The following is a 60948-nucleotide window of genomic DNA, read 5'->3' on the forward strand; positions in this document are numbered from 1 at the left end:
TTACAAATGAGATTGTTTCTTAATTTCTCTTTCTCATAGTTATTTACTAGCGTATAAGAATGCAGCAGATTTCTGCATATTAATTTGGTATCCTGCAACCTAACTAATTACACTTATTAGTTCTAATGGTATTTTTAGTGGAGTGTAGGTTTTTCTATCTAGAGAATAATGTCATTGGAAAATAGTGACAGTTTTGCATTTTCCTTATCAGTTTGGATGCCTTTTTTTTTCTTTTTCTTTTCAGATTTCTGTGGCTAGGACCTCCAGCACTGTGTTGAATAAAAGTGGTAAGACTGGAATTCCTTGTCTTGATCCTGATCTGAAAGGAAAAGCTTTTGGCTTTTCACTGTTCAGAAGATGTTGGTTGTGGGCTGGTAATATATGAACTTTATTGTATGGAGGGACATTCCCTCTCTACACACTTTCTGGGCAGTTATTATTATAACTGGATGTTGAATTTTCTCAAATGCTTTCTCTGCATCTGTTGAGATTACCATGTGAGTTTGATCATTGAGTCAGTTAATGTGATGTGTCAAGTTGGTTAATTTGCAGGTGTTGATCCATCTTTGCATAAGTGGAATAAAGCCACGTAACCATGGTGTATGATCCTTTTCTTGTATTGTGAAATTCAGTTTGCTAATATTTGAGTGACGATTTTTGCATTTTGATCAGGGATATTGGTCTATAATTGTGTGTGTGTGTGTGTGTGTGTGTGTGTGTGTGTGTGTGCATGTGTGTGTGCGTGTGTGTGTGTGTATGTTTTGTGTCTTTGGTTTTGATTTCAGGGTAATGCTATCCATGTGGAATGAATTTGGTAATTTTCTATTGTCTTTAGTTTTGAGACTAATTTAAGATGCAGAGGTATTTTGTAGAATTGGGGTGCCTGGGTAGCTCAGTCAGTTGAGACTCTAATTTATGATTTTAGCTCAGGTCATTCCAGTGTCAAGGGATAGAGCCCCACGTTCAGCTCGGCACTGAGCATGGAACCTGCTTGAGATTCTTTATCTCCTGCCCCTCTCCCTGTTCATGCTCTCTCTCTCTCTCTCTCTCTCTCTCTCTCTCTCTCTCTCAAGTAAAAATAAATAAAAATAAAATAAAATAAAACTAATTCTTTGTTGTTGTTGTTCTGCTTGCACGATTTCTACTACCTTGTTTCCCAGGTAGTTGATCCTTTCTGCATCACCTAATCTGTTATTGATTCATGCTAGTGTATTTTTAAATTTCCATCATTCTTCTCTCCAGGTCTGATTGGTTCTATTTTATATTTTCCATTTCTTTGTTGACATTCTCACTGTGTTCATCTTATCCTTCTCTTGGGTGAACATGTTTATGATCATTACTTTGAACTGGTTATCAGATAGATTGCTTATCTCCATGTTATTTCAATCTTTTTCGGAGATTTTATCTTATTCTTCCATTTGGAACATATTCCCCTATCTCCTCATTTTCCTTGACTGTTTCTTTCTATCTATAGGTAGGATTAGAACAAAGCATTCATTAATGATGCCAAATAATGTAAAATTCACTAATGTCTTCTGAAGTTAGATGCACTTATATCTATTATTCCTTTATTTATAAACATTTATGCTTTTAATTACATAATTTATAATGTCCTTTGTTACATGGAGAAATATGGGTACCCATTTTTGGCTTTTAACTCTAATGAAATCTATGCCTATCAGTATAAAACACACCCAAAATTACTCAAAATAATATGGATAGTTGAATTTACATTTTATGATATAAAGGTATATATTTAACTGCCTATTTCTAATAATGGCAAACCAAGTGACCTAAGAGAGATGGATAAATTGGAAGTCAAAAATAGTGAAAATATATGTGAAATATGATGGTAAAGTGAATTTGTTTCCAAGGATTTTTTTTAATTTATTTATTTATTTATTTATTTATTTATTTATTTATTTATTTATTTATTTTCTCTCTCTTTTTAGTATTTATTTATTTATTTATTTATTTATATGAAATTTATTGTCAAATAGGTTTCCATACAACACCCAGTGCTTATCCCAACAGGTGCCTTCTTCAATGCCCATCACCCACCCTCCTCACCCTCCCACCCCCCCGCCATCAACCCTCAGTTTATTCTCAGTTTTTAAGAGTCTCTTATGGTTTGGCTCCCTCCCTCTCTTTTTTTTTTTTCCCCTTCCCTTCCCCCATGGTCTTCTGATACATTTCTCAGGATCCACATAAGAGTGAAAACGTATGGTATCTGTCTTTCTCTCTATGACTTATTTCACTTAGCATAACACTCTCCAGTTCCATCCACATTGCTACAAAAGGCCAGATTTCATTCTTTCGCATTGCCAAGTAGTATTCCATTGTGTATACAAACCACATCTTCTTTATCCATTTGTCAGCTGATGGACATTTAGGCTCTTTCCATAATTTGGCTATTGTTGAGAGTGCTGCTATAAACATTGGGGTACAAGTGCCCCTATGCATCGGCACTCCTGTATCCCTTGGGTAAATTGCTAGCAGTGCTATTGCTGGGTCATAGGGTAGGTCTAGTTTTAAATTTTTGAGGAACCTCCACACTGTTTTCCAGAGTGGCTGCACCAGTTTGCATTCCCACCAACAGTGCAAGAGGGTTCTCATTTCTCCACACCCGAAAAACAATAATCCAGTGAAGAAATGGGCAGAAAACATGAAAAGACACTTCTCTAAAGAAGACACCCAGATGGCCAACAGGCACATGAAAAGATGCTCAACATCACTCCTTATCAGGGAAATACAAATAAAAACCACACTGAGATACCACCTCACGCCAGTCAGAGTGGCTGAAATGAACAAATCAGGAAACCATAGATGCTGGAAAGGATTATTTTTTTTAAATAAACATATTTATTTTGGTGAGGGAAGAGGCAGAGATACTGGGAGAGAGATAAAGGAAGAGAAAGAGAATATCCCAAGCAGTCCCTGTGCTGTCAGTGCAGACTCAATATCATGAACCATGAGATAATGAACTGAGCCAAAATCAAAAGTCAGACACTAAAGTGACTGAGCCACCTAAGTGCCCTTGTAGTTTTATCTCCAACCTTACACCCATTTATTACCAGAAAACAAAAATTTTCAGATTAGTAAATTTGGTACAAGAGATTAAGGATACACAGCCTAGTCCTTCCTGCATTCTCCTTGGCAATGGCTGCCTGCAAAGAATACATTTTCTGCTCTGTTTCAACAATAGTAGGTTTTAAAAAGGCACCATCTTTCTCTGAATTTAGCACTAAATGGGTACTATTTACTTCTGGGATCCAAAATAACAAGTCCATTATGTTAGATACCTATGGATATTCTCACAAAGAAAGACACAGAGAAAATTACCAATTTGATCTTTAGAATAAGGGAAAGAACAGTACTTGCAACTTGATTTCAAGACAGCAAACACATATACAGAAAAAAATACTCTAGTGTCCACACATGACGTGTATTGAATTTCTCCCCTTTTTAAAAAGCAAATTGCTTTGATGTATATGATCAAAATGGTTGCCAGGTAGCATTTCCGATGCCTGGCTATTTCACTGTGTGAAAGGAAGATGACAGTTATAGGGCTTTGGTTTAGTTGGAAAATGGCCTTTATTGAATATTGGCAAAAGCAAAATATGAAGAGATCACAGACAGCAAGAAGTTCATGCGGTTGGGCTTTATTATAAGGATCTTTAGGCATTATATTATTTATTGTTATTTATTGCTCAGAAAAGCCCTATGAAGTTGCTACAATTAAGATCATAATGTCACAGGTGATGGCACAAAAACATCAGTTTCTTAAGCCCAAACCACTGAAATCTAGTGACTACTTGTGCCAAGAGGTACTGTTCAAATACTCTTCAAGTAACTATGAATAAGATACTATTTCTACCATATATTCCAGCAAAGGAAACAGCCAAGAGCAGTTATGTAACTAAGCCCCAGGGCTAAGAGTGTGCACTTAGAAATTATATGAAGTGACCAGTTTCAGGGGATCCTGGGTGGCTCAGTCGGTTGAGCATCTGACTTTGGCTCAGGTCATGATCTCACTGTTTGTGGGTTCTAGCCCTGCGTCAGGCTCTGTGCTGACAGCTCAGAGCCTGGAGCCTGCTTCGGATTCTGTGTCTCCCTTTCTCTCTGCTCCTCCCCTGCTTGCTCTCAATCTCTCTGTCTCTCTCTCTCTCTCACTCTCTCAAAAATAAATAAACATTAGAAATTACATGAAGTAACCAGTTTCAATGCCAACGTCCTTCAACATTATACCTTCTGCTTATGCCTTATTTGATCAAGAACCATGGTGAAACCATCATGTTTGTCTCTATACAAAACTGGTTTACAAGGGTTTTAGGCACACACACACACACACACAAAAAACAGATGGGAAGTTAAGAGAGTATTAAATTTTTAATCTATTTCCAAATAATTTTCCTTTACAAACTTATCTATCTCATGAAATATTATAAAAAATATTCCTATGGCTACAATGGTAGTTATTTTCAGTGAATCTACATTTCTTCCCTCTGACCACTTTGAGAAAAGTATAATCTACAGACAACCAATGATAAGTTTGCCATTGTGACTTGTTTTCACAATATAACGTGTGGGTAATGTGATAGGTTATGAGTTCAGAGGCACTAAGTTCAGGCACTAAGAAACACATTTCTGCAAGTTGCTATCTCTGCTATGCAAGATCATATACCAGGATCTGAGCTGCATCTACATGTAGTCTGGAGTCAAGTCCATAAATGCCCAGACTTGATCAACCCTAACAGAGCCAAACCACAAACAGGTGAATGAAAATTAAATGCTTAATTTTTAATGTCATTGCAATCTTGGGTTGTATGAAACACAACTTTAGTAATTAGTTACAGCTACCATAAACAGTTATATTCAATTAATTTTCAATATTCATGTAATTTTTCTATAAGATAATAAGGAATATGTAGAGAGAATATAAAGAATATGTCTATCTTCACAGAAAAATGTATATGAGATATGAATGTATTTTGCAAATAATAATCGAGTTTAAACTACTTCCCTCTTATAATTGAATTAGGGTAGGAATATTTCTGATTCATCTAATTACTCAAGTTTGTCTTGAATTCTGTCAGTAACTAGCTGTTTGATCCACACAAATATCTGTACATTTTAATTTTTGGTTTTCTTCATTATTTAACATTTTATTTTTTGCATCAAAGTGTTTTTTAGCCTGGCTGTAAAGACTGACAGAAGTGGGCACATAAAAAATTGAAAAAAACTAAATGTCATCCAAAATATATGAACCCAGTTGAGGAAAACAACATATAAGAAAAGGTATCAAAGGACACTGGTTATTATCCAATTAGAAACCAATCTCTACCTTGAAATAAATCTAATCGTTGATAGTGCTGCACTAAGACAGATTCAGAGAATACACTAGAGTTCCATTCTTGGAGGAAGTGGGGCTGATATGAGTGGCTCTTATGCAGAAACCCTGTGGTTGTTCCATGATAACCCCGAGGGGCCGTTCATTTAGTACTCTCATCTCCAAATCCACCCTCAGTGCCCTGTTCTCAGATAACAGTGGAAGATCCTATCCATTTTCTCTCTTGTCATCTCACATGAAGTTGACTTTTGTCCGTAAAAGACAATGGAGATACAGTGCAGCAGAAAGGGCTCTTCTTCCTGGCTTCATGGTGTTTTCTCCTTTGGCCACCATGGCTTGGTTGCCAGTTGCAGTCTTGCAGGAAGCCCTGTGTATTTGTCCTCCAACAACTTTTTGTAGCCAGTCCGTCAGTGTCCTGTCTTCTGGTCTTTCCTCCTGATACTCTGACAGGGAGCTCTTCCTGTTTGCCAGTCACAGCCTGAGATCCTTCCTCACCAAGTTCAGCCCGTGGAATATGGAGCTGCTCTGTCCCAGGCCATTCAAGTGAGCATGTCAGCTGTGAGCTGTGTGTACCCACATCACCTTCAACGACATCTAAATCCCATCTTTTGAGAGTAGACCTAGCTTCCCAGTGATCCCTCCTTTAATTCTAAGATATTCTTTGTAATTTTATTGAACTTAGTAGCCTTTCCCCTTAGCAAGCTTTCCCTTACAAGTAGATAATAATTGTTTACCTCAACTTCCTTCCTTGTTTCTGTCTCCTGACTCAATTCTGACTGATATCCTTGTCACCCTGGAGTGTTCAATCCTCATTTGAGGCCCTTAAAGGGCTAGAACAAATCAGCTAATTTGGAAATAGAAATGGAATTATTCACTGTATTGAGAATTTTACACTAATGTTATGATTTGTAATTAATATATATTTTATTCTACTAAATAGCAAAGCATAAGAAATAAATAATATATACCAAGTATATTTTTTTACACTAATATAATTACATTTGAGAACAGTTCCATAACACCAAGAATGAAGCCTCAAGTACTCTTTGGACTTTGGGCGATATATATGCATTGATGCGGATTCATCCTTGGTAAGAAATGAAACATTCTAGTGAGTGATGTTGATAATGGGAGAGGCCATGCACATGTGCAGACAGGGACAATCCAGGAAATCTCAGGAGCTTCTTCTTAATTTTGTTGTGAGCCTAAAATTACACTAAAAATATTATCTTAAAAATATGCAAAGAAAATAATCATACGGGTTTTGAAATAATGAGAGATGTATTCTTTATAAATGGTGAAATAACATTATACCAAAATGAGGTAACTAAAACATTTGGTGCTTACAAACATATGGTCTTATTACTGAGCAGGGTGCAAAATAAGTTTTTTTTGCATGAAAATCGAAATATGGACAATTCTTGTCACTCTCTGAAGATACTGACAACCTGAAATACAGAGAATTATATCTCATTAATCTTACCATAAGGTTGCTTATGTCTCTTACTAGGTACCATAGTATTTTAATGAATAAACCATCCATTTTGACTCATACTTATACATCTCAATCTCCATATTTCTCATATCATTTTTCTCTGGAAAGACTTCAACTACTGTGTTTATCTGATTGTTCACACATTGCTGTTTTTCTTTCTAAGAACAATTCTTGTGAGGCATAAAATAAAAAGTTGTCAGGAGACTTACACTTCAGAAGAAAATGTTAAGGCTTTTGGCTGAACAGATGAACTATGATTTCTTCTCTGGGAGCCTCTAACCCATGTAGTAGCAGAGAGTATATTCAACAAAAACTATGAGAAAATAAAATTTATTGGGAGTCAAATACAAGCTCTTATACTCATTTGAATTCTGTAATAACACATAAAAGTTCATCCTTCCTTCCTTTGTAGACACTTTCAAATTATAATATAATGTTACACGGTGGACACAAAAGTATAAAATTATCTTAGTAGGACTAAGTGAAGAGGACAAACTGACCGTGAAGACAATTTCAGAGTTTAGAAAATGGGTCACAGGTTAATAACTTATGAAATAGGTACATTGGAAAAAATCCTGGAGATTCAAGGAAGAAGCACATCCGTCATCTTCTCGCCTAGGATGCTCAGTGTCTCCCTACCTGCCCACCCCTGGCTCAGCGATCAAGAAGACTGAAATGTTACAACTGGGAGAAGCTGCAAAGAGCAAGGGTGCTGGTGCCATAGGTGGAGACTTGATCAGCAGTAATTAACATCAAAGGTAAAAGTCACAAGGTCATAAAAATAAGCAATAAGAATTTGGAAACAATTGAACAAAACTATCAGTAGACAGACTTCAGTGGAGAAGATTCTGCCATAAATGTTTGGCAACAAAAAATAGTAAATCTAGGAAAAATGACATGCAATGCATGTTTACTGAAGTATATTTTTAAAAAGTGTGTCACTAAAAAGTAAAAAAAAAAAATATGAAGAGTTATTTAGAAAATCTTCCAATGAAAGGAAAGCATAAGTCAATAGAAACATCTGCTGGGATAAGTTGTTGCACATATTAGACCAAAAGTACTTAAAAGTCATATTTAAGAGCACCTGGGTGGCTCAGTCGGTTGGGCATCTGACTTCGGCTCAGGTCATGATCTCAGAGGCCGTGAGTTCGAGCCCCGCATCTGGCTCTGTGCTGACAGCTCAGAGCCTGGAGCTTACTTCCCAGTCTGTGTCTCCCTCTCTCTCTGCTCCTCACCTGCTCGTGCTCTGTCTCTCTCTCTCTCAAAAATAAATAAAAGCATTAAAATTATTTTTACATAATAAAAATAAAAGTCATATTTATACACATATTAAAACTATAAAGAAAACTTAGTTGAAAAATTTGCATGAATATGTGATGGCAGCAATTTAGCAAGTAGGAAATATCAATAGAGAAACAAAACTATATGAAGAAACCACAGAGAATCTAAGTGCATCATTCCATACTGGAAATGGAAAATCCACTCAAGTAGAAAAAAAAAAAAAACTAACGAATGTGAAAGAGTAAGAAAATTTATTTATACCTTAGGATGAGAGAGGAAAAAGAGAACCACTTACAAAATTCAGACACTTTCAAAACAGTATCAGGAAAGCCAGCATAGGTCTAAGGAGAATATGAGAAGAACAACAGAGGCAGAAAAAAAACAGGACAACAATGTTAAGGCACGACGAATGAACTGCGCACTAATATAATGTAAAATATTTATAGACACCAGAGACTTAGCAAACTGCTAACAGAATGAGCACGTACAAATCCACGTCTCATGACATCACAATGAAATGACCAAAGAACACTGGCAAATACAAAGAAATAGTCTTGAGGGAAGAGAGTGGATTGTGAAGTGACTAGAGTCAGCGTGAAAATCAGGGATGGATGACACGTCTTCCACCTCCATCAGCCTTACACCACATTATCTAGGACAGAATCCATATCCCTGCCCTGCACACTAGTTCCGAGTGGAATGGGATACAAGCAGCAAGATGAAGGAACAGAAAGACACAGACCCTAATTCCCCCATGGAAACAATACCTTAAAAATATCCAGACACAAACCAAGGTATAATCGGTCTAACCAGCTTTGATAAGGGTGCCAGGACCATTCAATAGGGAAAGACAGCATCTTTCACAAAGTGTGTTGGGAAACTGACTTCCCTCCCACATGCAGAAGAATGAAGTTGGATGTTTCCATTTACACCATATACTAAAATTAACTCAAAGTGGACTAAAGACATAAATGTAAGGTGAAGAAGTTCCTCAAAGAAAAAATGGGGGGGGGGGGAATATAAACAACATTGTATTTGGCAATGATTTCTTGGCTCTGCCACCAAAAGCAGACCACAAAGGAAAAGTCCATTGTAGACAAATGGGCTATATCAACCTAAACATTTCTGTGCATTAAAGGGAATGATCAACAATGAAAAGACAGAGTGGAAAAAACACTTGCAAATCATACATCAAACAGGGAATCACGTCTAAAATAATTAGCCTATAACTTAGTATCAACAACAATAAACACCAAGAACACAATGAAAAAATGGGCAAAGAAATTAAACAGACATATTTCCAAAGACAATATAAATTGTGAAAAATCATATGGAAAGATGCTCAATATCGCTAATGATCAGAGAAATGCAAATCAAAATCATGATTACTTATAACTTCATACTCATTAAGATGGATGGCACACAGCAGAAAATTGTTGAGTCTCCTGGTGGCTCAGTCGGTTAAGTGTCTGACTTTCGGTTTTGGCTCAGGTCATGATCTCACAGTTTTAGGTTTGAGCCCCGCGTTGGGCTCTGTGTTGATGGTGCAAAGCCGGCTTTGGATGCTGTCTGTCTCCCTCCCTCTGCACCTTCCCTGCTTGCTCTCCTTCTTTCTCTCTCTCAAAATAAATAAATAAACACTCTTTAAAAATGTTTCAGTGAGGAGGTCAAAAAGAAGGAGACTTACACATGGTGGTTGGGAATGCACATCGGTCAGCCGTTATGAAGACGTGGATGGAGCTTCCTCCAGAGATTAAAACTACCGTTACCACAGGAGTCAGCAATCCCACATGTAAGAAAGTATCTACAAGAATTGAAAGCAAGATCTCGAGATACATGCACACCCATGCTCAGTGTAGCAATACTCCTAAGAGCCACGGGGTAAAAGCAGCCCAAATGTCCACTGATGGATGAATGGAGAAAGAAAGTGTGGTATACACCTACCAGTGTAATATTATTCAGCCAGAAAAAGGAAGGAAATCCTATTAGAATAGCCATTTCTTCTCACTTATGGTTAGTTTGTAGGATATATCTTGGGTATGTATTAGAAGGAACTGAAATCAGTATCTCAAAAGGATATCTGCACAGCCATGCTCACTACAACTTTACTTACAATAGCCAATATATGAAGGCAACCTGAGTATCTGCCACCCGATAAGTGGTTACGAAGATATGTATAATGACTCTAAATGTGTATATAATGTGTATGTATAATGACTATGCATATATACAAATGCTATTCAGCCAAGAGAAAAAAGGAAATCTTGCCATTTGTGACAAATAGATGTCCCTTCAAGGCATTTTATTAAGTGACGTAAGTCAGAGAGAGATACACAAATACTGTATGATCTTACTTACAGATGGAATCTCAGAAAACTGAACTTGTAAAGGAAACATATAGCCAAATGTTGTTTACCTGAGCCTGAGGGGTGGGGGAACTGGGGAGGTGTTGTTTAAGTTTACAAACTTGCAATAAACAGATAAAGAAGTTCTAAAGATCTAATGTACCATATAATGAAATGGTCAGCATTACTGCATTATGAATTTTGAAGTTGCTGAAAAAGTAAATCTAAATAAATTAAAACTAAATACATATGTGACACGACAAAGGTGTTAGCTAATGCATATTACCATAGTAACCATACTGTAATGTATTAGGCAGTGTTGTATGTTAATTATATCTCACAAAACACAAACAAAAGATATATTTGTTATACTTACAGCAACTACGAAGTACATAATTTAAAAACATAGCTAAGACATCAGCAGAGGATTTAAAAGGGAATACTAAAAATATGTGTTTAATCCAAAAGATGTCAGGTAAGGTGGAAGAAGAAAATAACACATACATCGAGAACATTCAGCAAATGACAGACGTAAATCCAAGGACACAAATAATTGCCTTAATTTGAATGAAATAAATATTATAATCAAAGTCAGAAATTAACATTCTGAATTAAAAAAAAGATCCATCTATATGTTCTCTACAACGAATGAATATTCGTGGGAATTAAATAAGTATTCCAATGATAAGATAGAGAGTGTCATCCTGAATAAAAGAGTAGTATCCATCTATATGCTCCCTGTAACTGACACATTGTAGATTCAAAGGCATACATTGGTGAAAATAAAAGGATAGCAAAACAATAGACCTTACAGACAGTAACCAAAAGAAGTGAGTAGAAATGACTGTTCTAATAACAAAGTAGCTGTTAAAACAAGAAATGTTAGCCGAAATTAAAAGAAACATTTCAAAATGTTAAGGTTGTCAAAATAAGAGGAAGATAAAACAATTATAAACATATATTAATCACCTAATAATAGAACACTTAAAGCCATGAAATAGAAACTGACAGAATTAGAAGGATAAATAAACAATTCAATGAGTGTACTTGAAGATTGAAATCTCTTACTTCAGTAAGTAAGAACAGATAGTCACAAAATCAGAAGGACTATGGAAGACTGTCAAAACACTAGGAATCAGCTTGATAAAACTGACATATATAGAAAGTGTTCTAGATCATATATAGGGATCAAAACAATTTTTTAACGTTTATTTATTTTTTTGAGACAGAGAGAGACAGAGCATGAATGGGGGAGGGTCAGAGAGAGGGAGACACAGAATCCGAAACAGGCTCCAGGCTCCGAGCTGTCAGCACAGAGCCCGACTCGGGGCTCGAACCCACGGACCGTGAGTTCATGACCTGAGCCGAAGTCGGCTGCTTAACCGACTGAGCCACCCAGGCGCCCCATGGGATAAAAAATTTTAAGGATGGAAATATTCAAAGTAATTTCCCTGAAGACAAAGAAATGAGAAGAAACAATGGAAAGAAATCCGGGAAATTTCCAACATGTGGCAAGTGATACACTTCTGAAAAATTTACAGTTCAAAGATGAAATCTCTGAAAATATCTTGTACTGGATGATAGAAATTACTTTGTACTGGTCAACAATAAACTGAGAATACATCAAAGCTTTTAGGATGAAACTGAAGTAGTGTTTGGAGACAATTTATACCTCCGTCAAGTACACTCAGAAGGAAGAATGTTATCAACAACGATTTAAGTTGCTACCCTCTGAAGAAGCAAGAAGAGAGGAGCCATTAGTTAAATAAGAAACACATACGTTTAGCTAAAAGTTGATTGTGGAGTATGTATAGTAGAGTAACTCGAAGTAGCCCCAAATGGACCAATACCCACACATCCAAGAGCATCAGCAACAGAATCGGTGAATACATTGTAGTAGAATCCGACAACAGAACAACAAAGAGATGTGGACAATTTGCAACTGATGCAGCTATAGGGATGAATCACACAAGTTTAGCTTCACCTGAAAATGCCAAAAATACAATATGCATACCGTATTATTCCATCTACACAAACTTTTTAAAATGCAGAAAAGAACTTGATAGTGGCATTTTACAGTGCTGGTAATATTGATTTTCTCATTCCATACAATGGTGACACTGAAAACTCAGCTGTCTGTTGGCATTTATAGCATATGATCCATGTGTATGTACATTATACCACAATAAAAACTATCAAGAGAATATTATGAAGAAATGCAAATATATGTAAATGTGATTTCTCTGATGCAGAAGGCACCTGAACAAAGTAATATTTATTCTTATTTTTAAAAAGCCTTTTGAAAGGGGCACCTGGGTGATCCCATTGGTTAAGCACCCGACTCTTGATTTTGGCTCAGGTCATGATCTCAGGGTTTGTGAGTTTGAGCCCTGCATTCGGCTCTGCGCTGACACTGGGCAAAGTGTTTGGCATTTTCTCTCTGCCCCTCCCCCCCCCTCTGTCTCTGTCCCTCTCCCATCCACTTTATCACTCACACAAAGTAAATAAATAAAAATAAACTTTATAAAAACCTTTAGAAGATAGAAATGAATGGGAAATATCCATGCAAAGATCCTGAAGACATATAATAACTCTGAAAATGAACTTGTATAAACTCCCTGTTTAACAAAGGACAATGTAGGGGACACCTGGGAAGATTAGGCAGTTGTGCTTCTGCTCAGGTCATGAAAGGATTGCTCCTGAGATGAAGCCCCAAGTCAGGCTCTGTGCTGACACCATGGACCCCTCTTGGAATACTCTCTCCCTCTCTTTCTGCCCCTTGCATCGTTTGCATTCCCACTGTCTCAAAATAAATACATGCATATTTAAAACAAAAGGAAAGACTTTAAAGTAGAAAACTGACATAAAAAACATAAGGACAATAATTAAACACATGAGAAAGTGCAAAATTAGTACCCACACAATATGAAATGCATATTTCCAAAAAATGCGGTCATTCATTGGAAAAGTGTAGGCTTTTGAGTAAATGTTGTGAAAACAATGGGGTATCAAATATTATTAATAATTATATACTTTGACTATATTAAAAATGCTCAAAATTAAGCACACATAAGTGAAAAAAAGTTCAAGATGTATTATAAAATGCGCAAGATGTACAGTTGGGCAGAGATTTTTTTTTTATTTTTTTTTCAACGTTTTTTATTTTATTTTTGGGACAGAGAGAGACAGAGCATGAACGGGGGAGGGGCAGAGAGAGAGGGAGACACAGAATCGGAAACAGGCTCCAGGCTCTGAGCCATCAGCCCAGAGCCTGACGCGGGGCTCGAACTCACAGACCGCGAGATCGTGACCTGGCTGAAGTTGGACGCTCAACCGACTGCGCCACCCAGGTGCCCCTGGAATCGAGATTTTTTAGACAGAATATCAAAAGCACAATCCATAAAAGAAGAAATTGATGAAATGTAGTTCATCAAGATAATATCTGCTCTTTGAAGAGAAAAGAAAGTCATAACTTGTGAAGAAACATTTATAAATCAAACATCTAATAAAAAACCTTGCCACTGGGTACATAAAGATTTCTCAAAATACAATGAAAAAAAGTAAAAATATTGGCAAAATATTTCAATAGATACTTCACCAAACACCATGTATAGATGGCAAGTGAGTACAGGAAAAGATGCTGAACACTATTAATCTTAGGAGCATTCAAAATATAATCACCCCAGACCAGACTTCTTGTCCTGGAAAGAAGGAGTGGATAGACTTTTCCCTATTCCTCCCACCAATGCAGCTACAGTCCCTGGGCATTATACAGAAGATGACATAAGATTCAGAAAGGTAATGAGAAAGCTGACAGATCCCAGCCCTGGAGACCCAAGGAATGACTTGGTGGTGAGCTCCCCGGAATTTCCCTCTACCTCACACAGACTGGTGTCAGAGAGCCTAGCAAACCACAGACACCAACAGGTACACACCCAAGTCTCCAAAATGTTTTTTCTTTCTTGTCAAAATAACAGATAAAAGGCATGCTAGAAAGACAGAAATGTTTTAGACACGAACTGCGTGATTCTAATAAAAAACCATTGACTATCCACCAAAAATATCAACAGGCATGCATGGGAAATCAAGACTTGTCTGATAAAAGAAAACTAAGAAAATGTATCACCACCAGACCCACTCTGAAAGAACTCCTAAAGGGAATAAATGGCAAAAGAAGGCATCTTGAATCATCAGGAAGAAAGAGAGAACAAAAGAATGAATAAAGCTCTCATAGGTATAATGGACTTTCTTTCACTGTGTTTTCTAAATTGTTTGATATTTGAAGGAAAATTATCAGTTGCACCAAAATTATAAATTCCATGTGATTCTCAAAGTAAGTAGAGAAATATTTAGGACACAGTATAATTGGGACATGGTAAGGGGCCATAAAAGCAAGTAAGTCTCTATATTTTACTCCAACTGCTGTGGGTTGTGACAGACTGTATAGACAGTGACCTGTGAATATGTAATTATCTATATGAAGATATATAATATCCATATTATTTATATAAAGGAGGTTAGAACATATGTGTACATATATAACTTCATGTATATAAAGTTACTTATGAAGACGAGACCTACATTGCTCTAAATGATGCTCCGTCACAGAGGTAATGATGTAGAAAACTATAACCTTCACTTTTATCTCACAGCATCAGAAATAGAGCATCACAAAAAATAAATTCTAACTCGATCATAAACATAATGAAAGTTAAAAGATGAAGAAATAAAGAAAAAGGTGAGTCCAGGAAAATAATACAGGAAATAATATTCATGAACTATCGCTAACTTCTGAAATAGGTCCATAGTAATGATTGTAACACACCAAGTGCTAAGTAGGACTATGGTAACATTAAAATTCTGATCATTCCAGAGGGACATAAAGGGAAATAAAGAAGGAGGTGGGGAAAAAGAAAAGAAAAGAAGGTTGACCAGACAAAGAAACTATGTGGCTTAAGGTATTATGCTGAGTGAAATAGTCAGGGAAGGACAGATATCATATGTTTCCACTCATACTTGGATGTTGAGAAACTTAACAGAAGACCAAGGTGGAAGGGAAGGGGGAAAAAATAGTTACAAACAGAGAGGGAGGGAGGCAACCCACAAGAGACTCTTAAATACAGAGAACAAACAGGGGTGGGTAGAGGGGTGCGGGAGAGAGGAAAATGGGTGATGGGCATTGAGGAAGGCACTTGCTGGGATGAGCACTGGGGGGTAGTATGTAAGCAATAAATCATGGGAATCTACTCCCAAAACCAAGAGCACATTGTAAACACTGTATGTTAGAAACTTGACAATAAATTATATTAACAAAATAAATAAATACAATTCTGATCATTAAAAGACTCCATTATGAGAGTTAAAATGCATGTCACAAATATTTTCATCTTAAAAACTCGAGAAAGACCTCATATTTAAAATATGAAAAAGGCTTCTAAGAGGTGAAAAAAAGGCACCATCCTGGGGAAATGGGCAAGAGACACAGTCAGTTCTTCTCTTTCTCACAAAAGAGAATAGCCTTAAGATTTACAACCCAGAAAAAAGGTACTGTGTATAACCATCATAAATTATTAATTAATTTTACTGAGACTACTGAGATTTGGATCAAAAGACTAGTTGGTACAATGGATATTTACACAATACAATAAAAGATGTAGGGAAAATTTAATATATTGAAATTTCCACATGTCAATGACTGTGCAATTTCAGACTTACGCTTACAGGGAAGTGTATTACAATTATACATAAATATAATTATGTTGTATTTATAAGTTATTATTTTATTATGAAAACCATAACATTTATATTACATAAATATGCTCTGTAAGATGTAGTTACATATAATAAAGGATTATAAATATGATATGTGGAGGAAGATATAGGAAAGACTTTTCATAACACAATTATTCATAATACCCATATAATAAAAAGGAACTAAATTACTGAGAATGGTTTTGAAAATGTCATATTCATATAAGAGGGTAGTGAAATTTCACAAACTATAGACAAATGTGTTAATATAGATGCATTACAGATAGCATCTGACAGAGAAAGCAGACACACATAAAAATGCAAACTGAATGATTCCATTGATATAAAGCACCCAAATAGGCAGAAATATTTCATAAAATGAAAATGGGCAGGCCTGATAAAGACTCTAAACTTCTGTCCCATGATGTGATTGGTATTTGTGTAATTCTACATATTTTGTAATCAATTTGCACAAATGTCTAATTTCCTTGATATGTTGTCAAATTAAGTGTAAAGTTTATTTCAGGAAAAAGAGCATTTCTAGAGACACAGGTTTCTATGAAAAGAACTGGAAATTATCAAATGTACATTCAAAGTATAAGAATATAAATAATGTGTCATAGAGTCAACATGTGGAGTATTAAAGACTTTAAAATAAATAAACTACAAATACATATGTCGCTATGGATGAACTCTACAAGCATAATAGTTACTCACAAGCTTTTAATAGAATCTGGAAACATCTGAAAACTTACCTTGTCCTCTTCATCATCATAGTAGAGCAGGTTAGAGTTCTTAGAAGCACAGGACGTCAAACTCTCATTCCACGATTTTCCCTCAGTGCTAATGTAATAGCAATTGTTGGAATACGTAAACCACTCTTTCAGACAATGACAACAGAGACACGCTGGAGAGAGATTACGAGATATTATCCAAAAAGCTTTGAATATTACAAAATGAAACTTTACATACTGTATATGGATACACATATGTGTACATAACATATTCATATACCCTCACGAGCTGGTAAAATTAAAGCAACACACACACACATACACACACGCACACACACACACTCAGAGAAGAGTCAGGCCCTCATCCCCTAATTTATATGCCCATATAAAGGAACCACAACAATGTACAACTCTACATGTCCTGATAATCACTGAACACAAACATCTTTATGGAATGACTTATCTTTTATCATGTTATAGGAGGAGAACATGTGAGGCAATTGTTAACAACGGGTGAGGTGATTTTAAATGAGTATTTCTTCACATTGTTGCCTAGAAGTTATACTCTCCTAGAATCCTTAATTCTGAAAGTTCATTAAGCGATTTTCTAATTCATTTTTTCAAGAGAATCTGTTATCATCTTTGCCTATTTGGAGATAGAGCTAGATAGACACTAAACGAATAACAGAATTTTGCAAGGGATGTTGTACCTTTCTGGATCTTTGTTTCCAGGGAGGTTTTGTTCTGCTCTGGTCCTTCAGTAGCTTGAACATTCAAGTAATCTTCAAGAAACGTAACATTAAATTATGTGGATCACAATAATTTGAGTTTCTTAGTTTGAAATTTGGTATATTATTTAGACTTAGAAAACGCTACAACAAAATTGATTTACCAGTAAAAATGTAATAAAGTAATGAACATGAGGAGGGAAAATAATTCAAAAGCTAATGAACCAAACTTCACCATCTCTTACAGTATTTGGTTTAACCAATCTCAAGAATTCATTTGTATCTATCAACAAAGTCTCTCAAATAACTTGCCTTTAAGTTATAAAATTCTGAAAAGTGTTTAATACTCCCTTAAACATCATGTGGTATTTTTACTTTAGATAAATTCAGAATAACTATTCCACATTTAGAGCATGCATCCATTAAAAAGGGATAATAAAATTTCATATGTTATATAATATTTCAAAGAACTGATGATATTAATGTGAAAAACTCCCTATTAGTCATTCAAACACTGACTTACAGGGAATAACGTTTATTTTGACCACAGTGGACATCAAGATAAGGCAGATGATTCCCAGAACCTCAGCAATGTACCTCCCTGGACACAAGAGAAATGAAAACACTGACAAAAGATGCATGGAAATGATCATTTAGGAAATTTACAAACAAGAGAAGCAACAACCTTCAGGGAATCAAATGTAAAAACTTGGACCCCAAACCCATATCTACCATTGTAATCTTCATTTAGAACATACCATTGCATTGGCAGTCACATACTACTCCGTGACAGGTTGGTAACACTACGGATTGTAACACTGGAACAAAGTGAGTCCCCAGACTTCAACGACACTACCATATTCCAACTTCCAGTTCTGATCCTCACTAATGAAAACTACATGAGATCATTTCCTACTCTTTCCCTACACCTCTGCACCCCAACTTCACATCACGGAACAGATATACCTGTCTGTATTAAATGTTTTACCTTTGCAGAGATAGTTCTTGTCAGTCCCTTGAAGCTCCTGAGAAGCAACTTGAAGACTGAATTCCGCATGGGCCATTTCCTGCTCAGTTACTGAAATGGATCTGTTAATGCTCTTAGGTTTCACTCGCCCTCTTTGTGACTCCTTAACCTGACTGAGTTTTGCCCGGGTTAGTCTTGCATTATTCGTCTCTGCAGCTGAGTAGTGTCAGGCACAGTGCTGAATGGAACTGCCCTGAAGGTCTTGATCAAGAGTGTGTGTCATGTGCTGACGACATTGCTAGTACAGTGACACCGGGTGGGGTGCAGGGTGAGGGATGCTACTCATTTGAAGTGGAACCATGTAAAATCTCGCTCCACTTCCCTTAGAGCTTAAATAAATATTTCGTGACAGAATAACAGGGTTTTACAGTGCCACAATGTTTGACACTGTAGTAATGGTTGGGAAAGTGTAAACAATACATTAGTGAAGAAGAAAAGAATTCAAGAATAATACTGACCTCATTACTATAAGGTCAGATTCCAGGGACACCTTGCAACACTACTAGAATAGCCAGATTAAAATTAAGGCTGTATTAGAGAAATACTGTTGCACCAATTTTGTGACGATTGAAAATCCATTATTGGTTAAAACTAGAGTGCTGTGAGACTAGGAAATACTAGTTTTAGCACATATAGGAATTTCCTGTAACAAGTGACTTTTCTTTTGGGATTTAATTTTCTTTACTAAAGGGTAATATAATGCTATCAAGTGATATTTTATGTTGAAAATTGTGGAATTCTGAGATTTGTTGAATTGTAAAAGGACTATTTTATATGTTGCAAAACATTATGTGACACACTAAACCTATCCAAAGCATGAACACTGGTAAAAACAAACAAAACAACAACAACAAGAACAAAACCCATATTTTTAAAAAGTATTATTTAACATCTGAAAATGGAAATCGATTTCACGGCAAAAATATGAAAGTATAAAATGAGAAATAAATGTGTAAATCATTCATGTAAGAACACACTTGGTGCAAACTTCTAGAAGGATCTATGATATCAAAGGCAGTGAGAGTAGCTTTAGTTCTAGAGGAATGGTAAAGAATCACATAAATGTAATTTCATACTTCAGTCAATGAGGTCTGCAGTCCATCAACTCTGTAATTACTCCTGGCTCTCAAACTTATAAAGTATCACCTTTTAAAAGTTACATCAGGGGCGCCTGGGTGGCTCAGTCGATTAAGCATCCGACTTCAGCTCAGGTCACGATCTCGCGGTCCATGAGTTTGAGTCCCGTGTTGGGCTCTGGGATGATGGCTCAGAACCTGGAGCCTGCTTCCGATTCTGTGTCTCCCTCTCTCTCTACCCCTCCTCCGTTCATGCTCTGTCTCTCCCTGTCTTAAAAATAAATAAACATTCAAAAAATTGTTTTTAAGTTACTTCATGGTGGGGAGGAGTTAAGGTGTTGGAATGGCAGGGAGAGGCTGAGTTTGTCTCAACCCTGAAATGCAGCCAAATCAGCACCAAACCTTTTAGGACACCTAGGACATTGATTTTAGGATTAACGCAACAATCTGCATAACTTGAGGCACAAAGTCGGCATTTTGGTGGTGCAGAGAGGTGAACTGAGGGGAGAAAAGTGGAAGAGACTAGGGAGCCATTTTCACGGAGGTAACACAGAGAGAGAAAAACAAAAGGGGGAGAATGTGGTACATTGGGATCCTGCAAGAAAAGCACTCCCCCCTGAAAGTAGCTGGAAAAAAGAGACAGAAAGAGTGACAATACTCATAGGGGACTGAACAAGAAATCTGTCCCCCAAAACCACTGACAGGGGGAAAGGAGAGGTAGTCAGTACTGCCAGGTTTCTATAAACAGTAGAGCGGAGTCTGTGGTTTCAGAACTCAGAGCCTGGTGGTGCTCTGGTGAGGAAGTGGGGCGAATCCCCAGGAGCAGGCAGTGCTGTCTGAACGGTCTATGTACTGTAGAGAGAGAACTGTTCCCCTGCTTGAAGTGCAGTTGGTAGTGGCCATATATCTTCACAGGGGGTCAATGTCCCAGTGGACCCCAGAGAGCAGCTGTATTTTGCTAGTACTGGGGGCAGATGCCATAGTGCAACAAAAACCTGGAGCTAGCTGTGTTATTTCCCATAATCTCTGAACCTCTGCCGCTGTGCAATCACATGAACATTTTCTGAGGCAAGCCGGCACCTGGCCATTGCTCAGCAACACCCTCCCCAAGAGAGTTGGTGCAGATTCAAGCAACGGGTCTCTGAAATGTGGGGTTCTGAAACACAACCCTGTTTGTGATAAAATTCTGGAGAGAGGTTTCACCTGCAAGGTGGACAGCTTAGACATGGACAGGGTAGAAGTGTAGAGTGGGCGGAGGTCTGCAGCCAAGGAGGGGTGCTTGCTAGTGGGGCAGTGAGAGAGCAAGTCCCTGTGCCAAAGACTAGGACACTGGGTGAAGCCATTTCGACCTCTCCCATGCATGCACATGGGTGCCACACTGATCCACCCCCTTAACCTGAGCACTGCCACCTAGTGGAGAATGGAGCCATTTACACCAAGCCCTGCCCAACTGTGCCCTCCAAGCACACCCCCCAGAAGACCAGCACAAGTCACTCCATCTGCTTAGTGCATGAAATAGAGGAGGCTTCATCCTTTCAGTTCTAGGGGACACTGGATGTCACTTCATTCGGGTTTCATTCTGTTTGCTGGTTCACTTATTGGCTCATTTTCGTTGCTTCTGTTATAGCTTAAATTTGTTTCCCCTTTATTTTCTTTCTTTTTCTGGGATACAGAAAAAACTAGTTATTTTTAATTTGTTTTTTATTTTTAACGTTCCTGTTTTATATCATTTTGTATTTCATTTTATTCTACTTTATTATATATTGTTTTTATTTCTAAATTTTTTTCTTACTTTTTCTCCTTTCCTTTCCCTTTCTTCTCTATTCTACCGAGATTTTTTTCAACATGCAGATCAAAACACACCTAGGATCTAGCTTCCTTAATTTGACTTTTTGTTTTATTTTCAAATTTTAATTTTAATTTTTTATTTTCTTAATTTTTTTCTTCCTTCAAAGTGGCAAAACAAAGGACTTAACCCCAAAAGCAAGAACAGGAAGATATGACAGCCACAGACTTTGCCAACACACACAAAAGTAAGATGTCTGAACTAGAATTAAGAACCATGATAATGTGAATACTAGCTGGGCTTGAAAAAGCATAGAAGACACCTGAGAATCCTTTCTGGAGAGATAGAAATAAAACCTAGTCAGGCTGAGAGTAAAAATGCTACAACTGAGATTCAAAATTAATGCATGCCATGATGGCAAGGCTGCATAAGGCAGTGAAGCAAATCAGTGACATAGAAGATAAAGTTATGGAGAATAATGAAGCAGAAGAAAGAGAAAAAAGGCAAGGAGCAGGATACAAGAGTTGGAGAGCTCAGTGACTTAGTAGAAAGGAATAACATCCAAAAGAGAGGATTTCCAAAAGATGAAGAGAGAGAGAAAAGGGCAGAAAGTTTAGATAAGTAAAATACCAGACCACTTTGCTAATCCGGGAGGACACAGATGTCAAAATCTAGGAAGCACAGAGACCTCCCATTAGATTCCACAAAAACTGACCATCACCAAAGCATATCTTAGTAAAATTCACCAAATACACCAACAAGGAACGAATTGTGAAAGCATCAAAGGAAAAAAGTCCTTACCCTATAAGGGAAGACACATCAAGTTCGCAGCCGACGTATCCACATAAACTTTGCAGGCCAGAAGGAGTGACAGGATATATTCAACGTGCTGACTCAGAAAAATATGCAGTCAAGACTTCTTTATCCAGCAAGACTGTCATTCAGAATAGAAGGAGTGATAAAGAGTTTCCCAGAAACACAAAAAATAAAAGAGTTCATGACAAATAAACCAGCCCTGCATGAATAATTAACGGAACACTTTTAGTGGAGAAAAGACAAAACAAAACAAAAAAGACCAAAAGCAACAAAGACTAGAAAGGACCAGAGAACATCACCAGCAACATCAACTCTAGAAGTAACACAATGGTACTAAATTCATATCTTTCAGTACTCACTCTAAATGGAAAAGGACTAAATGCTCCAATCACAAGACATAGGGTATCAGAATGGATAAGAAAACAAGGTATATGCTTCTAACAAGAGACTCATTTTACCTAAAGTCATCTGCAGATTAAAATAAGGGGATGGAGAACCATCTATCATGCTTATGGACATCAAAAGAAGCCTGGAGTAGCTGACTTATATCAGACAAACTAGATTTAAAAATAAAGACTGTAACAAGAGATGAAGGGCATTAAATCATTATTAAGGGATCTATCCGTCAAGAGGATCTAACAGTTGTAAATGCATATTCCCACAATGTGGGAGCACCCAAATATATAAATCAATTAATTACAAACATAAATTTCATTGGCAATAATACCATAAGAGTAGGTGACTTCAACACCCCCATCTTACAGTAATGAATCATGTAAACAGAAAATCAACAAGGAAACACTGGCTTTGAATGACACGCTGGACTGGATGGGCTTAACAGATACATTCAGAACACATCATCCTAAAGTAGCAGAATACACATTCATCTCGAGTGCACATGGAACATTCTCCAGAATACATCACATACTGGGTCTCAAATAAGCCCTTAACTAGTACAAAAAGGTTGACACCATACTGTGCACGATTTCAGACCACAACACTATGAAGCTTGAAATCCACAATAAGAAAAACTTTGGAAAGACCATACATACTTGGAGATTAAAGAACATCCTACTAAAATATGGATGGGTTATCCATGAAATTAAAGAGGAAACTAAAAATACATGGAAGACAATGAAATGAAAACAAGATATTCCAAAACCTTTGCGATGCAGCAAAGGTTATAAGAAGGAAGTACATAAGAATCCAGGCCTTCCTGAAGGAGGAAGAAAGGTCTTAAATATGCAACCTAAAGTTACACCTAAAAAGGCTGGATAGAGAACAGCAAATAAACTCCAAAGGCAGCAGAAGAAGGGAAATAAAAAAGATTAGAGCAGAAATCCATGATATTGAAATAAAAACTAAAAGAACAGATCAAGGAAAGCACGAACTTGTTCTTTGAAAGAATTAACAAAATTGATAACCCCATAGCCAGACTGGTCAAAAAGAAACACGGAAAGAACCCAAATAAAATCACAAATGGAAGAGTAGATATTACCACCAACACCACAGAAATACAAACAATAATAAGAGAATATTATGAGCAATTATAGGCAAACAAAGGTTAATCCACAATAGCCAAAGTATGGAAAAGAGCCCAAATGACCATCGACTGATGAATGAAGATGTGCCATATATATGTATATATATATACACAGTATAATATTCATATTATTTGGTGATCAAAAAGAATGAAACCTTTGCATTTGCAACAATGTAGATGGAAGTAGAGTGTATCATGCTTAGCAAAATAAGTCAGTCACAGAAAGACAAATATCACAGGCTGTCACTCATATGTGAAGTTTACAGAAGAAAACAAATGAACATAGAGGGAAGGGAAGCAAAAATAAACTAAAAAACAGTAAGGGACTGAACCATAAGAGACTCTTAAATGCAGAGAACAAATTGAGGGTTTTTGGAGGGGCGTTGGGTGTGGAGATGGGCAATGGGCATTAAGGAGGGCACTTGTTGGTATGAGCACTTGTGCTATATATAAATGTTGAATTCCTCAATTCTATTTCTAAAATCATTATTAACTATATGTTAACTAATTTGGATTTAAATTTTAAAAATTATTATAAAAAATAAATAAAATAATAAAATAATAAAATAAAATAAAATAAAATAAAATAATTACTGGAAGCAATAATAACTAAAATACAACATTAAAAATATAAACAGTTGATTCCTGTCTAGCCATCTGGTTGCTAATCTAAAGTGGGAATTAAAATAGGTAAAATATAATACATATAAAACACTTAAACTCAATATGACTGTTCCAAGTTCTCAATAATATGTAGTTTATTAAATTATTTTTTAACACAATAACCATTTATCGTTACTGACTCATGTCCTTTAGGACATGGTAAATAATTCACAAACCAGGAGTGTTTTTCAGTATTGAATATCTTTCTTGGACAAGTATTGTTCAATTTAATAAGAAGTCTTTTATTATTTATAGATAAGCTTAATTTAGCATTTTACAGAAGGCATCTCATCTTACCTTTTATGAAAAATCAAACTGCTTTCATTTATCAAGGTAAATTTTTGAGGAATTATGTTTGGACTTTAACACAAAATGGATTTATTTTAAGCATCTATTTTTAAAGCCAGGGCAAATGTTAAATAAAATATACTCTAAAATTGATTACAAATCCATACGAAATGTTCCTCGTCATGATGCCATGTGATGTCAATAAAAATGGTACAAACCCAATTATGCATATGCATATGCTCTGAGTTACTCCTCCACAGGCAAGAATTTGAATATTGTAGATCTCTAATATATTGCTTATTCATTCTTCTTTGTTACCCTGAGTTGTTGGACTAAAGATACCAATTTCTCTATGATGGGATTGCTGATTAGTTGTGCCTCAGGTGCATCCCACCAGCATTTGTAATCTCCCACTCACTAGAGAGACAGGACAGTGGTGACACATGCCTTCTTATGGGTATAGGTAATAATACTATTTTTTTGCACTGTTTTTTGTATGTATTTGGAAATGTAAAATAACTTGGGGAAAAAATGGGAGGTGTTCTACATCAGAATGCATTTAGTGGCATCTCTCACTTTTCTCCATTCTTTATGGTAACAGATGCATATGTGTAGATGGGATATTCCAACATTGGAAGAGATAGGGCATTTCAGTCCCTTCTTCACCCTGGACCCTGTAGGATCCCCAAATCTAGAATTCAAACAGGCTATCTTGTCACAGCTTGTTAATCCCTTTTGTATTCTTTAATTCCAAAAGACACAGCCTATACAGATGCCCAAATAACACACTTTGTGAGGAGACTGGGGTTCTTGAGTATTAAGGGGAGGCACAGTAATTGCACCTTGATTTAAAAAAAACACGAAACACACAGAAAAAATTACTCTAGTGTCCACACATGATGCACATTGAATTTCTCCCCTTTTTTAAAAGCAAATTTCTTTGATGTATATGCTCAAAATTGTTGCCAGATAGCATTTCTGATTCTGATGCCTGGCTGTTTCACTGGGTGAAAGGAAGAAGACAGTTATAGGGCTTTGGTTTTATGGAAAATGGCCTTTATTGGACATTGGGAAAAGCAAAATATGAAGAGATCACAGACAGCAAGAACTTCATGTGCTTGGGCTTTATTTTAAGGATCCTTAGGAATTATATTATTTATTATTATGTATTCCTCAGAACAGCCCTAGGAAGTTGCTACATTTAATACCATCATGTCACAGGTGATGACACAAAAGCATCAATTTCTTCAGCCAAAACCACTGAAATCTTGTGAATACTTGTGTCAAGAGGTACTGTTCAAATACTCTTCAAGTAAATATGAATAAGACACTGTTTTTATCATATATTCCAGCAGAGAAAACAGCCAGAGCAGTTATGTAACTGAGTCCCAGGGCTAGGAGTGTGCATTTAGAAATTACATGAAGTGACCACTTTCAATGCCAATGTCCTTTCACTTTATAATTTTCTGCTTAAAAGTTATTTCATCAAAGACCATGGTGAAAACATCTATACTATCATGACTGTCACTGTATAAAACTGATTTACAAGGATATTTGGCACAGAAGACAAAAAAACCAAATGGGAAGTTAAGAGAGTATTAAATTTTTAATCTATTTCCAAACAATTTCCTTTACAAACTTATCTATCTCATAAAGTATTATTAAAAAAATATTACCATGGCTCTAATGGCAGATTAGGTTATTTTCAGAGAATCTACATTTCTTCCCTCCGACCACTGTGAAAAGAATATAGTCTACACACAACAAATGATAAGTTTGCCCACGTGACTTTTCTTCACACTATAACATGTGTTGGAATGTGATAGGTTATGAGTTCAGAGACCAGGGACTAAGAAACACATTTCTGCCAATTGCTATCTCTGCTATGCAAGATCATATACCAGGATCTGAGCTGCATCTGTATGTAGACTGGAGTCAAGTCCATAAAGGCCCAGAATTGATCAACCCTAACAGAGCCAAACCACAAACAAGTGAATTAAAATTAGATGCTTAATTTTCAATGTCATTGCAATCTTGGGTTGTATGAAACACAACTTTAGCGATTACCCACAGCTGCCATAAACAATTATATTCAATTCCTTCTGAATATTCACATAATTTTTCTAGAAGAGTGTAGGGAATATGTAGAGAGAATACAAAGAATATGTCTATCTTCACAGATATAAATGCATATGAAATATGAATTTATTTTGCAAGTAATAACCGAGTTTAATTTATTTCCCTCTTATCATTGAATTAGGGTAGGGATATCTGTGAATCATTATCTGATTACTCACGTTTGTCTTGAATTCTGGCAATAAGCAGCCATTTGACCTCCAGAAATATCTGTACATTCTAATTTTTGGTTTTCTTATGTAACATTGTATGTTTTGCATCAAAGTGTTTTTTTAAATTTTTTAATTTATTTTTATTATTTTAATATGAAATTTATTGTCAAATTGGAAGCTAGGTGAAATAAGTCACACAGGGAAAGACAACACAGTGTTTTTTAGCATGGCTGTAAAGACTGACAGAAGAGGGTACATAAAAAATTGAAAAAAACTATATGTCATTCAAAATATATGAACCCAGTTGAGGAAAACAACATATAAGAAAAGGTATCAAAGGACACTGGTTATTAGCAATTAGAAACCAATCTCTACCTTGAAATAAATCTAATCTTTGATAGTGCTGCACTAAGACAGATTCAGAGAGTACACTTTGGTTCCATGTTCGGAGGAAGTGGGGCCGATCTGAATGGCTTTATACAGCGACCCTGTGGTTGTTCCATGATAACCCCGAGGGGCCGTTCATTTAGTACTCTCAGCTCCAAATCCAACCTCAGTGCCCAGTTCTCAGATAACAGTGGACGATCCTATCCATTTTCTCTCTTGTCATCTCACATGAAGTTGACTTTTGTCAGTAAAAGACAATGGAGAGCCATTGCAGCAGAAAAGGCTCTTCTTCCTGGCTTCATGGTGTTTTCTCTCCTCTGGCCGCCATGGCTTGGTTGCCAGTTGCAGTCTTGCAGGAAGTCACGTGTATTCGTCCTCCAGCAAGTTCTTGTAGGCAATCTGTCAGTTTCCTGTCTTCTGGTCTTTCCTCCTGATGCTCTGACAGGGAGTTGTTCCTGTGTGCCAGTCACAGCCTGAGATCCTTCCTCACCACGTTCAGCCCATGGAGTGTGGAGCTGCCCTGCCCCAGGCCAATCCAGTGAGCATGTCTGCCATGAAGCTGTGTGCGCCCACATCGTCCTCGATGACATCTAAATCCCATCTTCAGAGAGCAGACCTGGCTTCCCAGTGATCCCTCCTTTAATTCTGAGATATTCTTTGTAATTTTATTTAACTTAGTAGCCTTCCTCTTAGTAAGCTTTCTCTTACAAGTAGATAATAACTGTTTACCTCAACTTCCTTTCTTGTGTCTGTCTCCTGACTCAATTCTGACTCATACCCTTGTCACCCTGGGGTGTTCAATCCTCATCTGAGGCCCTTAAAGGACTAGAACAGATCAGCTAATTTGGAAATAGAAATGGAATTATTCACTGTATTGATAATATTACACTAATATTGTGATTTGAAATTTATATATAATTATTTTACTAAATAGCAAAACATAAGAAATAAATACTATATACAGAGTATATTTTTTTACACTAATATAATTAAATTTGAGAACATTTCCATTAGACCAAGATGAAGCTTCAAGTACTCTTTGGACTTTGGGAGATATATATGCATTGATGCAGATTCATCCTTGGTAAGAAATGAAACACTCTAGTGAGTGATGTTGATAATGGGAGAGGCCATGCACATGTGCAGACAGGGACAATACAGGAAATCTCAGGAGCTTCTTCTTAATTTTGTTGGGAACCTAAAATTACACTAAAAACATTTTCTTAAAAATATGCAGAATAAATAATCATATGGCTTTTGAAATAATGAGAGATGTATTCTTTATAAATGGTGAAATAACATTATACCAAAGTGAAATAACTAGAATGCCTTGTGCTTACAAACATATGGTCTTATTACTGAGCAGGGTGCATAAAACGGTTTTACTTGAAAATTGAAATATGGACACTTCTTGTCACTCTCTGAAGATGCTGACAACCTGAAATACAGGGAATTATACCTCATTAATCTTACCGTAAGATTACTTACATCTCTTACTATGTACCATAGTATTTTGATGAATAAACCATCCAGTTTGACTCATACTTATATATCTCAATCTCAAGATTTCCCATACCATTTTTCTCTGGAAAACCTTCAACTACTGTGTTTATCCGATTGTTCACACATTGCTCTTTTTGTTTCTAAGAACAATTCTTTTGAAGCATAAAATAAAAAGTTGTCAGAAGACTTACATGTTAGAAGAAAATGTTATGGCCTTTGGCTGCACAGATGAACTATGATTTCTTCTCTGGGAGCCTCTAATCCATGTAGTAGCAGAGAGTAAATTCAACAAAAACTATGAGAAAATAAATTTTGTTGGAAGTCAAATACAAGCTCTTACACTCTTTTGAATTCTGTAGTAACAAATAAAAGTTCTTTCCTTCTAAATTTATAGAAACTTTCCAATTATAATATAATGTTACACACTGGACACGTAAGTATAAAATTATCTTAGTAGGACTAAGTGAAAAGGACAAACTGACCACAAAAACAATTTCAGAGTTTAGATGATGGATCAAAGCTTAATAACTTATGAAATATGTACCGTGGAAATTCAAGTCAGAAACACATTTATAATCTTCTCGGCTAGGATGTTCCTGAGCCTCCCCACCTGCCCACCACTGGCTCAGTGATCCAGAAGATTGTAGCTTTTACATTTGGGAGAAGCTGTGAAGAGCAATGGTGCTGGTGCCACAGGGAGAGAGGTGATCAGCACTGGGGATGGGGACGGGTACCCATTGATGTTTCAGCTCCAAGTGCTGATTTCGCTCAGTAATGATGAAGAAAACCTATACCTGATCTGGTCAGAGCTTGCGGTGTTGGTGTCAAGCACTGTGACCCCCACAAATATAATGGAAAGATACTGGATGTGAGAATATAACGGAAGAGTTGACCATTAGTTTCTAACACTCTTAGCTTATGGAAAAAATATACACACATGGAGAGGAGACCAAGAGGAACCCAGGAGAAAGTGAGAATACAGGAGACCTGAGAACTCTTAGCAACATTATGAACAGTCCCTCTCACAATCACAGACACAGGCACAGATGTCACACTGCAGAAATGGAGTCCATACTGACTTGCAATATTTGACATATTCTTTCTAAAAAAAATAGTAACATCAAAGGTAAAAGTTACAAGGTCATAAAAATAAGCAATGAGAATTTGGAAACAATTGAACAAAACTATCAGCAGACAGATTTAGTGGAGAAGATTCTGCCATAAATGTTTGGCCAAAAAAAATAGTAAATCTAGGAAAAATGTCATACAATGCATGTTTCTGAATTCTATTTTTAAAAACTGTCTACCTAAAAAGTAAAAAATATGAAGAGAAATTTAAAAATGTCTTCCAACGAAAGGAAAGCATAGATCAATAGAAACGTCTGCTGGGATAAGTTGTTGCACATATTAGAACAAAAGTATTTAGAAGTCATATTTATAAATATATGAAAACTATAAAGAAACTTAGTTGAAACAATTGCATGCACATGTGATGGCAGCAATTTAGCAGGTAGGAAATATCAATAGAGAAATAAAACTATATGAAGAAACCACAGAGAATCTCAGTGCATAAATCCATACCGGAAATGGAAAATCCACTCAAGTAGGAAAAAACTGATGAATTTGAAGGAGTAACAAATTTATTTATAACTTAGGATGAGAGAGAAGAAAGAAAACAATTTACAGAATTCAGAGACTTTCAAAAGAGTATCAGGAAAGCCAGCTTATTTCTAAGTAGAATATGAGAAGAACAACAGAGGCAGAAAAAAAAAACAGGACAACAATCTTAAGGCACAACGAAGGAACAGCTTACTAATATCATTTAAGATATTTATACACACCAGAGATTTACCAAACTGCTAACAGAATGAGCACTTACAAATCCATGTCTCATGACATCATAATGAAATGACCAAAGAACACTGGCAAATACAGACAAAGAAATATTCTTGAGGGAACAGAGTGGATTGTGAAGTGACTTAAGTCCGTGTGAAAATCAGGAATGTGTGACATATCTTCCACCTCCATCAGCCTTACGCCACATTATCTAGGACAGGATCCATATCCCTGCCCTGCACACTACTTCCGAATGGAATGGGATACAAGCAGCAAGTTGAAGGAACAGAAAGACACAGAGTCTAAATCCCCCATGGAAACAATACCTTAAAAATATCCAGACACAAACCGAGGTATAATTGGTCTAACCAGCTTTGATAAAGGTGCCAGGACCATTCAGTAGGGAAAGACAGCATCTTTCACAAAGGGTGTTGGGAAACTGACTTCCCTCCCACATGCAGAAGAATGAAGTTGGATGTTTCCATTTATACCATATACTAAAATAACTCAAAGTGGACTAAAGACATAAATGTAAGGTGTAGAATTTCCTCAAAGAAAAATTGGGGGGAAAATAAACAACACTGTATTTGGCAATGATTTCTTGGCTCTGCCACCAAAAGCAGACCATAAAGGAAAAGTCCATTGTAGACAAATGTGTGATATCAACCTAAACATTTCTGTGCAACAAAGGGCATGATCAACGATGAAAAGACAGAGTGGAAAAAACACTTGCAAATCATACATCAAACAGGGAATCACATCTAAAATATAAAATTAATCTACAAGTTAGTACCAACAACAACAAACACCAAAACACAGTTAAAAAATAGGGCAAAGAAATTAAAAAGGCATATTTCCAAAGACAATATAAATTGTGAAAAATCATATGGAAAGATGCTAATGATCAGAGAAATGCAAATCAAAATCATGATGAGTTATCATCTCATACTCATTAGGATGGATGGTATAAAAAAAAAAAAGCTCAGGTGCCTGGGTGGCTTAGTTGGTTAAGTTTCCAACTCTTGGTGTTGACTCAGGTCATGTTCGCATATTTGTGGGTTTGAGCCCGCATCAGGCTCTGTGTTGACAATGCAGAGCCAGATTCAGATGCTCTCCCTTTCCCTCCCTCTCCACCTCCTCTGCTTGCTCTCTCTCTTTCTCTCTCTCTCAAAACAAATAAATAATATTTTTTTAAAAAGGGTCAGTGAGGAGGTCGACCAGGAGGAGACTACACACTGTTGTTGGGAATGTAAATCAATCACCATTATTAAGAAGGGAATGGAGCTTCTTCAAGAAATTGAAAATACAATTACCACATGAATCAGTAATCCCACATGTAAGAAATTATCTAAAAGTATTGAATGCAAGATCTCAAAGATATATATACACCCATGCTCACTGCACCATTATTCATTGGAGCCACGGGGCAAAAGCCACCCAAATGTCCACTGATGGATGAATGGAGAAAGAAAGCGTGGTATACACATAACACTGTAATATTGTTCAGTTGTAAATGGAAGGAAATCTTATCACCTGCCACAATATGCATGAAATTCTGGGACATTATGCTAAGTGAAATAAGCCAGTAATACAGATGAAAAAAAAAAAATAAAAACCTGTTTGATTCCACTTATAGAAAGTATCCAAAGTAGTAAAAGTGATAGAATCAACAAGTAGAATAGTGGTTGCTCAGGTTGAGGGGAAAGTGTTGAAGGAGAATTATTGTGCAGTGAGTTGAGTTCCAGTTTTACAAGGGGAGAGCTCTAGATATACTTTGCAACAATGTGATAGTTAGCCCTCCTAACTTAAACTAGGTGCTTCAACTGGTTACGATGGATGATCTAGTGAAACGCAATGTAAGATGTGCGAGAGTATAGGATTCCCGCTATATGACCCTCTGGAAAAAACAAAATTCTGGAGACAGTAAATTGATCAGTGGTTGACAGGGTTTAGGGGGAAGGAAGGATGGATAGGGGGAGCACAGAGGATTTTGAAGGCCGGGAAACTATTCTATAGAACTCCATAATGTTTGATACATGTCACTATATACTTTTCCAAACACATAAAGTGCCCAACCTCAAGAGTAAGCTTTGAAGTAAACTATGGTCTTTGGCTGATAATGATTTGTCACTACAGGTTTATCAGTTGTGGCAAATGAGCCACCCCACTGAGGGCTTTGAAAATGAGAGAGTCCATGAACTGCTCCTGCGTTGATACATAGACAGGAGGGGAATACAGCATATACCGGTGCTATGTCTGAGTTTTGCTATGAACCTAAAACTGCTCTAAGACACTAGGCTATTTTTTTAACATGGGTAATGTGTTAAATTCTATGTTATGGGGTCATGGTATTTTCTGCAACAGCTTAAAAAATAAAATCAAAGTCAAACCCACAAAAAGAGGTGATCTTGACAAGGGCAGGAGAAAAACAACTCAGTATCTTTAGCTAAATAGCAATATGATTAAAAGATGAGTTCTCACCAGAAAAATAGTGGGGAAATGAAAGAAAGAAACCCACTACCTGTGTGCGCACGTGCGCACACACACACACACACACACACACACACACACACACACCAAATAAACAAACAACCAAAACAAAGCAAAAATACCTGTCAAACAGGAATTATACATTCAGAAAATAGTTTTTCAAAAAACAAGATGCATAAAGACCCCACATCAGACACAAAAATGAACAGAATTTTTTCTTACTACACCTGCCTTTCAACAATGTTCTTCAAGCTACAAGTAAAATGACACTAGATGGTAACACATATCTGCAAGAATGATTAGAGATCACCAGAAATGATAAATAGGTTGGTAAATGTTTAGATCTGCGTATGAATTTTCCTCTCTGAATTTCTTGAAAATATAAGATATTTGCAGCCATAATTATAACACTGTATGGTGGGATCTATACTACAAACCTTATATTTTTAGCATTTGTTAATGTGTGTGGTACAAAGTCTCCACGAATGCTTCCCTTCAGGTTTCCAATGTGAAAGCATGAAAGCAGAGAAGGTAAAGAGATGCATAGTTTGTGTTCAGAAACCAGTGCAAGCTGGCTTCAGTACAGCACTGTCAGAAGTACAGATTTCCCCTCTCTCTGAAAACTTTCCTAAGCTGAAATAGTGTAAATTGAGGAAGCAAATAGCATTAATTTACACGGAAAAATTGCTGAGCATCCCTGTTCCAAAAATTCACCACCACCCCCAAAACACAAAACACAAAAAATAACCTCCCTTAGGCTTTTCTGATACCTCAAGACAAGCCTTGTGAATGGAGAGGTACAGAAAATAAATTGAGATGAAGCACAGACACTCAAAAATACAGTTCAAACCTACGCCTGATACTGATATACAGAGTGTACTGTTTTTTGAGAAATGAACTTGACAGGAACAGTCTTGTTCCTCGGGCTGTGAGCTGCTTCTCTAACATTAAACTAGCCCTGAACCCAATGAAAGAATTGCTATGGAGAATACATGGTAAAAGAAGGCATTTTGGATCATAGGGAAGAAAGAGAGGACAAACATAAGAATAAAATTCTTACCAGGTATAATGGACTTTCCTTCACCTCCTGTGTTTTCGAAATTGATATTTGAAGCAAAAGTATCAGTGGAAGCAAAGTTATAACATGCATGATTTAGGACACTTATAGTGTAAATGGGACACAGTAATGGACCATAAAAGCTAGTAAGTCTCTACATTTTACTCGAACTGCTGTGGGTTGTGATAGACTGTGTAGACTGTGATCTATGAATATACGATCATCTATATAAAGATATATAATATCTATATTACTTATATCAAGGAGATTAGAGCACATCTGTACATATATATATATATATATATAACTTTATGTATGTAAAGTTACTGATGAAGAAAAGACCTACTTTGCTATAAATGATGCTCCGTCAATGAGGTAATGATATAGAAATATGCAACTTTCACTCTTATCTCGCAGCCTCAGACATAAAGCATCACAAAAAATAAATTCTAACTGGATCATAAATCATAATGGAAAGTTAAAATATAAAGACATAAAAAAAGGTAAATACAGGAAAATAATACAGGAAATTCTATTCATGAACTTTGGCTAACTTCTGAAATAGGTCCAATAATACTCATTGTAATGTACAAAACGCTAAGTAGGACCCTGGTAACATTACAATTCTGATCATTAAAAGACTCCAATAGGAGAGTGAAAATGCAGATGCAGGTATTTGCATCTTAAAAGCTCAAAAAAGAGCTCATGTCTAAAATATGACAAAGACTTCTGAGAAGTGAAAAGAAGACACCGTCCTGGAGAAATGGGCAAGAGACACAACCCAGCACTTCTCATTCTCACAAAAGAGAAGAGCCTTGAGATTTACAGCCCAGGAAAATGGTACTGTGAATAACCATCAGAACATATTAATTAATTTTTCTGAGACTACTGATCACAGGACTTTTAGATCAAAGGCCTATTTGGTACAATGTATTTTACACAATAAAATAAAAAAAAATGTAGGCATAAATTTTTATATTGAAATATACACATATCTATGACTATGCAATTGCATATAATGCCTACAGAGAAATGTAGCATAATTATACATGAATACAATTATGTTATACATTATTTCATTATGAAAACCATACATTTATGTTACATAAATATATAATATGTCACTATGTGTAATAAATGATTATAAATATGATATGTGGAAAAGACATAGTAAAGACTTTTCCTAACATAATTATTCATAATACCCACATATGAAAAAGGAACTAAATTTCTGAGAATGGTTTTTAAAATCTCATATTCATATGAGAGCAGTGAAAGTTCACAAACTATAGACAAGTGTGTTAATATAGATGGATTACAAGTAGCACCTGGGAGAGAAGGGAGACACACATAAAAGTGCACCCTGAATGATTCCATTGGTACGCAGCCCCAAAATAAGCAGAGATATTTCATAAAAAGAAAATGGGCAGGCCTGATAAAGGCTCAAAGCTTCAGTCTCATGATGTAATTTAGAATTGTGTGAATCTAACTACATTGTAATCAATGTGCACAATCATATGCCTAGTTTCCTTGATGCGTTGTAAAATTCAATAGTAAAGTTAATTTCAGACAAAAGAGCATTTCTAGAAGCGCAGGATCCTATGAAAAGCAAGACCTGGAAATTATCAAATGTACATTCAAGGTATAAAAATATAAATAATGTGTCATAGAGTCAAACCATGGAATATTAAAGACTTTAAAAAATAAACTACAAATACATATAAAACTATGGATGAATTCTACAAGCATAATATTAATTGCAAGATATTTCTTTTTATTTTTTAACATTTATTTATTTTTGAGACGCAGAGAGAGAACATGAGCAGGGGAGAATTAGAGAGAGAGGGAGACACAGAATCTGAAGCAGACTCCAGGCTCTGGGCTGTCAGCACAGAGCCCGCTGTGGGGCTCAAACTCCCGAAACTTGAGATCATGACCTGAGCCGAAGTCGGAGGCTTAATCCACTGAGCCACTCAGGAGCCCCATTTAATGACAAGCTTTTAATAGAATCTGGAAACATCTGAAAACTTACCTTGTCCTCTTCATCATCATAGTAGAGCAGGTTGGAGTTGTTAGAAGCACAGGTCGTCAAACTCTCATTCCACGATTTTCCCTCAGTGCTAATGTGATAGCAATTGTTGGAATACGTAAACCACTCTTTCAGACAATGACAACAGAGACACGCTGGAGACAGATTATGAGATATTATCCAAAAAGCTTTGAATATTACAAAATGAAACTTTACATAGTGTATATGGATACACATATGTGTACATAACATTCGTAGACCCTCAAGCTGGTAAAATTATACAAAACACACACACACTCAGAAAAGAGTCAGGCTTTCTTCCCCTAATTTATGTGCCCATATAAGCAGCCACAAAAATGTCCAACTCTACATATCCTGAGAATCACTGAACACAACCATCTTTATGGAATGATTTACCTTTTATCTCGTTGTAGAAGGAGGAAATGTGAGGCAATTGTTAACAACAGGTACGGAGATTTTGAATGAGTATTTCTCCATCATTGCTGAAAGTTCATTAAGCGATTTCTGAATTCACTTTTTCCCAAAGAATCTGTTATCATCTTTGCCTTCTTGAAGACAGAGCTCAAAGAGACACGAAACTAATAACAGAATTTTGCAAGGGATGTTGTACCTTTCCGGACCCTTGTTTCCAGGGACGTTTTGTTCTGCTCTGGTCCTTCAGTACCTAGAACATTAAAGCAATTTTCAAAAACATAATATTCAATGAAATAAATCAATAATTTGAGTTTCCTAGTTTAAAATTGGGTGTGCTATTTTACCAGAAAAATTGAATAAATTAATGAACATGAGGGGGGAAACATTTCAAAAGCTTAAAGAACCAAACCTCACCATCTCTTACAATATTTCCTTTAAGCAATCTCAAGAATTAATGTGTATTTCACCATAAAGTCTCTTGTATGACTTGCCTTTGAGTTATTAAATCCAAATATGTGTTTAATTCTCCCTAATTTTATTCTGTTATTTCTACTTTCGATAACCTTTAAATAATAATTCCACACTTAGAACATACACGCTTTAAAATGAGATAATAAATACAAAGTGTTACACACTATGTCGAGGAACTAATGATCAATAAATTGAAAAATTCCCTTCTAGTCATTCAAACACGTACTTACAGGGAATAACAGCTATTGTTACCACAGTGGACATCAAGACGAGGCAGAGAATTCCCAAGATACCGGCAATGAGCTTCTCTGGACATGAACGTGAGTAGTAGGAAGAGAAAGGCAAACACTGAGAAAGGATGCCCACAAACAATCATTTAGGAGATTTACAAACAAGAGAACCCACAATGCACAGGGAATCACATACAATAACCTGCACCTCAAACCCATCACTATCATTGGAATCTTCTCTCAGAATATACCAATGCGTTCAATTACAATACCATATTCCAACCTCCAGCTCTGGTCCTCACAAATGAAAACTATGTGAGATCACTTCCTACTCTTTCCCTACACCCCTACACCCCAACTTCAAATCCTAAACAGAAATACTTGTCTGCATTACATGTTTTTTACCTTTGCAGGGAGAGTTCTTGCCATTCCCTTGAAGGTCCCGAGAAGCATTTTGAAGATTCAATTCTGCATAGGCTATCTCCTCCTCAGTTACTGAAATGGAACTTTTTGTGCCCTTAGGTTGCACTTGCTGTCTTTTTGAGCCCTTAGCATGATGGAGTTCCGCATAAGTCACGCCTTGGTTGCTCATGTCTGCAGCTGAGTAGTGTCAGCTACAATGTGGATAAAACTGCCCTGAAGGTCTTGATCAAGAGTGTGTGTCATGTGCTGATGACATTGCTGGTACAGTGACACTGGGTGGGGTGCAGGGTGAGGGAGACTCCTCATTTGCAGTTGAACAATAGAAAGTCTGGTACTAACTTGTGTAGAGATTGAAATAAGTGTTTCATGATAGAATAAGTGGATTTTTACAATAATAGCAGAATAGTATTGGTTGCAAAACATGTAAAGCACTAAATTAGTGAAGAAGAAAGGAATTCATGAATACTAGTGTCCTCATTAATGTAAGGTCAGATTCCACAGACATATTTCAACACTATTAGAATAACCAGATTAATTAAAGTGCTGTATTACAAAAAAGTGTTGTATCAATTTTGACAACGTTAAAGCCCATTACTGGTTGAAAATTAGGTGCTCTAAGATTGGAGAATACTGTTTTTAGTACATATAGGAATTCCCTGTTGCAAACGACTTTTATTTGTGGTTTGAAACTGTGTTTCTAAAAAGTAATGCAGTGCTATCAAAGTGATATTTTATTTTGAACATCTGGGGAGTTCTGAGAATTGTTAAATTTTAGAAGAAATATTTCATATGTTGCAAAATGTTACAAGACACACTAAAATTGCCCAAAGCAGGAACAATAGTGAAAACAAAAGGAAACAAAGCATTTTTTAAAAGAGGACTTACCATCAGAAAGTGACAATTGACTTAACGGCAAAGATATGAAAGCATAAAATGATAAATAAAAGGACAGATCATTTATGGAAGAACAAGTTGTTACAAATGTCTAGAAAGATCTACGATTTCAAAGGCAGTTAGGGTAACTCCAGTTGTTTAGTTGTACTAAAACTCACATAAATGTAATTTCAGACCTCAGAACTGTGCAGTCAGTGAACTCTGGAATTACTCCTGTCTCTCCAAGTACAAAGTATCAACTTCAAAAATTATTTCGAGGGGCACCTGGGTGGCTCAGGCAACTGAGCGTTTGGTTGAGCTACCAACTTTCGCTCAGGTCATGATCTCATGGTTCGTGAGTTCGAACCCCACGCGGGGCTCTGTGCTGACAGCTCATAGTCTGGAGCATGCTTGAGATCTGTGTCTCCCTCTCTCTGTCCCTCTCCTGCTCATTCTGTGTCCCTCTCTGTCTCTCCAAAATAAATAAACATGAAAAATTAAAAAAAAAATAAAAATTAAAAAGATTTATTTCATGTCTAGCTATCTACTTTAGTAATCTAAAATACGAATTAAAAGACGTCCACTACAACGCATATAAAGCACTTAAACTCAATCTGAGTGGTCTAAGTTCTCAATAATGTGTTAGTGATTTTAATAATTTTTATTAAAACAATTTTGTTGTTTCCTTTTGAGAGAGAGAGACAGAGAGTAAGACAGACTGTGAGGGGGGGGGGTTTAGAGAGAGTAAGACACACAATCTGAAGCAGGCTCCAGGCTCCGTGCTGTAGCACGGAGTCTGAGGTAGGGCTCGAACTCATAGACCTTGAGATCATGATCCCCGCCGAATTTGGACGCCCAACTGACTGAGCCACCCAAGTGCCCCAATTTTAATTATTTTTAACACAGTAACCATTTATCATTACTGATTCATAGCATTTACACCATGTAAGAATTCATTATACAAGAGCGTCTTTCAGTATTGAATATCTTTCTTGGCCAAGTTTTGTTCAATTTTATAAAAGTCTTTGGATTGTATATAGTTAAGTTTAAATTAACATTTTTACTCAAGGTACCTCATTTTGAATTTTATGAAGAATCAAACTGCTTTCATTTATTGAAATGAATATATGAGGAATTCCATTTGACTTTTATGCTATAATGGACTCATTTTTGGGATTTATTTTTAAAGACTGGACCAATGTCGAATATATATAATATATTCTTGATGACAACTGATGACAAATCCAAATCATGTGTTCTTTGTCCTGATGCTTCTGTGATCTCACCTTAAATTATATTGATTTGTTGGGGCGCCTGGGTGGCGCAGTCGTTTAAGCGTCCGACTTCAGCCAGGTCAGGATCTCGCGGTCTGTGGGTTGGAGCCCCGCGTCCGGCTCTGGGCTGATGGCTCAGAGCCTGGAGCCTGTTTCCAATTCTGTGTCTCCCTCTCTCTCTGCCCCTCCCCCGTTCATGCTCTGTCTCTCTCTGTCCCAAAAATAAATAAACGTTGAAAAAAAAATAAAAAATACATATATATTGATTTGCAAACCCATAAGTATATGCATATGTTCTTAATGACTTCTCCACAGGCAAGAATTTGAATATTGTAAGATCTCTAATGTATCTCATACTCATTCTTGTTTGTTACCCTGAATTGTTGGAATGCAGATACCAATGTTCTCTCTGATTTCATTGTATATTAGCTGTGCCTCAGATGCACCCCACCAGCATTTATAATCTCCCACTCACTGGGGTGACTACTAGAAAGGCAGGACTGTGGTGACACATACCTTCTGTTGGCCAGACAGTCGTGCATCGTCCAGAGGGAACCAGGTTCCTCTCGTAACCAGACAGTATCTGTGGTCTTCACAGCCTGCCGGCCCTGTGAGCGCTGAGAGTGAAGCAATAGTGGAAAAAGTAGATTTCTCATCAATGTGTCACTTCAAATTTGAACAGGAAATTCTTGCTCTTGGGCTATTTTGAAGACATTTATCTCCTCACACACCTCCAGAATGTAGAGGCTTTGAGCTTGCAGTGTGGCATTTCGTTTGTCCTTCAGCAAATGTCTCTGACAAATTTTATGTTCCATGAGATGCTGGGGTCAGAGACTTAACCACCCAGGCTGTTCACTTACTTCCATCTGAATGACAAACACTGAGGACTTAGGCCTTGTGTAAAATATCTTAGAAGTTTATGTTTTACTTTTAGGCAAATTTGCTACATCTAGATATTATGTGTTTCTTTTTCTTATGCCCTTGTTATGTCATTTCTATTTCCTGAAAATATTCTACAATCAGCAACCCGTAGACGGGTGTTTAATTATATCTGACACTAAGAGTGAAAAATGACTACGTTTTCAATTATTTTGCGACTGCCATAAAGACTTCAATTTCTGAATGGATCTTCTCAAATTCTACCTTCATTTTTAACATACCTACATTCCATTTGTATTATTTGTAAATAGGTTATTAAAGTTTCTGCTGGAAAAAATAAATGCCTGTGGGAAGGATAAAACATTGAATAATATTGAGCAATAGCACCATTCCAGAGATTTGAATGTTAAATAATTATTCATGCTATTTACTTATTCATTCTCCAATGGTAACTAGGTGTCTGTATTTAAATAGGAATATTTGTGATCAACAAACAAACAAACAAACAAACCAAAAGCCTAAGTCTAACTCTGTAGGGGAAAATCAATGAGTGTTTAATAATTTCACTTAACTCAAAATATTGGTGTAGGGCAGAGAAACTACTTTTAAAAGACAATTAAATAACATGAACATCCAAGCAATAAAACTTTATATCTAAATCACCTACTGTGCATCACTGGAATTCTTTTCCTTTGTTTTCATTGTTGGATTTGAATTGGTAATAATTTTGGGCCTATTCACGTGCATGTTTCCTTTGGTCTGTAGTTCTGTTTCGTTTTGTGTTTGGCAAAATGGGTTGACAATACTATTTTCATTTTCATGTATTTATTTTCCCAGATGTATAGTTGACATGTGATATGACATTAAGTTCAGGTGTAGACATAATGAGTCATCATTTATACACGTTATGCTATGATCACCATGATAAATCATCGTGATCACCCATCACCATACAAAATTAATACAATGGTATGGACTCTATTCTCCATGCTGTAATTTACAACCCTGTGAATTATTTATTTTATAACGGAAAATTTGTTCCACCTACTTTCTTTCGTTTCAGCCATCCCTCGTCCCCACTCCCCTACAGAAATCACAAAGTTGGTCTCTCTGCATGTGAGTCTATTGTTTTGTTCACTTGTTGGTTTGTTTTTGTTTTGACATCATAAGGTAAACATATGGTATTTGGTTTCTCTGTCTGACTCATTTCATTTAGCATAAAACCCTCTAGATCCATCAACTGTGTCAAAAATGAGAAAAATGTTTGGAGAAACCTCCATCCTGTTGCCCATTGTGATGACACCAATTTAAATTGTCACCAACAGTGCATAAGATTTCCTTTTCTCCACATGCACACCAGTATTTGTTATTTCATGTTTTTTGGATTCAGACATGTGGGAGGTGATATCTCATTGTGGTTTTGATTTATGTTTTCCTGATCATTAGTGATACTGAGCATCTTTTCACATATCTGTTAGCGATCGGCATAGTTTCTTTCAGAAAATACCTATTCAGGTCCTTGCTCCATTTTTTAATCACGTGTTTGCATTCCTTTTGTGTTAAGATGGAGGAATTCTTCGTATATTTTGGATATTAACCCCTTGTCAGATATATCATTTGCAAATATCATCTCCCATTCAGTAGGTAGCCTGTTTCTTTTGTTGACCGTTTCCTTGGCTGGGGAAATGCCTTGTGGTTTGTCATATTGTTTATTTTTCATTTTGCTGCATTCTCTATGAAAACAGATCCAAAAGGATAATGATGAGAACGATCTCCATGAGTTTATTGACTATGCTTTCTTTAGGTGTTATTGTTGTTGGCCTTACCCCTACCGCTTTAATTCATTTTAGGTTTCTTTTGGGTTTGGTATAAACAAGTAGTCCAGTTTGATTCTTTAACACATAGTTTTCCAGTTTTATAAACACCATTTACTGAAGACTCTCTTTTCCCGTGTGTCCCTTCTTGCCTTCTTGTCACATTTAATTAATCACATAGACAACATTTATTTCTGTGCTTTTTACTCCATTCCTTTGATCTATGTGTCTCTTGTTCTATACTGCTTGGATTGCTAAAGCTTTGTAGTAGACTTTGAAATGTAAGAGCATGTTTCTTCCAGTTTTGTTCCTCTTTCTAATGATTGCTTTGGGTATTCAGAGTTTCTTGTGGTTCCATACAAATTTTCAGGTAATTTATTCTAGTTCTGTGAAAATGCTATTGGTATTTCTTAAGGATTACATTGAATCTATAGGTCATTTTGCATAATTGGGATACTTTCACAATATTATATCTTCCATTCCATAAGCACAGTATATATCTTCCTATTTATTTATTTGGTCATCCTCATATTTCTTCTAACGTTAGCTTAAATTTTCAGTGTGTAAGAATTTCACCTCCTTGGTTAAAATATTCTTTAATAATTGATTTTTATAATTGCAATTACAAATGGGATTGTTGTGATTTCTCTTTATCACAGATTATTACTGCTGTATAAAGTCCAAAAGATTTCCATATATTAATTTTGTTTCCTGCAACTTGACTGATTTCACCTATTAATTCTAATAGGTTACTTTGGTGTAGTGTCTCATTTTTTTTTCTAGAAAATTAAGTCATCTGCCAATAGTGACTGTTTTGCATTTTCTTTATCAGCATGGATGCCTTTGATTGATTTTTCTTTTCAGATCTCTGTGTCCAGGACCTCCAGTACTGTGTTGAATAAAGTGTAAGTGTGGACTTCCTGATCTTGATCCTGATCTGAAAGGAAAAGCTTTTGGCTTTTCCTTGTTGTGAATGACGTTAGTTGTGGGCTTGCAATATATGAACTTTATTATATGGAGGGAAATTCCTTCTCTACACACTCTGGGAAGTTTTTACTCTAAATGGATTTTTTTTTAATTTTTTTTTCAACGTTTATTTATTTTTGGGACAGAGAGAGACAGAGCATGAACGGGGGAGGAGCAGAGAGAGAGGGAGACACAGAATCGGAAACAGGCTCCAGGCTCTGAGCCATCAGCGCAGAGCCCGACGCGGGGCTCGAACTCACGGACCGCGAGATCATGACCTGGCTGAAGTCGGATGCTCAACCGACTGCGCCACTCAGGCGCCCCTCTAAATGGATTTTTAATTCTGTCAAGTGCTTTCTCTGCATCTCCTGAGACGACCACATGATTTTGATGTTTCAGTCAGTTAATGTGGTGTGACGGGTTGATGGATTTGCAGGTCTTGAAGCATCCTTGCATAAGTGGAATAAACCCATGCAATCATGTTGTTTGAACCTTTTCTTGTATTGTGGAATTCAGTTTGCTAATACTTGAGTGAGGATTGTTGCATGTGATCAGGGATATTGGTGTATACTGTGGGGTGTGTGTGTGTGTCTGGGTGTATTTCATTTCCTTGTTTGGTTTTGGTTTCGGGGTCACGCTGTCCATATAGAATGAATTTGGAAACTTTCCATTGTCTTCAGTTTTGAGACTAATTTAAGATGCAGAGGTGTCAGCTCCCTTGAAAAATTTTGTAGAATTAGGACGCCTGAGTAGTTCAGTCAGGTGAGACTCTAACTCGTGATTTCAGCTCAGGTCATGATCCCAGGATCAAGGGTAGGAGCCCCACGTCCAGCTCTGCACTGAGTGTGGAACCAGCTTCAGACCCTCTTTCTCAATCTCTCCTGTCCCTCTCCCTTTTCAAATGCTCTCTCTCTCTCCCCAAGATAGAAATAAATAACAATAAAATAAAATAAAACTAATGTTTTCTTGCTGTTGTTCTGCTTGCATGATTTCTACTACCTTGTCTTCCAGGTAGATGATCCTTCTGCATCACCCAATCTGTTATTGATTCATTCTAATGTAGTCTTTAATTTCCATCATTGTACTCTTCGGGTCTGATTGTTTCTTTGGTTAAATTTTCCATTTCTTTGTTGAAGTTCTCACTGGGTTCATCTACCCTTCTCTTGGGTTGGGTGAGCATGTGGATGATCATTACTTTGAACTGGTTATCAGGTAGATGGCTTATCTCTGTGTTATGTCCATCTTCTTCTGAGATTTTATCTTTTTTTTTTTTTCATTTGGAACGAATTTCTCTATCTCCTTGTTTTGTTTGATTGCTTCTTTCTATATATAGGGAGGATTAATCCAAAGCATTCATCAATGATGCCAAATCATGTAAAATTCACTAATGTGTTCTGGAGTTGGAGGTACTTACATCTATTATTCCTGTACTTATACACATTTAACTTTTAAATTAAACAATTTATATTGTCCTTTGTTACACGTAGACACATGGGTTCCCATTTTTGGTGTTTAACTTTAATGAAATCTATGCCTAGCAGTATAAAAAACACCACACGAAAAATGACTCAAAATAATATGGGTACTTAGAGTTAACTTTTTATGATATCAAATATCTAACTATTTCTAATAAGGCAAACCAGGTGACCTAGGTACAACGGATGAACTAGATATGAAAATATCTTTGGAATATGATGGCAAGGTGAATTAGTTTTCAAGGACTCTTTTTAAAATAACTTCATTGATTTTGTGGGCGAGAGAGGGAGAGAGAGAACAGAGGGAGAGGCAGAGAGAAGGAGAGACAGAATCCCAAGCAGGCTCCATGCTGTCAGTGCAGAGCCTGATGTGATGTGAGGCTCAGTGTCATGAACCAGGAGATAATGAACTGAGCCAAAATCAGGAGTCAGACACTAAACCGACTCAGCCAACCAGGTGCCCCTAGAGATTTATCTCCAACTTTACACCCATTAATTACCACACAAAATTTTAATATTAGTAAATTTGAGACAAGAGAATCTGGATACACAGCTCAGTCCTTTCTGCATTATGGGAGCCAAAGTAATGCGCCCAATATGTACAATACCTATGCATAATCTCACAAGGTAGACACAGAGAAAATTACCAATTTGATCTTGATATCCCTGACCTCTGTGTGATTCTTTCTATTCTCAATTTATTCTTAATAATCATCTCCCTAATAATGTTCCATATTTATATATCTCCAGTGGTGTTGGTGGATCCCCTAACCCAAGCTCATAAATAATTTCCATGGCTTCTTATGGGTATAGGTAATAATTTATGCACTGTTTTATGCATGTATGTAGAAATGTAAAAAATGCTTTGGGAGAAAACTGGGAGGTGCTCTACATCGGAATGTATTTAGCAGCATCTCTTATTTTTCTCCATTTTTTATAGTAATAGATGCATATGTGTGGATGGGATACTCCAGCATTGGAAGGGAAAGGACATTTCAATCCCTTCTTCACCTTGGACCCTGTAGGATACCCAAATCTAATAATAAAACAGGCTATCGTGTCACAGCTTGAAAATCCCCTTCAAATTCTTCAAATACAAAAGAGACAGTCTTTACAGATGTCCAAATAACTGACTTTGTGAGGAGACTAGGGTTCTTGGCCGATAAGGGGAAGAACAGTAATTGTGACTTGATTTCAAACTATGAAACACATATATGGAAGAAATTACTCTACTGTCCATACATGATGTGTATTGAATTTCTCACATTTTTTGATGTATATTTCTTTGCTGTATATGGTCAAAATGGCTGTCAGATTACATTTCTGATGTCCTGCTATTTCACTGGGTGGAAGGAAGAAGACAGAGCATCAGTTTTATTGGAAAATGGCCTTTATTGAATATTGGGAAAAGCACAGTACAAAGAGATCACAGACAGGAAGAACTTAATGTACTTAGGCTTTATTTCAAGGATCTATAGGCATCATATTGTTTATTTTTATTTATTCCTACATAAGTTGTTACAATTAAGGTCATCATGTCACAGGTGATGGCACAAAAGCATCAAGCCCTTAAGCCAAAACAACTCAGATCTAGTGAACACTCATGGGCCAAGAGGTACTGTTCAAATACTCTTCAAGTAACTTTGAATAAGATACTATTTCTTCCGTAATTTCTAGCAGAGGAAACTGAGCCAGAGCAGTTTTACATAACTGAGCCCCAGGACTACAAGTGTGCACTTAGAAATTTCATGAAGTGACCGCGTTCACTGCCTATGTCCTTACTTTACACCTTTATGCTTATAGCTGATTTGTAAGTTGATCAAAGACCGTGGTGAAAGCACCTATAGCATTTTGTCTGTCACTGTAGAAAACTGCTTTATGAGGATTTTCAGCACAGAAGAAAAAGACCCAGTTGGGAAGTTAAGAAAGTACTAAATTTTTAATCCATTTCCCAATCATTTACTTTTGCAAACATATCTTTTAGAAACTACCCATATTTTCTTTTACAAACTTATCTAAATCAAGCAATATAATAAAAGAAACATTCCTATGGCTATAATGGTAGATTAGATTATTTTCAGTGAATCTACATTTCTTCCCTCTGACGACGTTGAAAAGAGTATACTCTACAGACAACCACGAGAAGTTGGCCCATGTGACTTGTTTTCACAATATAATGTAAGGATGTGATCACTTGTTTTCACAATGTAATGTGAGTGGGAATGTGATACCTCATGACTTCAGAGATCAGGCACTAAGAGACACATTTCTGCTAGCTGTTATCTCTGCTATAAAATCATAGACCAGGCAGCCGGGTCTTCTCAGAATGAAATCTATACAGGGATCTGAGCTGAACATGTATGCAGTCCGGAGTAAGGTACAGCCTTGATCAGCTATAACAAGTAGTCTGGAGTCAAGTCCAGCCTTGAGCAGTTAGAACATAGCCAAACCACAAACAGGTAAATGAAAAATTAATGTGTAATTTTCAATGTCATTGCAAACTTGGGTACTATGAAACACAACTTTAGTAATTAGTTACAGTTCCCATTAACAACTATATTCAATTCATTTTGATTATTCATATAATTTTTCTAGAAGACTATGAGGATTATGTACAGAGAATATAAAGAATATGTCTCACTTCACAGATATAAATATATGTGAAATATAAGTTTGGTTTGCAAATAATAATCAAGGTTAATCTTTCCCTCTAATAATTGAATAAGGGTAGAAATATCTCTGAATCATCGTCAAATTACTCAAGTTTGTCTTGAATTCTGGCAACAACTAAACATTTGACCGACACTGATTTCTGTACATTTTAATTTTTTGTTTTCTCTATTATTGAACATTATAGTTTTTTGCCTCAAAGTATTTTTTAGCATGGTTGTAAAGACTGACAGAGGTGTGTGCATGAATACATTAAAAAAATAAATCTTTTCCAAAACATTTGAACCCATGTAAGGAAAACAACAAATAAGACACCGGTTATTATCCAACTAGAAAGCAATCTCTACCTCAAAATGAGTTTAACTTTTGATAGTGTGGTACCAAGAGAGATTTGGAGAGTACACTTTGGTTCCATCATCGGAGGAAGTGGGCCGATCTGAATGGTTCTTATACAGCAACCCTGTGGTTGTTCTATGATAACCTCAAGGGGTCGTTCATTTAGTACTCTCAGCTCCAAATCCACCCTCAGTGCCCTGTTCTCAGATAACAGTGGAAGATCCTATCCATTTTCTCTCTTGTCATCTCACATGAAGTTGACTTTTGTCAGTAAAAGACAATGGAGAGCCAGGGCAGCAGAAAGGGCTCTTCTTCCTGGCTTCATGGTGTTTTCTCTCCTTTGGCCGCCATGGCTTGGTTGCCAGTTGCAGTCTTGCAGGAAGTCACGTGTTTTCGTCCTCCAGCAAGTTCTTGTAGGCAATCTGTCAGTTTCCTGTCTTCTGGTCTTTCCTCTTGACGCTGTGACAGGGAGCTCTTCCTGTTTGCCAGTCACAGCCTGAGATTCCTCCTCACCAAGTTCAGCCCGAGGAGTGTGGAGCTGATCCGTCCCAGGCCAATCCAGTGAGCTTGTCAGCCGTGAAGCTGTGTGTAGCCACATCGTCTTCAATGACATCTGAATCCCATCTTCAGAGAGTAGATCTGGCTTCAGTGATCTGTCCTTTAATTCTAGGATATTCTTTGTAATTTTCTTTAACGAGTATCCTTTGCTTTTAGTAAGCTTTCTCTTATAAGTAGATAAATGTTTACTTCAAGTGTCCCCTTGTTTCTGTCTCCTGACTCATTTCTGACTGATAACCTCGTCACCCTGGGTGGTTCAATCCTCATTTGAGGTCCTTTAAGAGTTAGGACAAATTAATTACTTGGAAATACAAATGGAATTATTCACTTTGTTGAGAATTTTTACAATAATATTATGATTTGTAATATATATATATATATACACACATATATATATGTAATTAATGTTACTAAATAGCAAAAGCTTACGAAACAAATAATATATACCTCAGTGTATATTTTTTACATTAATATAATTAAATTTGAGAAACAGTTCTATACCACAAAGAATGAAGCCTCAGGTACACGTTGGACTTTGGGTGATATATATCTATTGATACGGATTCATCCTTGATAAAAAATGAAACATTCTAGTGAATGATGGTGATAATGGAAGACCCCATGCACGTGTGCAGACAGGGGCAATAGAGGGTTCTCTGCAACTTCCTCTTAGTTTTGTTGTGAATCTAAACTTACACTAAAAACATTATTTTCTAATATGCAATGAAAACAATTGTATGGCTGTTGAAGTAAAGAGTGATGGATTCCTTATCAATGGTGAAACAGCATTCTACCAAAATGAGGTAACTAAAATGCCTGGTGCTTACAAACATATCGTCTTCTTAATGAGCACGGTGCAAAATAAATTTTTTTTGTACGAAAATCGATATATTGACAATTCTTGTCAACCTCTGAAGATACTGACAACCTGAAATACAGAGAATTAAATCTCATTAATCTTACCGTAAGATTACTTACGTCTCTTACTATGTACTGTAGTATTTTGATGAATAAACCATCCATCTTGACTATTACTTATGTATCTCCATCTCAAGATTTCCCATACCATTTTTCTCTGGAAAACCTTCAACTACTGTGTTTATCCGATTGTTCACACATTGCTCTTTTTGTTTCTAAGTACAATTCTTGTGAGGCATAAAATAAAAATTTGTCATGGGACTTACACTTCGGAAGAAAAAGTTAAGGCTTTTGGCTGCACAGATGAACTATGAGGGCTTCTCTGGGAGCCTCTAATCCATGTACTAGCACGGAGTAAATTCAACAAAAACTATGAGAAAATAAAAGTTATTGGGAGTCAAATACAAGCTCTTATACTCATTTGAATTTTGTAATAACACATAAAAGTTCATCCTTTCTTCCTTTGTAGACACTTTGAAATTATAATATAATGTCACACAGTGGACACAAAAGTATAAAATTAACTTAGTAGGACTAAGTGAAGAGGACAAACTGACCATGAAAGCAATTTCAGAGTTTAGAAAATGGATTATAGGTAATAACTTATGAAATACGTACATTGGAAAAAATCCTGGAGATTCAAGTCAGAAGCACATTTGTCATCTTCTTGCCTAGGATGGTCCCATGTCTCCCCACCTGCCCACCCTTGTCTCAGTGTAAGAAGACTGAAATGTTACAACTGGGAGAAACTGCAAAGAGCAAGGGTGCTGGCGCCACAGGGGGAGACCTGATCAGCGCTGGGGATGGGGACGGGTACCCATTGAATTTCAGCTCCAAGTGCTGATATCACTCGGTAATGATGAAGAAAACCCATACTTGTGCTGGTCAGAGGTTGTGGTGTTTGTGTCAAGCACTGTGACCCCCATAAATATAATGGAAAGATACTGGATGTGAGAAAGAAACAGAAGAGTTGACATTGGCTCTGTAACACTCTTAGATATGGAAAAAATAGACACACATGGAGAGGAGACCAAGGGGAACCCAGGAGAAAGTAAGAGCACAAGGAGACTTGGGAACTGAGAGTAAAGGTCTGAACAGTCCCCTCCCGCATTCACACACAGGCACTGAGGTCACACTGCAGAACGTGGAAGCCGTAGTGACCTGCAGTGTTTGAACACATCCTTTCCTAAAAAAACAAAAGAAAAAAAAACCAACAAAAGCAAAAAAAAAAGCTAGTAATTAACACCAAGGCTTCAAAGTCACAAGGTCATAAAGGTAAGCAATAAGAACATGGAAAAATTGAAGAAAACTATCAGCAAAGAGACTTCAGTAGAGAAGATGCTGCCATAAAGTTTTTACAACAAAAAAACAGAGTAAATCTAGGAGAAATGAAAGAGAATGCATATTTAATAAACTGTATTTTTAAAAATGTCTCCATAAAAAGTTAAAAAATGTGAAGAGAAATTGGAAAATATCTTCCAACAAAAGGAAAGCATATGTCAATAGACCTTCTAATGGGGTAATTGTTGCACATATTAGAAAAAAGCATTGAAAAGTCCTACTTATAAAGATATGTAAACTATACAGAAAACTTAGTTGAAATAATTACAGGAGCATGTGATGGCAGTAATTTAGCAAGTAGGCAATATCAATAAGAAATAAAACTATATGAAGAAATCACAGAGAATCTGAGTGAACAAATACATACCTGTAATGGAAAACTCACTAAATTTTCTCTGCAGAAAATTTGGGATGCGGTAGAAAAGAACTGATGAAATTGCAGGAGTAACAAAATCTATTCATATCTTAGGATGAGACAGAAAAAAGAGAATTTTATATACGAATTTACAGAATTCAGAGACTTTCAAAACCGTATCCAGAAAGCCAACTTAGGTCTAAGTAGAATATGAGAAGTACAACAGAGGTAGAAAATAAAATAGGACAACAATCTTAAGGCATGACGAATGAACAGCTTACTAACATCATTTAAAATATTTTAGACACCGGAGACATAGCAAACTGCTAACAGAATGAGCACGTACAAATCCATGTCTCATGACATCATAATGAAAAGACCAAAGAACAGTGTCAAATACAAAGAAATACTCTTGAGGGAAGAGAGCGGATTGTGAAGTGACTCAAGTCAGTGTGAAAATCAGGGATGGGTGACACGTCTTCCACCTCCATCAGCCTTACGCCACATTATCTAGGACAGAATCCATATCCCTGCCCTGCACACTAGTTCCGACTGGAACGGGATACCAGCAGCAAGATGAAGGAACAGAAAGACACAGATCTTAAATCCCCCATGGAAACAATCCCTTAAAAATATCCAGACACAAACGCAGGTATAATCAGTCTAATCAGTTTTGATAAGGATGCCAGAACGATTCAATAGAGAAACAGTGGACCTTTTCAAAGGGTGTTTGGAAACTGACTACCCACATGCAGAAGAATGAAGTTGGATGTTTACATTTACACTGTATACTAAAATTAACTCCAAATGAACTAAAGACATAAATGTAAGATGTAAAACTATAAAGTTCCTCAAAGAAAGAAGGGGGGATATTAAACACCATTGTACTTGGCAATGATTTCTTGGCTAGGCCACTAAAACCACAGAGCACAAAGGAAAAGTCCATTGTAGACAACTGGGTAATGTCAACCTGAAACAATTCTGTGCATTAAAAGGCATGATCAGCAAAGACAATACAGAGTGGGAAAAACACTTGCAAATCATATATCAAACAAGGGAATCATATCTAAAATATACAAGGAATCTACAAGTCAGTGACGACTACAGCAAACAGCAAAAGAGACAATGAAAAACTGGGCAAAGAAATGAAATACACAAATTTGCAAAGAATATATACAGATGGTGAAAAATCATATGAAAAGATGCTCAATTTTGCTAATGAGCAGAGAAATGCAAATCAAATTCACGATGAGTTATCACCTTATACTCATTACAATGGATGCAACACACACACACACTCACACACACACAAATATGTCTGGGCGCCTGGGTGGCTCAGTTGGTTAACATCCGAATCTTGGTTTTGGTTCAGGTCATGATGTCACAGTTTGTGGGTTTAGCCCTGCCTGGGGCTCTGTGTTGATGGCGTAGATCTGGTTTCAGATGCTCACTCTCTCCCTCCTTCGACACCTCCCCTGCTTGCTCTCTCTCTCTCTCTCTCTCTGTCTCTCTCTCTCTCTCTCTGTCTCTCTCTCTCTGTCCCTCTCCCATGCACTTTCTCTCTCACACAAAATAAATAAATAAATAAATAATAAACATTGAATGAAACCTTTAGAAAGATAGAAATGAATAGGAAACATCCATGCAAAGATCCTGAATAGGTAGCATAACTCTGAAAATGAACTTGAATAAATTCACAGTTTAAAGAAGGACAATTTTGTGGGCACCTGGGTAGATCAGTCATTTGTGCTCCTGACTCTTGATTACTGCTCATGGTTCCTGAGATGGAGCCCCAGGTCAGGCTCTGTGCTGACAGCATGGACCCTGCTTGGGATTCTCTGCCTTTCTCTCTCTCTCTCTGCCCCTCCCTCTACTTGCATTTTCACTCTCTCAAAATAAATTAATAAACATTTAAAATAAAAAAGATGATCTTTCAAGTACAAAACAGACATAAAAATACATAAGGCCATTAATTAAACAGATGAGAAAGTGCAACATTTGTACCCGCACAATATGAAATGCACAGTTGCACAAAAATGTAAAGTCATTCAGTGGAGAAAGTAGAGTCTTTCCAACAAATGTTCTGGAAACAATGGACTATCAAATATGATTAATGATTATATGCTTTATACTACATTAAAGTGCTCAAAATTGATCACACATAAAAACGTTCAAATATTTTCTAAAAAAACGCATGACCTACAGTTGGCCAGAGATTTGATAGAGTACCAAAAGCACGATGCATAGAAGAAGAAATTGATGAAGTATAGTTCATCCAGATAATATCTGCTCTTGGAAGAGAAAAGACAGTCATAAACTTGTGAACAAACATTTACAAGCCATACGTCTAATAAAAGACTTGCCGCCAGTGTACATAAAGAATGTTCAAAATACAATGAAAAAAAGGTAAAACTATTAGCAAAATATTTCAATAGATATGTCACCAAACACCATGTATAGACGCCAAGTGAGTACAGACAAATAGGACCAACACTATTAATCTTAGGACCATTCAAATGAAAGCCACCCCAGACTAGACTTTCTGTTCTGGAAAGATAGAGTGGATAGTCTTTTCCTTAGTCCTCCCACCAATACAGCTACAATCCCTGAACATTATACATAAGACGACATAAGATTCAGAAAGCCAATGAGAAAGCTGACAGATCCCAGCCCTGGAGACCCGAGGAATGGCATGGTGGTGAGCTCCCTGGAATTTCCCTCTACCTCACATACACTGGTGTCAGAGAGCCTAGCAAACCACAGACATCAACAGGTACACACCCAAGTCTCCAAAATATTTTTTCTCTCTGGTCAAAATAACAGAAAAAAAAGGCATGCTTGATAAACAGAAAAGTTTTAGACACTAACTGGGTGATTCTATTAAAAAACCATGGACTACCCACCAAAAGAATCAACAGGCATGCAAGAGAAATCAAGACATTCTCCGATCAAGGAACACTAAGAAAATGTATGACCAACAGACCCACTCTGAAAGAACTGCTAGAGAGAATACATGGTAAAAGAAGGCATTTTGGATCATAAGGAAGAAAGAGAGGACAAACGTAAGAATAAAATTCTTACCAGGTCTAATGGACTTTCCTTCACCTCCTGTGTTTTTGAAATTGTTGATATTTGAAGGAAAAGTGTCAGTTGAAGAAAAGTTATAACATGCATGTGATTCTCCATGTAAGCAGAGAAATATTTAGGCCACTTGTAGTATAAATGGGACACGGTAATGGACCATAAAGGCAAGTAAGTCTCTACATTTTACTCGAACTGCTGTGGGCTGTGATAGACTGTGTAGACTGTGGTCTATGAATAAACAATCATCTATGTAAAGATATATAATATCTATATTACTTATATCAAGGAGATTAGAGCATATATATATATATATATATAACTTTATATATATAAAGTTACTGATGAAGAAAAGACCTACTTTGCTATAAATGATGCTCCGACAATGAGGTAATGATGTAGAAATATACAACTTTCACTCTTATCTCACAGCCTCAGACATAAAGCATCACGAAAAATAAATTCTAATTGGATCATAAATCATCATGGAAAGTTAAAAAATAAAGAAATAAAGAAAAATGTAAATATAGGAAAATAATATAGGAAATTCTATTCATGAACTTTGGCTAACTTCTGAAATAGGTCCAATAATACTCATTGTAATGTACAAAACGCTAAGTAGGACCCTGGTAACATAAAAATTCTGATCATTAAAAGACTCCAATAGGAGAGTGAAAATGCAGATGCAGGTATTTGCATCTTAAAAGTTCAAAAAAGAGTTCAGGTCTAAAATATGACAAAGACGTCTGAGAAGTGAAAAGAAGACACCGTCCTGGAGAAATGGGCAAGAGACACAACCCAGCACTTCTCATTCTCACCAAAGAGAATAGCCTTGAGATTTACAACCCAGGAAAATGGTAGTGTTTCTACCATCAGAACCTTTAATTAATTTTCCTGAGACTGCTGAGTTTCGGATCAAAGGCCTATTTGGTACAATGTATTTTACACCGTAAAATAGAAAAATGTAGGGATAATTTAATATAGTGAAATATGCACATAACTATGACTGTGCAATTTCCTACTAATGCTTACAGAGAAGTGTAGTTTAATTATACATGAATACAATAATGTTACATTTACACATTATTAGTTTATTACGAAAACCATACATTTATTTTATGTAAATATATAATATGTCGCTATGTGCAATAAATGATTGTCAATATGATATGTGGAGGAAGACATGGAAAAGACTTTTCCTAACATAATTATTCATAATACCCACTTACGAAAAAGGAACAAAATTTCTGAGAATGGTTTTTAAAATCTCATATTCATATGAGAGCAGTGAATATTCACAAACTGTAGACAAGTGTGTTAATATAGATGGATTACAAGTAGCACCTGGGAGAGAAGGGAGACACACATAAAAATGCACCCTGAATGATTCCATTGACATACAGCACCAAAATAAGCAGAGATATTTCATAAAAGGAAAATGTGCAGGCCTCATAAAGGCTCTAAACTTGTGTCTCATGATATAATTTAGAATTGTGTGATTCTAAGTCTATTGTAATCAATGTGCACGATCGTATGTCTAGTTTCCTTGATGTGTTGTAAAATTCAATAGTAAAGTTAATTTCAGACAAAAGAGCATTTCTAGAAGCACAGGTTCCTATGAAAAGCAAGAACTGGAAATTATCAAATGTACATTCAAGGTATAAAACTATAAATAATGTGTCAGAGAGTCAAACCATGGAATATTAAACACTTTAAAAGAAATAAACTACAAATACATATAAAACTATGGGTGAATTCTACAAGCATAATATTAATTGCAAACTTTTTCTTTTTCTTTTTTTAACATTTATTTATTTTTGAGACACAGAGAGAGAGCACGAGCAGGGGAGAAGCCGAGAGAGAAGGAGACACAGAATCTGAAGCAGCCTCCAGGCTCTGAGCTGTCAGCACAGAGCCCGCTGTGGGACTCAAACTCACAAAACTTGAGATCATGACCTGAGCCAAAGTCGGAGGCTTAATCCACTGAGCCACTCAGGAGCCCCATTTAATGACAGGCTTTTAATAGAATGTGGAAACATTTGAAAACTTACCTTGTCCTCTTCATCATCATAGTAGAGCAGGTTAGAATTCTTAGAAGCACAGGATGTCAAACTCTCCTTCCATAATTTTCCCTCAGTGCTAATGTAATAGCAATTGTTGGAATACATAAACCACTCTTTCAGACAATGACAACAGAGACACGCTGGTGAGAGATTATGAGATATTATCCAAAAAGCTTTGACTATTACAAAATGAAAATTTACATACTGTATATGGATACACATATGTGTACCTACCATATTCATCTATCCTCACAAGCTGGTAAAGTTAAAAGAAAACACACACACACTCAGAGAAGAGTTAGGCTTTCATCTCCTAATTTAAGTGCCCAAGTAAAGCGACCACAAAAATGTCCATCTCTACCTGTCATGAGAGTCAGTGAACAAAACCATCTTCATGGAATGATTTATGTTTTATCATGATATAGAGGGAGAAAATGTGGGGCAATTGTTAACAACAGGTATGGTGATCATTAAGCAATTTTTGAATTCACTTTTCCAAAAGAATCTGGTATCATCTTTGCCTACTTGAAGATAGAGTAAAATAGCCACTAAACAAAAACAGAATTTTGCAAGGGATGTTGTACCTTTCTGGATTGTCGTTTCCAGGGATGTTTTGTTCTGCGCTGGTCCTTCAGTAGCTAGAACATTAAAGCAATTCTCAAAAAAACCCATAATATTAAATGAATGAATCATAATAAGTTGAATTTCTTAGTTTAAAATTGGGTGTGCTATTTTACCAGAAAAATTTAATACGGTAATGAACATGAGAGAGAAAATAATTCAAAAGCTTAAAAAACCAAACCTCACCATCTCTCACAATATTTGGTTTAAGCAATCTCAAGAATTAATGTGTATTTCACCGTAAAGTCTCTTGTGTGACTTGCCTTTGAGCTATTAAATCCAAATATATGTTTAATTCTCCCTAAATGTATTCTGTTATTTCTACTTTAGATAACCTCTAAATAATCATTCCACACTTAGCGCATGCATTAAAATTGCATTAAAATGAGATAATAAATTCAAAGTGTTACACACTATGTTGAGGAACTGATGATCGGTAAGGTGAAATATTCCCTTTTAGTCATTCAAACACGTACTTACAGGGAATAACAGCTATTGTTACCACAGTGGACATCAAGACGAGGCAGAGAATTCCCAAGATACCGGCAATGAGCTTCTCTGGACATGAAGGTGAATAGTAGGAAGAGAAAGGCAAACACTGAGAAAGGATGCCCGCAAACAATCATTTAGGAGATTTACAAACAAGAGAACCCACAATGCACAGGGAATCACATACAATAACCTGCACCTCAAACCCATCACTATCATTGGAATCTTCGCTCAGAATATACCAATGCGTTCAATTACAATACCATATTCCAACCTCCAGCTCTGGTCCTCACAAATGAAAACTATGTGAGATCACTTCCTACTCTTTCCCTACACCCCTACACCCCAACTTCAAATCCTAAACAGACATACTTGTCTGCATTAAATGTTTTTTACCTTTGCAGGGAGAGTTCTTGCCATTCCCTCGAAAGTCCTGAGAAGCATTTTGAAGATTCAATTCTGTATAGGCTATCTCCTCCTCAGTTACTGAAATGGAACTTTTCTTGCCCTTAGGTTGCACATGCTGTCTTTTTGAGTCCTTAGCATGATGGAGTTCCGCATAAGTCACGCCTTGGTTGTCCATGTCTGCACCTGAGTAGTGTCAGCTACAATGTGGATGAAACTGCCCTGAAGGTCTTGATCAAGAGTGTGTGTCATGTGCTGACGACATTGCTAGTACAGTGACACTGGGTGGGGTGCAGGGTGAGGGAGACTCCTCATTTGCAGTTGAACAATATAAAGTCTGGTACTACCTTGTGTAGAGATTGAAATAAATGTTTCATGATAGAATAAATGTTTTTTATTTACAATAATAGCAGAATAGTATTGGTTGCAATACATGTAAAGCACTAAATTAGTGAAGAAGAAAGGAATTCATGAATAATAGTGTCCTCATTAACGTAAGGTCAGATTCCACAGACATATTTCAACACTATTAGAATAACCAGAGTAATTAAAATACTGTATTAGGAAAAAAGTGTTGTATCAATTTTGACAATGTTAAAACCCATTACTGGTTCAAAATTAAGTCCCCTAAGATGGGAGAATATAATTTTTAGCACATATAGGAATTTCCTGTTGCAAATGACTTTTATTTGTGGTTTGAAATTGTGTTTCTAAAAAAGGACTGCAGTGCTATCAAAGTAATATTTTATTTTGAACATCTGCGGAGTTCTGAGAATTGATAAATTTAAGAAGAAATGTTTCATATGTTGCAAACTGTTACATGACACACTAAAATCGCCCAGAGCAGGAACAATAGTGAAAACAAAAGAAACAAAGCATTTTTTACAAGAGGACTTAACATCAGAGTGACAAATGATTCAATGGCAAAGATATGAAACCATAAAATGATAAATAATAGAGTAGATCATTTATGGAAGAACACAGTTGTTACAAACTTATAGAAAGATCTATGATTTCAAAGGCAGGGTAACTCTAGTTGTATAGTTATACTAAAACTCACATAAATGTAATTTCAGACCTCAGTCAAGGAGCTATGCAGTCAGTGATCTCTGGAATTATTCCTGTCTCTCCAAGTACAAAGTATCACCTTCAGAAATTATTTCGTTGGGCACCTAGGTGGCTCAGTCAGTTGAGCGGTTTGTCAAGCGACCAACTTTTGCTCAGGTCATGATCTCATGGTTCGTGGGTTCGAACCCCACGCGGGGCTTGTGCTGACAGCTCATAGTCTGGAGCATGCTTCAGATTCTGTGTCTCCCTCTCTCTGTCCTTCTCCTGCTCATTCTGTGTCTCTCTCTGTCTCTCAAAAATAAATAAACATGAAAAATTTAAAAAAAATTAAAATTAAAAAGATTTATTTCATGTCTAGCTATCTAGTTTAGTAATCTAAAATACGAATTAAAAGACATACACTATAACGCATATAAAGCACTTAAACTCAATCTGAGTGGTCTAAGTTCTCAATAATGTGTTAGTGATTTAATTATTTTTATTAAAAAATTGTTTTGTTTCCTTCTGAGAGAGAGAGACAGAGAGTAAGACAGACCGTGAGTGGGGAGGGTTAGAGAGAGTAAGACACGGAATCTGAAGCAGGCTCCAGGCTCCGTGCTGTAGCACGGAGTCTGAGGTAGGGCTCGAACTCATAGACCTTGAGATCATGATCCCCGCCGAATTTGGACGCCCAACCGACTGAGCCACCCAAGTGCCCCAATTTTAATTATTTGTAACACAGTACCCATTTATCATTACTGATTCATATCATTTAGACCATGTAACAATTCATTGCACAAGAGCGTCTTTCAGTATTGAATATCTTTCTTGGCCAAGTTTTGTTCAATTTTATAAAAAGCCTTTGGATTATAGTTAAGTTTAAATTAGCATGTTTACACAAGGTACCTCGCATTTTATGAAGAATCAAACTGCTTTCATTTATTTTTTTTAATTGTTTTTTTTAACGTTTTTTATTTATTTTTGGGACAGAGAGAGACAGAGCATGAACGTGGGAGGGGCAGAGAGAGAGGGAGACACAGAATCGGAAACAGGCTCCAGGCTCGGAGCCATCAGCCCAGAGCCTGACGCGGGGCTCGAACTCACGGACCGCGAGATCGTGACCTGGCTGAAGTCGGACGCTTAACCGACTGCACCACCCAGGCGCCCCTCATTTATTGAAATGAATATATGAGGAATTCTGTTTGACCTTATTGCTATAATGGACTCATTTTCGGGATTTATTTTTAAAGACTGGACCAATGTCGAATATATATAATATATTCTTGATGACAACTAATGACAAATCCAAATCATGTGTTCTTTGTCCTGATGCTTCTGTGATCTCACCTTAAATTATATTGATTTGTTGGGGCGCCTGGGTGGCGCAGTCGTTTAAGCGTCCGACTTCAGCCAGGTCACGATCTCGCGGTCCGTGAGTTCGAGCCCCGCGTCGGGCTCTGGGCTGATGGCTCAGACCCTGGAGCCTGTTTCCGATTCTGTGTCTCCCTCTCTCTCTGCCCCTCCCCTGTTCATGCTCTGTCTCTCTCTGTCCCAAAAATAAATAAACGTTGAAAAAAAAAATATATATATATTGATTTGCAAACCCATAGGTATATGCATATGTTCTTAATGACTGGTACACAGGCAAGAAATTGAATATTGTAAGATCTCTAATGTATCTCATACTCATTCTTGTTTGTTACCCTGAATTGTTGGAATGCAGATTCCAATGTTCTCTGTGATTTCATTGT

At 36.6% G+C, this 60948-nt stretch overlaps 2 protein-coding genes across 2 annotated transcripts; both read right to left on the bottom strand.

Moving 5' to 3' along the window:
* Positions 1 to 28813: 28813 nt before the first annotated feature.
* On the bottom strand, positions 28814 to 38347 carry LOC122473037 (NKG2-A/NKG2-B type II integral membrane protein-like). Its single transcript, XM_043563153.1, has 6 exons — positions 38015 to 38347; positions 37610 to 37687; positions 37105 to 37158; positions 36477 to 36628; positions 29253 to 29356; positions 28814 to 28996 (listed from the first exon to the last, which is right to left on the bottom strand). The coding sequence occupies exons 1-6, from the start codon at positions 38199 to 38201 to the stop codon at positions 28879 to 28881; spliced, it is 693 nt and encodes a 230-aa protein (XP_043419088.1). The 5' UTR covers positions 38202 to 38347; the 3' UTR covers positions 28814 to 28878.
* A 12559-nt stretch (positions 38348 to 50906) lies between these two features.
* Positions 50907 to 58328, bottom strand: LOC122473579 (NKG2-A/NKG2-B type II integral membrane protein-like). Its single transcript, XM_043564248.1, has 5 exons — positions 58142 to 58328; positions 57737 to 57814; positions 57220 to 57273; positions 56624 to 56775; positions 50907 to 50981 (listed from the first exon to the last, which is right to left on the bottom strand). The coding sequence occupies exons 1-5, from the start codon at positions 58326 to 58328 to the stop codon at positions 50907 to 50909; spliced, it is 546 nt and encodes a 181-aa protein (XP_043420183.1).
* Positions 58329 to 60948: the final 2620 nt, after the last annotated feature.

This window comes from Prionailurus bengalensis, chromosome B4 (assembly GCF_016509475.1).
Source record: "Prionailurus bengalensis isolate Pbe53 chromosome B4, Fcat_Pben_1.1_paternal_pri, whole genome shotgun sequence".
NCBI classification, from domain to species: Eukaryota; Metazoa; Chordata; class Mammalia; order Carnivora; family Felidae; genus Prionailurus; species Prionailurus bengalensis.

What these genes read in the sequence shown, in the direction of transcription:
- LOC122473037 (XM_043563153.1), bottom strand. Translation starts at nt 38,201, where the DNA reads ATGAGCAACCAAGGCGTGACTTATGCGGAACTCCATCATGCTAAGGGC. An exon ending in AACAATAGCTGTTATTCCCT is followed by an intron (nt 37,159 to 37,609) that starts GTAAGTACGTGT and finishes TTAATGTTCTAG; the next exon opens with GTACTGAAGGACCAGAGCAG. An exon ending in ATAACATTTTCTTCTAACAT is followed by an intron (nt 28,997 to 29,252) that starts GTAAGTCTTCTG and finishes CCTGTATTTCAG; the next exon opens with GTTGTCAGCATCTTCAGAGA.
- LOC122473579 (XM_043564248.1), bottom strand. Translation starts at nt 58,328, where the DNA reads ATGGACAACCAAGGCGTGACTTATGCGGAACTCCATCATGCTAAGGAC. An exon ending in AACAATAGCTGTTATTCCCT is followed by an intron (nt 57,274 to 57,736) that starts GTAAGTACGTGT and finishes TTAATGTTCTAG; the next exon opens with CTACTGAAGGACCAGCGCAG. An exon ending in ATGATGATGAAGAGGACAAG is followed by an intron (nt 50,982 to 56,623) that starts GTAAGTTTTCAA and finishes TTGTTTTTTTAG; the next exon opens with GAAAGGATGTGTTCAAACAC.